This window comes from Rhinolophus ferrumequinum, chromosome X (genome assembly GCF_004115265.2).
Source record: "Rhinolophus ferrumequinum isolate MPI-CBG mRhiFer1 chromosome X, mRhiFer1_v1.p, whole genome shotgun sequence".
NCBI classification, from domain to species: Eukaryota; Metazoa; Chordata; class Mammalia; order Chiroptera; family Rhinolophidae; genus Rhinolophus; species Rhinolophus ferrumequinum.
In genome coordinates, this window is record NC_046284.1 from 105772566 (window position 1) to 105844654 (window position 72089).

Sequence of the window (72089 nt, forward strand, 5' to 3'; positions counted from 1 at the left end):
CCTTCAAAGGGAAAATAGTATAACCCAGTGGATTAACTAACACTTTGAGCTTCCAGGCAAACATCCATGAAGCCCACTACTAACGTGTCTTGCCCTTGGATTTGGAAATGAGGAAACACACACACACACACACACACACACACACACACACGTTCCCATTTCCCTTGCAACTCAGTGCTGTATAAACAAACTTTCAGGAACCAACAAATAAAATTTAAGAAGATTATCCTAAAAGTATACCATCTATAAATTTACAGAGTTTCGCTGAAATGGGCATTTCTGATGTTTTACAATAACACTGAATACCCTTGTAATATTTGGTGCATGTCTTTCTTGAATAATAATCTGCAATAAGGATTATGAAAAGGGATACTATAACATGCACACACTAAACCTCCTAGTTCGGTATCTGGGCTTTGCAGGCCTTGCTTTATTGTCCAAAGATAATTCTATGTTTTAAGGTCCTAACTTTTTACAATATTGAGCTCAATCAATTTTTTTCTTTTACGAAAGGAATTTCAATCAAAACATTTTGAGTGTGTTTTGGTGTTCTTCAGTTGTTTTGTGTTTTTAAATGATTTGACATTATCTTGAAGTACAGATTACACAGTAAAACACAAATCGTAAATTTACAGCTCAATGACTTCTTAATTTTTTTTAAAGTAATGCAATTTATTTTGAGAATAGTTTTAGAGTTACAGAAAAATTGAGCAGACAGTAGAGAGCTTCCCCCCTCGCACTATTATGTATTACCAAAATATTGCATTAGTGTGGTATATTTCTTGCAATTAATGAACCAATATATGGATATATTATTAGTAACGAAAGTGTGTAGTTTACATTAAGATTCCCTCTTTGTCTTGTACAGGTCTATGGGTTCTGACAAATGCATAATGTCCTATATCCACCATCATACAGAATACTTTCCCCATCCTAAAAATCTTCTGAGGTCTACCTATTCATCTATTCTTCCATTTCCCTGAACCTCTGGCAACCACTGATTTTTTTTTTTAAACCGTCTCTATAGTGTTGTCTTTGCCACAATGTCATATATGGTTGGAATCTCACGGTATGTTGCCTTTTCTGATTGGCTTCTTTCACTTCGCAGTATGCATATGAAGTTTCTCCAGTCTTTCATAGCTTGACCGCTCATTTCTTTTTTTAATCACTGGATAATATTCCACTGTGTAGATGTGACAGTTGGTTTATCTATTCACCTACCTGAAGAGACATCTTAATTACTTCCAGTGTTTGGCAGTTATGAATAAAGTCAGTATAAACAGTCATGTGCATGTTTTTGTGTGGACGTAAGTTTCCATCTCGATTGGGTAAATACCTATGCGCATTATTACTGGTTTGCATGGTAAGACCATGTTTCACTTCGTTGGAAACTGCCCTAATGTTTTCCAAACAGCTGTGCCATTTTGCGTTCCCACTAGCACTGAACGAGATTTCCCGTAGCTTAACATCCTTGCCAGCATTTGGTGTTGTCAGTTGTTTAGAGCTAAGACATTTTAATAGATGTAGTGGTATCCTGCTGTTGTTTTAATTTGTAATTCTCTAATGACAAATGATGTCGAGCATACTATGCTTATTTGCCACCTACATATCTCCTTTGTGAGGTGCCTGTTAAGCTCTTTGGCCCATTTTTAAATTGGGCTACTTGTTTTCTCATTGTTAAAAGTTCTTTATATATAATTTTGGATACAAATCCTCTATCAGATATGGATTTTACCAATATTTTCTCCTGGCTTCTGCCTTGTATTTTCATTGCCTTACTGTATCTTGAATAGAGAAGATGTTTTTAACTTCAATAAATTCCAGCTTACCAAATTTATTTCTTAATGGGTCTTGCTTTTGGTGTTCTATTTAAAGAATTATAGCCAAACCCAAGATCACCTAAATTTTCTCCTATATTTTCTTATAGAACTTTTCTAGAGTGCATTTAACATTTAGGTTTATGATCCACTTTGAGTTAGTTTTTGAGAAAGGTGTAAGGTTTGTGTGTTTAGAGTCCTTTCTTTCATATGGATAGCCGATTGTTCCAGTACAATTTGTTGGAAAGACTGTCTTTTGTCCAATGAATTGCCTTCACTTCTTTGTTAACAATCAATAGACTCTTTTTGTGGGAGTCTATTTCTGGGCTCTCTATTCTGTCCCATTGATCTATTATTGTGTATTCTTTTGCCAGTAACACACTGTCATAATTATTGTAGCTTTGTAGTAGTAAGTCTTGTGGTCAGGTCGTGTCAGTCTTCCAAAACTGTCTTCTTCATTATTGTGAAGCAATTCTGGGTATTTTGCCTTTCTATAAAAACAATAGAATCAGTTTGTTGCCATCTACAAAATAACTTGGTGGGATTTTGACTGAGATCAAATTGAATCCAGAGATCGAGTTGGAAAGAATTGACATTTTAACAATCTGAGTCTTCATAAACATGAAATATCTCTCCATTTATTTAGATCTTTGATTTGTCCATCAGAGTTTGGTGGTTTTCAGACACATCTTCTACATATTTTGATAGACTTATACCTAAGCATTTCATCTTTTTGTTGCTAATATAAGTGATAATTGCTGGATTTGTACAGTAATTCCATGTTTTTAACTTTATAAGAAACTGCCAAACTACTTTCCAGAGGATTATTTTATTGTTTATTTTTAGCTCAGTTCAGATCAATAAGCATGAATCTAACCTTTTTTTCAGAGCTCCATAATTTTCCGTGGTATAGATGTACCATAATTAATTTCACCATTCAGATTGTCAAGGGATTTTTTTTAACCACTGCCAATGTTGCTGTGACAAACATTCTTTGATAGAGATTCTTACATATTGGTGACTTTACTTCAACAGGATAGATTTCAGAATTGGTCATTTTAACAGGTACCACATATTACCATCCAAAAGTTGCAGCGATTCCCACTCTCATAAGCAACGTAAGAGAGTAGCTATTGCCCGACATTCTTGTTAACCAGAAAACTATCAGCCTTCTTACTTATCTTCTCATTATTATTTTATTGTTCTATTATTTTTTACAATTAGAGATTGAAATTCATTTTAACTTACTGTGGAAAATAGTAGGAATTTAGTTTTATTTTTTCCAATCTATTCCAATTAGCTGCTACTGCATGACAGGCCACCCCAAAACTTAGTGGCCCAAAGCACCAATTTATTATTTTTTATCTCATGATTCTATGGATTCAAAATTCAAACAGTGCTTGCAGTGATGATTCATTTCTGCTCCATGATGTCTTGGAATTCAGGTGGAATGACTTAAACAGCTGGAGGCTGAAAGAGATGAGGACAGGCCAAGCATTTCCCTCTCTCCCTCTAGTCCCCACAGCCTCTCCACATTCCTGGCTAGCATGGACTTCCTCATAGTATGGAAGTCTCAGGATAATTAAAGTTTCTATTTGGACTCTAAGAGAGAGGATGTCGAAACTCTTGCCCTAGAAATGGCATAGCAGCACTTCGACCATGCTCCCTTGGTCACAGCAAAGTCTAGCCTTGATTCAAGGGGAGGAGGCAGAGTCTCCACCTCTTAATGGGAAGTGTATCAACAATTTGGTTTTAATTCAACTTTCTCTGCTGAGTTTACATGTATCATTTTACACTACTGGGTTTCGGTGTCTTCATTTGAAAAACTGGGAAGTTCTACCTTGTTTTTCACTAAATTGGAGATATTTTGTGTTGATGAGACTATCGTAATGAAAAGCTTTTTCATTCTCTACATGATAGACATACAAAAAATATAATTTTGATATGTGAATAAGCTGTCATGATTACATAATTAATGAGGTTGTACATATATATACTGAAGGTGCCAAAAAAATGTATACAAGTGGACACTTTGGTCAACGTTGTTTAAGCAGTAGTTTGCCGTAATCAGAAGTGTCTGGACGCTGATGGTAACCACTTTGAACACCTCTTGTAACTGCAGGAGTCAAACATGACTTGTATTCATCTTTTGTTCTTGGTATATATTGTGTATTAACAATTTTACTTCAGTTTTTTCCTTTCTTAAAATGTATATACATTTTTTGGCACCCTCTGTATATATCAAGGCCAATTATGACATGACATAACACGAAATATCCAATTATCATCTTTCATTAGCGTTTATATTTTTGATAAAAAATAGTCTGATATTTGCACAAATTATATAAAAAGATGCATTAATTTAAAAATAACATCTTACAGAGCACAGAACAGAACTCCACACAAAGAATTATCTGATCCACAATATCAGTAGTGCAAAGGTTGAGAAACCCTGACCTAACATAGGGTACTAACAGGTGAAAATTTCTCTACAGTAACTTAATTATGAACTACGGTATAAATTTAGATATGAACTATATGTAGACATATATGAAGAGCAGTGACTGAAAACAATGGAATAAAACACAAAAAATAATAGTCACGAAAAAGAACATAGCAGCCCATTAGTAAAAATCTTTCATAAAAGTATAAATGCAAATTGCAAATAAACATGTGAAGAGCCTACATGACTCAAAAGTAATGCAACCCAAAACAGTAAGAATCCTTTCTTCCCTGACGAAACTGTTAAGAAGAATGATACCAAAGTTGTAGAGAGGAGGCCCTCTTATGTCCTACTTTCTGATGTGTGCATTGATGCCACTTCTGGAGAGCAATGTGGAAATAAATACCTGTCCGGAGCCACAGCAATATCTACCATTTCACCGGTCATTTTACTTTTATGGACTCATCTAAGAAAATAGTTAGCGATATGGGCAAAGATTTAATACGGAGATATCTATTTATAATTGCAGAAATTTAATAAAATACAAATGTGAAATTGGAGAATGATTTATTATAGATTTCCATACATTTAGATTGTATGACCCTAGGATTTTTAATGATGTGTGCGAATGTTAATGATGTCATTTTAAGTAGTGTCGTGGGCTGAATTGTGTCCTCCTAAAAATTAGTATGTTGAAGTCCTAACCCCAGTCTTGATGGACTATATTTGAAGATAGGGTCTTTGAAGAGGTCACTAAGTGAAAATGAGGCCATTAGGGAGGGCCCTAATCCAATATGACTGATGTGTTGCTAAGAAGAGCAAATTTGGACCCAAACACACACACAGGCAAGACCATGTGAAGACACAGGGAAAAGACAGCTATCTACCAGCTAAGGAGAGAGACCTTGGGAGAAACCAACACTGTCTACACCTTGATCTTGAACTTCCAGCTTCCAAAATTGTGGGAAAATAAATCTCGGTTGTTTAAGCCCCAGTCTGTGCTTCTTTGTTATGGAAGCCCTAGCAAACTAATACCACTAGGAAAATAAAATTTTTAAAAACTCTGTGCATGCAAATGCTTGTACTTTCTTTACAAATATTTGAAACATGACACCAATTTTGTGAATGTATATCTATATTAGCATTAAATTACTAGAGGCAAGTATGCCAAAATGTTAACAGAAGTTATTTCTGGGTAGTAATACAGGACAATATATATGTTTTTCTACATTGTATATATATTTTTTTCCACCAAATTGTGTGTTCTAAGTAATTTACTCCAAATACTTAAAATATGATCAAATATCATTGGTGGGACCCCCACAAATTCAGACTATAAATATTTTGGCTAAGAATGAATTAAGACCTACTTTTCATCATATAAGAAAAGCATTATAGTAAAACATGAATTATCTAAGCATAATTTTAAGGAATATGTATATTTAAAAATTGGAAGCTTGTTGTTGATATGAGATAATTTAGTCTTAATTTCAAACTCATTTTTATATATTAAGTGTATTAAGACTTTTTCATGGCAACCTTGTTATCCTTTACAGTACCATAGTGTTAGTCAAATATAAAATGGAGATTTATTGCTATATAGACATATCCTTTATTACATAAGACTGGATATTTCCTGTCGTCCAGAGGACTAAACTTTATTAAAGAGCATTTAAATATCCTAGTCAATTGAAAAGATAAAGCAGGAGTCTTCAAAACACCTTAATATTAATTTTTCGAAAGGATTGGTAAATCCTACTAAGGGCACTAATAAATGACTTTCTGCAAGTTCAAAATAATTAGCGCTTCGTTTGGAGATATATATATATCCCAGAGAAACTATCCACTTTTTCTTTAAAGGTTTCAAATCTTGTGTCATATGATTTAGGCTTGTGGATTTCAAATGAAAGTGACATTCCAGAAAGGTTCCAGGATAGTACTAATTTGCAGTTCTTTTCAGCCTAAATAAAAGTCATCTTCTATGCCTTGTAGTGACTAATCTAAACTAAACTACCTGACATTTCCACTCAGTCCTGAAAACAAACTGAAATTGCTGAATTGTCAGCAAAGCTTTGATGTAAATCAGTAATCACAGGAGACTGCAAGGAAGAACATAATGTAACCATCAGCTCATCAAAGGGAAGCTTTTTGCTTTTAAAGAAAAAAAATTCCGACATTCTTCATCTGAATTAAAGAATCATTTGGCCTAATTATTTTAAGATACAGTTTCCTCCCCAATAACTATCAAGATAATTAGTACTGAAAAGCATTTTTTTCCCACTGATCCAACAGAATTATAAGAATACAAACCAGAAACAAGCTGTCATTTGGTATGGGAGACTTTCTTTTAAAAATTTTCAACAGTGTTTAAGCTCTTGATTGTCTCCCATGGATCAAAGTGAAAGAAAAATAAGAGGAAAAAACAAATGAGCATATTTTTGAAATCATTTTCTTGGAAGAACTAAAAGCTCATTCTTTTCACTCTTCTAAATAAAACTACTTCCATTAGACTACATGTCTACATCTTTTCTACACAAAACAGATTTCACACTAAGCAACACTGACATCACTTTGAAGCTCATTAGAAAATTCAGGTTCTCACGCCTCACCTCTGAGTAACTGAATGAGAATCTGCCTTTTAATAAGATTCTCATATGATTTGTACACACGTTGAAGACTGAGACACAGAATTCTACATGATAACTCAAATATTTCAGAAACAATGATTTGTTGTATTCTAGTATTTTGTTCAAACCATTTGAGACCAAAGAATGGGCTAACAGCAATTTGGAACCAGGTTTACTTTGCATCTGATCTTTCCACTCGGTAGAGCTGTGTTCCAGATATCTTAGAATCCAAGAAGTATATGTATTTTTCTAGTTGGAATGAAAAAAAAAGGTAAAGATGATCTAGTCCAACTCTTCACATAAGGCGAGATACTTTCCTACATTATAGATAATGTGGCAGGTAAGGTCCATTCAGTTGCAAATGATGAAGAACTCAATAAGAAGGGCTTAAGCAACAGGAAATTTTCTATATTAAGCACACAATGTTCTGCATTAAGAAAATCACATTTGGCAAATCCTGCAACTCTTCATCATTAAGAACCCAAGCTCTTCTGATATACACAAAGCACTGACTTTGTCTTTAAGCTAACTCCTTTGATGGTCACAAAATGGCATCCACAGTCCTCAATAAGCCTGAACCATGAGAAAAAGTGATACTGCAGAGGCCTCCGTGTTGGCTTTCCCTTATGTCTCCAACCAGATTAGAGTTACACGGTAAAGGAATTGTCACGATCAGTGACAAGGTAAAGGAATTGTCACGATTGGTCTCAGATTAATCAGGATTTATGGGTGGATCACATGGTGGAAGTAGGGTTAGGGTGGGAAGTTTCTGAGGTGGTTCTCAGTGATTCCAACTCCTGGTATTCATATTCTTGTATAATCTGCACTTCCCCCACCTTCCCCTTGAGTCTGAGCTAAACTTAGTGATTTGCTCCTAACAATAGAATATGATGAAAGTAATGGGATGCCACTTGTAAGAATTTGATTTCTGTCTTGCTTGTTTCTCTCTTTCTCTTTTACTTTCTCACTCTAATGCATGCCAATTGTCATATTGGGAGTATACCCACTTGCAGCCTCTAGGAGCTGAGGGTGACCTCCAGCCAGCAACCATCAACAAGCCAGCATGCTTTCGTCCTACAGCCTCAAGGAAATGAGTTCTGCCCAAAATTGGAATGAGCCTGCAATTCTCCCTAATCAAAACTCCAGATGAGAATAGTCTGGCTTACATTTTGCTTGTAGCCTATGAGACTTTGAGCAGAGGACACAATTAGCCATACCTGGACTCTTAACCTATGAAATCTGTAAGATAATAAGCATGTGCTGTTACAAGCTGTTATGTTTGTCTTAGTTTGTTACACTGCACTAAAAAGCTAATATGGGTAGGTAAATGAACATTGTCTTTTATAGACACAGGTAACTGCATCCGGTGTCCCGGAGCTCTATAGTTCTTAGTTTCTATCATTTCATGTATGGTTTGATTTAGTAGAAAATTATTTCTAATGATAAGCTAATTATGCCAAGCAAGTAGAAGCAGTAGGTTGAACCATATGAAATTGCCACTTTCTTGTAGGTCAAAAATCATTTAAATTGGTGATTTAATGTGGTTCAACCTATACAAGAAATTGTTTTGAAAAGAGTTGTATTGACTATTAATAATCTTCAAACTGAGACTTTAAGTGCCCCAATACTAAAGGTCAGGCATTTCACCTTTGGTTAGAAACCAAAGTTTTCCTCAAGTAAATACAAAATTATTCATTTCAATTATCAGATTCTATAAAGGACCTCTTATTCTTCAAATATGTTTGAACATTTTTTCAAAATGTCATGTAGTAAGTAGTTCAATCTTTTTAGTGTATCTTGTATTTTTGTTAAAATGCATTTTTTTTGGCAGAAAGATCATTCAAGCAGATATTGTTTTTTTGTATCTCAGTATAAAAGATTTTTTGGTCCTTTCTTGAGCTCTTTGATTCCTTTCTTCAGTAAGTTTCAGTAGGAATTGGACTTTCTGTTATAAAACTTAACTTGAGCCTTTGTTTACTGATATGATGGTGAATCTCAAAATTTAATGATCTTAAACTTTTTATGTGTTATGTATATGTAATACACTCCAATATAACCTCTTAATGGCATTTGTGGATTGTGAAAATGAAGACTAAATTACTCCATTGTGTTCTGTAAACCAGGACATCCTTGTAGGAAACCATACTATTTACCTTTAAATAAATGAAACATTCCAAAAATTATTTTAACATATACACTAAGTACTTTTTAATAGGTTTCTGGTTTTTCCTCATAACAGATAATAAAAGCACAACTTCTTTATGAGTCTCTTGACCACTACTGCATTAATGATATTATATTTATGATCATTAAAATCTCTGGGAAATTTAGAGGGCTATTTATTTGGAAACAATACCGTGTTTCCCCGATAATGAGACCTAACCGGATAATCAGCTCTAATGTGTCTTTTGGAGCAAAAATTAATATAAGACCGAGTCTTATATGACATAATATAATATAAGACTAGATCTTATTTTAATCTTTGCTCCAAAAGACGCATTTGAGCTGATGGTCCAACTAGATCTTATTTTGGGGGAAACACGGTATTTGCCAGCTGGGGACCAGGGACTCATTTGAACCAAGACGTGGAAATAGATCTGAAGGAACTCAAAGAAGCCCCATCACCAGGAGAATTGACTTAGTTCTCTGTGGACATACATTTAGTCTAGATTCTTCTTACCTACACATCCAGTGTACACTTGCTGGCCATTAAGTAGTACAACAGAGCAAAGAAAATTCCCCAAAGTGTTTTTAAGAACTAAAATAAGCTTTAAAAGTTTGCACAGATGTTAGTAGTTTCTGATTTACAAAAATGTTAATTAACTGGCCCAAGAAAAATGCGAAAAGATTTCCCACAGTACTTTCCAGCATGTCATCCTGGAGTTCTTTAATTTGATCTGAAAAATTATGTCTTTAACCCCATCTCTGCCCTGCCTCCCATAAGTTATACCATGCGCTTTCCTGCCCCATAATGCAACTTCCTCTAAAAATGACTGGTGTGTTACTTTTACATTTTTTTTTTATAGTCCAAGCATTAAGTTAAGGGAATGGTATATGAATATTAGGTTTCCAAAGAAAAGAAAGCAGATTGCAAGCTGGAAATGGGTTGATCTTTCCTGGGGCTTGTCGCTAAATCATAGTTTGAGAGGGATAATTATTTGACCCCTCTATCTTAAATCTAGTTTGTTAGGTAGATCCTAAAGCTTTGGGCATGTCATCAGGGTTCTAGATCATGACAAAAATGGTCTTCAGCATCCTTCAGAATGACACACAGAAGAGCAAAATGCCAAGCATAGAAACGTGGGACATCTCTGTTTGAAGCAAAAATAGGTGGGGTCCAGGGACAAACTGCGTAAGTATTCCACATGCATCCACTCCCTTCCCCGGAAATTAGCCTAGGGGCCAAGAAATAGTTGTTTGAAATTGAGTTTTAAGTTGTTTATAAAATTTATATAAAGTGAAATCTACAGTTTTTAAGTAAGCAATTCAATACTTTTTGAGACATAGTTATACCACCAGAATCAAGATGAGAATATTTTATCACTGGAGAAAATACCCTGATTTCACCCTCCTACTCAGTCTTCTATTCAAAAGGAAACAAGTGTTCGGATTTCTAGGAACATGATTATTTTGCTTGTTTTTGAACTTATATGCATGGAATCCAACAGAATGTATTTGCTTATTTCAACATAATGGTTTTTAGAATTGATTTATATTGTGGTGTGGCTCAGTAGTTCATTCCGTGTTGTCCCTGATTAGTATCCCATTTTATGGAGGTAGCATAATTGATTATGCTCATGGATATTATCATGGATTTGTTCATGGATATTTTACTTATTTCCAGTTTTAAGCTATTATGAATATTGCAAATATTCGTGTGGAAAAACGTTTTCCTTCCTATTGGGTGAATTTCCTTCCTATTGGGTGAAAAAGTAGAATTGCTGAGTTGTATGATGAGTTTGTTTAACCTTATAAGAAATTGTCATTTATATAACATTCTAAGAAATGAAAACTAATATATAGTAGCAGAAAGCAGATCAGTGATGACCTGTGGAAGGAGGGAGGTATCACAGTGAGGAATTACCCACCATATTCCCCAATATATATCTCTATGTATTTCTATGTCTCTGTCTACATCTATCTATCTATCTATCTATCCATCCATCCATCCATCCATCCTACCTCCTACAGCCATAAACATCACTGATGTATTTTGTTAAGTTGGCAATAATTAACATGTTTGTTAATATAGCCCAAAGATATAGCCATTCTATAACATCAAATATGACAAATACACACACACACACACACACACACACACGTGCGCAACATCCTTGTTGACTTTCTTTTAGTATTTTATTTTACTTAGAAATAATCCAAGTATACAAAGTCTAATTCAGTGTTTAATATTATCCTAAGATCTTAAACATAAATAAACGTGGTGGAAATAATGTTTAAGCTGACATACCACCAACATAATTTATTGTTAATATAAAAAGCATTTGTCACAATTATAATTTAACTAACTGAACATATAACTTAAAAGTTTTCATAATTTTAAGTGTTATGTGAAAATAATATTAGCATATCTGATCTTTAGATGAGTATAAAAAATTAGAAAGTTTAGATAAACTGATCTCTTTATTAAAAAAACCCAGCATAAATGTTTTAAAAATAAAATTTATGTATGGTTTTATTATATGTCTCTCTTATAAATTAGGGAAATGAAGTATAACTGTTTTAAAACCCAAAGTATCAACATATCTTGACATATCCAGGCGTTTCCTTGATTACGTGAATTTCATTTAGAAAGAAAACTCTTTTGAGCTAACCATTTCTTCAGAAACGTTTTTGTTTTGTTAAAAGAACAGCACGCTTAATATTCTGTTATTTTTCTGAGGATTCTGTGAATATTAAATTTATACACATGTTTATTAGTCTTTTTAAACAACAACAACAAAAAAAACAGAGCTCTTTTTAAAGAGGCTTTATAATCTAATATATTAATAATTCCCAAAAGTAGGAAGATATTTTACACCCACAAAATACGACTTTTATCAGTTACCAATTCACAGACTCTTCAGTGATGGGCCAGAGTTACTACAGTACACAAAAACATGACATTCCTTGTTTAACATAAATGTTCTTTTTTTCTCTGATGGAAGTGAGATATAATCTTGCACAAATAGAGGAGAACGAAACCAACAAAAATAACCTGACAAATCAAATTCTCTTTTTCCCTTTCACTCAAAAGAATATAGATCCCCATCTCTACCTGATTATTTCAGAGATTATCAAGTGGTCAGAAAATAAAATCAAATTGACAATTTTTATTGTCATCAATGGGAAGTTAACTTAGTTTTACAAACCAAATAAAGAGCCAAGCTTAGCCAGAAACCCCAAAATACTTACAAAAGTACAGAATCCGGAAAAAAATTAACCATGTGTCACTGAGAGTTAAACACTTTTATCACTTGAGATTCACTCTAAGAGCTAAGAAAGTGTGCCCGGGTTTAAAGAACCCATGGGGAACACTTCTCATACTGCCCTTAATTGCCCAGTTAGACATCTTGGTAGAATTTCCAAAACTGTCAAAGTATAATTTTCAAAAGTTAAAAGTATGTCTCTCAAAGAAATATAAAGTGAAGGTATTTCAAATATTTAATTAGCACATTAATGAAGGAACCAGCAAAATGGTAAGGATTGTTCTACAGTTAATTTGTATATGCTCACTCTGTATCCTATGCCTTTCCTAAATTTGATAGGTAGGTCTAGTAGTTGTTTTGTTGATTTTAGATTGCTAATTGTTGTAATTAATAAGTAATTGTGATAACCTGATTATTTGTAATAATGTCATTGTGATAATGTAACTTATTACATTACTGTATTTAAATTACGACAGTTTTACTTTTCAATCCAAATTAGTTTTTCTTGCCACATGCCCTGACTATAACCTTCCATACAATGTTGAATAGCAGTAATGACATCCTTGCCATGTTCCTAGTCTTAAAGGAAGGACATTACATATATCACCACTACGTAAGATGTTAGCTGTAAATTTTTTTTGTACATAGTTTTCATCAGCTTGCAACAGTTTTCCCAGAGGTTTTAACATGAAAGGGTATTGAATTGTTTCTGCATCTGAGGTGATCATAAGCTTTTTCTCTTTCATTGGGTTAATATTGATTGATTTCTAAATATTAACCCAACCTGTATTTCTTTGACAAACCTCAGAGGTCGTAATGAATTTTCTGTTTTACATACTGCTGATTTATTTTGCTAATACTTCATTAAGGAATTATATTATGAGAGAGAGTAGTTTCTAATTTTCTGTTTATATCTTAGGTATTGGTATAAAGGATATCTTGATCCATTAAATGAAATGAGAATCCATCCTTCATCTTCTATTTCTGAAATACATTTTTCCCTTAAATGTTTGCTTTACTTTTCCTATAAAACTATCTGGGTCTGGGGTTCTCTATACGGTCATGCGTGTGACGATGAAGTCAACTTAAATAACGAACGTAATAGTGCTATTCAGATGTTCTAATCCTCTTTTATATGTTTTGTTAACTTTGTTTTTCAAAGAATTAATCCATTTTATTCGAGCTATTAACTTTCTTGAATATAGAGTTGTTCAAAATATCTCTTTCTGTTCAAATATCTCGTTTTGTTCAAAATCTCTCTTTCTGCTTTATACAATGATTTTATAATTTAGGAAATGACAGCTATTTATCTACCTGTCTACCTTCTCCTTTTCTACAGTTTGACATGTGGCTGCTCTATGGCCCTTTGCAGACATCAGTTATTAGTACCTAACCATGTCTACACATCTATCTTGCCCAATAGTCACATGCTTATTCATCTGTTTAAAATATGTTTTTCATCTATGTCTGAAGACTATACTTTTAGAGATTTTAGAGATACAATCCCTCTCTTCAAATCCAATAAACTCTTTAACGTTTTACCTTTCAAACAATAGGATGCCTAAATGGACTTTACTTCACTATGATCAAGTAGTTGATCGTGTGCCTCTTTTTTGGTGGACACAAATTTGTCACCTAGATGAAAGATATGAGCACATATTGAGAAGCACAATAAGTTTACCATGCAGAATAACTTCCATGTACCCATCCAGATGTTCTGTCCATCCTTCTCTAGTCTGCTCTGTGCTTGGAAGGCTGAACTATACAGACTACATCAGTAGGCCTCTGTCTTCTGTCTTTCAATTGTGTGCACTCTAACGCTCAGTGGCATGTCATGTTGTCAGTTAATCCTCACCACTTGAATTCTGGGTTGTGGTGACAGCTCCCTACTCTTGTCCCTTCTGCTCACCTCTTTAAGCCCAAATATAATGGTACCCAGATATTAATAGTCACAAGGAACTTCATTATCCCTTCCCGCTACACCTTTTCCACTTCTTTGTACATACTTCCTTTATAAAATTCTTCCTGAATTAACAAATTTTAAGTGTCATCTCTTTCCTGCGAGGACTCCTATAGGTACAAAAAAAAAACCCAAAACAAAACAAAAAACCTGCCACAGCAGCAAAATAAGAATGGCCAGAAAAATTATAAAAATAATAATAATGAGGCCCTAGACCTAAATGATAGTAAAATTACTTTAAAGCTAAATAGTTAAAAACATTGTAGCTCTGTTTCATAAACAGACAACCTAGATCACTGTGTATGTATAGAAAAATAAATTTATACACACATAGGATTTCCATACAATATGAGTTTTGGTGTTTAAAATAGTAAGAAAAATATCTTGTAAATAGTTGGAAATTTACATCATGTTGTACACTAGAATAAACTCCAAAGGAATCAAAGACATAATGGTAAAAAAGGAAACAAAATATTAAAAGAAACAGTAAGATGTGTATTTTCCCCATCCTGGGAAAAACCTTTCTAAGACAAATTCCAGGATATATAACAGAAAAAAGTGTTACATTTCACCCCATAAGAACTAAGCACATACTGTAGTGAGAAAAGCCTTTCTCATTATGGTGTGCAGCCCAAGTATGGACCCAATAGGGAAACAGGCATCAAAACTGTCATTCCCCCATTTGCTGGAGCCCCACTTTAAGGATATTAGCAGGTGGAGTCGATCTGACCTCCCTAGCTTGCTGGGCACAGCTGCCACATAGTAACTGCAACCCTCTCCAGAAAGGTTTTGGTACAAAACTGCTGCTGTCATCAGGACCCAGGTCCTAGGGTCCTATTGCCCGTTGGCGAGAGTCCAGAGCTCCTGAATTTGCCACTTGTGAATCTTTCAGATTGTCTGTTTCTCCTTGGCTTTTTACCACCAGAACAGCTAAGCATCCCCATTTGGGGTATTTACCCACAGATAATGCTTTGCCATCACAGTTTTCTGTTTGCTTGTGCTTTAGAAGGGTTCTCAGAGCCCACACCTCAAATGCTCCCCTATGAGTGCCATGGACTTAATTCAGTTCACACATGCTGTATCGGATTCTCACACTCCTATTGCTTTTTCCCTTATCCTCCCTTAAACCATGAAATTTTCTTGGTGAATGTTGCTGTGTAGGTCAAATGAGGTAGACCAAACAAGAGCAGTTCCAGTTTCTGTGAATGGGAATGATAACTGAAAATCAGCTTAAGTTGGTGCTTTAGTTTACTATCAAACCATCAATAGGTTGGCTTGAGATATTTTTTCTCATAACAGCTAATTTAGGCTGAAACCTAAAGTTTCAGGAACATGAAAGAGGACAGTGCATCTGTATTAGCGGGAATAAAAGGAAGTACTGGAATAGAAGAAAATAGAAACCTCACAAACAACCACATGGGACTTTAAGGCCTTAAAAAAATACTGATTTAATTTTTGAGTGAGGTAGGAGACCCTTGGATGACTTTGATGGGAACACAATTGTATGTAAAATAGATTGTTAGGAAGAAAAGCTGGAAGAACAAAAACCAGTGAAGGGGCTATTAAAATAATTTAGATGAAAGGTGATGGTTACTAGGAATAGTGTTTGAACAATGAAAATGACAAGGGATAGTCAGATTTGAGATATCATTTAAAGGTAGAGCTGACAGGAGTTTTGGCCAGATTAGATGTATATGAGAGAAAAAGAGAAGAGTCAAGATTGACATCAAAATATTTGACACGAGGAAATGGAACAAGAGAGTTTCCATTTATTGGGACAGGAAAAGTGAAGGAAAAACAGGTTTGAGGGGCAGGGGACTGGTAGATGGCTATTAGGACTGGATCACGAGAGGTATTTCTGATAGAAATACAGTTCTCTTTTTTCTCAATAAGAAAAAGTTCAATACAATTAGAAAATTCAGGGGGAAAAGTACATTGTCACAAGGCAGCCATGGTCCAAATATGTAGAATTTTTAAAAGTTATATACTTGATTAATGTTTCACCTCAAATAGCTTAGGGTCTATACATTGTATTTAAAAGAAAGTATTATAATCTTGACATACTGCTTGATTGATCAATAAACTCGCTTTGCACAGTTATAGTATATGTGTTGTATTTAATTTGCAGTAAATTTATTTTTTAAGTTGTGTGAACTTACAGGCAAGGCAAGAAAATTATGATTATGGTTGAAGAAGGAAATATAGGATTTAACATCCTTGACAAGTATAAAAGTAAATATGTAGGTGACAGATACTGGGAGATGAGAGAGGAAAAGAATGTGGAGAATTTGTGGAGTCACTGATATCCTCATCCTACACAGAAGGGAGTCAACATACTTAAAAAGTAAATTTTATAGCACAAGAAATTGATATATGAAAATATTATTTAACATTATAAAGTTTCCCAACACAAGAACTAGTTATAGCCATCAACTATTTGGATACAGGTAAGTGTAGGCAATGGAATGAGTTAAAACTGTAAATTTCCCATTGAGGAGTTAATAGATTTTTTCCCTAAATCCAATCAAGACATGGAATTTCATTATATATATATATATATTATATTTTGGAAATTACTTCAAGAAAACTTAAGTTGGGGGTGAAATGTGGGCTAGGGAGAAGTGATGGAGATTTTCTAAATATTTTCAGAATAAGCTCTGTTATTATTTAATTTTTAATATTGATATGAAATGCATTTAAAAATTGATTAGAAAGATATTTACATTCTAAAAATATCGATAAGCCTTCACTAAACACTAGGAAGAATAATGTAGGATTAAAAAGATACAAGAAATTTAAAAACGTTTCACTTTACCAAATTCAGAATTTTATTTCTTTCCATATCAAAATGTTTCCTAGGACTGTCAATATTTGTCTTGTTTCATATCCATTTAATAACCTGGACAAGAAGCACTAGTTCACTGAGCCATCCGAAATTAGGGGCTATAAACTTTAACCCAATGTCATTCTAAAATTGTAAGGTAATATTGTATTTGATATACAGCTTTGTAAAAGTATAAATAATCGTATGGCCCTAAGTACTTGAAAACTGTTAAATGCTGTGCTGAAATTGTCCTTTTTAACATGATAAGGAAGACAAAGTTGTATAATGCTTACATTCCTGTAAACACAAAGAGCACTGTTCATAGCATCCACTTGGCGAGGTCTCAAGCAAGATAAAACCCTAGGTACACTACATTCACTGCTATTGTGCTTACAAGTCCTCTCCTTATGTTTAAATTTATTAAATTAAAGCAAAGACTTCTAATAGAAATTATTCATAATCTTTTAACCACAAGGCTGGGAAGGGTTTAACCACTTAGATAATAATAACAAAAATATGGAGTGACTAGCCTCAAGTAATTAAATTTCTGCATCCCATTACTGTGTGACTTCTTCGTTGAACAGAGAGCATTTTATTCTCTTTAGTCCCATCCTGGTTCTATTGCTGCAAAAAGTATGTCAGTTAGAGCTTCCTCTGACCATTCTGATTCAAACTAAAGTGAAATTTAATTTCCTCCTTAATTGCATGGATATCTTGGCCTGGATTTTTGCTTCCCAGGTCCTAAACTACCTCCGTGTAGGTGGTTTGTTCTTATATTCCAGTAGCATGGATGCTGGCTTCTTGGACAGCTTTTTCCTTTTATATCCAACACATGAAGTAAGAAATATGAAGTCTTTCACCAGGGGCCCCACAAATAATGCTACCAACTCTTTTTCTGTTTTCCAACTATTTTTCTGTTGGTGGTATCATGGTGGTTCAGGTAATAAATGACCTCACTCTTCTCTTGAGATTCTCCATCATAAAGAGAAACTTGGTCCAACAGTGTTTAAACACACACACACACACACACACACACACAAAACCTAAAACTTGTAATATCCATTGCACGCAGTCAGAAAGGTGTAAATATTCTGCTAGATTTCATGTACACTATGAGGTTACTAGTCCTCATCATACCTTTTTTGAAAAAGAAACTTTTATTTATTTAAGTCTGTTTTTCCAGGACCCATCAGCTCCAAGTCAAGTGGTTATTTCAATCTAGTTGTGGAGGGCGCAGCTCACAGTGTCCCGTGTGGGGATCGAACCGGCAACCTTGTTGTTAATAGCACTGCGCTCTAACCAATTGAGCTAACCAGCTGCCCCCTCATCATACCTTTTAAAAAAAATCTTCCAGGTCTCTTAAAAGCACTTTCATTTACACCTAGTTCAATTTGAATACCTACCTCATATTCTAGTCTTGATTTTAAGTAGGGTCTTCCAAGTCAGATTCAATTAACATGTCCGTTTTTAAGGTGAAATTGCTTCTCCATATAACTACCATACTGAACAAATGGATCCACTGTCCTTCTTCTCAACACTTGAATTATTTGACTCCCTTTTCCTCTGTTAGTGTATATCTCAATCAAGCCTTTTCTTCTAGTGATTTGTGTATTTTAATTCTTCCTTTCACAAGTTTCTCTCTTAGACCTAGCTTTCCTATTCCTCTAGGACCCAAACCATCTGGTAGGCAACTGTGGCACAACACAAATTTGTAAGCAGCTGCATTTATAAATGATTTGCTTTAGAGTTGCTGCATTGGTTTTTTACTGCACTGTGACAAAGTCCAGCAAAATTGACAGAAAGCGATAATCAAATGTAGTCAGATCTTTTTCTAAAAGGAGGTTGTCATGAACATGGAGTGCAGATATCTCTTCAAGATCAGATTTCATTTCCTTTGGATAAATTCCCAGGAGTGAGATTGCTGGGTCATATGGTAGTTCTAGTTCTGTTTTTAATTTTTTGAGAAAGAGCCATGTGGTTTTCCATATGGCTGTACCAATTTACATTCCCACCAAAAGTGTATAGGGGTTTCCTTTTCTCCACATCCTCACCACATCTGTTATTTCTTGTCACATTGGTAATAGTCATTCTAACAGGGGTGAGGTGATACCTTATTATGGTTTTGATTTGCATTTCCCTAATGATTTATGATGCTGATCACCTTTCCATTTACCTATTGGCCAATGTAGGACTTCTTTGGAAAAGTATCTGTTGTGGTCCTTTGCCCATTTTTCAATTGGGTTACTTGCTTTCTTTGCTACTGAGTGGTGTGAGTTCTTTATATTTTTTGGCTATGACCCCTTATCAGACAGATGGTTTGCAAATATTTTCTCCCATTCTGTAGGTTGCCTTTTCAATTTATTGATTGTTTTTTTTGCTTTGCAGAAGCTCTTTAGTTTGACATAGTCCCACTTGTTTATTTTAGCTTTGGTTGCCTATTATTTTAGTGTCTTATCCAAGAAATCATGGCCAAGACTAATGTCAAGGAGCTTTTTCCGTATGTTTTCTTCTAGGAGTTTATGGCTTCAGGTCTTATATTTAAGTCCTTAATTCATTTTGAGTTAATTTTTGTGAGTGATATAAGATAAGATTCCAGTTTCATTCTTTTGCATGTGGTTATCAAGTTTTCCCAACACCATTTATTGAAGAGTCTGTCATTTCCCTATTGTGTGTTCTCTGCACTCTGATGTTCATTGCAACATTATTTGCTATAGTCAAGATACAGGAACAATGTAAATGTCTTTTAACTGATGGATAAAGCAAATGTGATATATACACTTGTATCTATGTAAAATGGAATATTATTCAGCCATAACAGAAAAGGAAATCCTGCCTTTTGTGACAACATGGATGAAACTGGAAGGCATTATGCTAAGTGAAATAAGTCAGACAAGGAAAGACAAGTACTGGATGGCATCACTTATATGTGGAATCTTAAAACAAACAAACAAACAAAAACTGAGTTTATAAAAACGGGGAATAGAATGGTGGTTACCAGGGTCTGAGGAATGGCGGAATTGGGGAGACATAGGTCAAAAGGTACAAACTTTCAGTTATAAGAAGAGTAAGTTCTGAGATCTAATGTACAGCTTCATGATTATAGTTAGTAATACAGTATTGTATACTTGAAAGTTGATAAGAGTAGATCTTAAATGTGTTCACCAGAGAGAGAGAGAGAAAGAGAAAGAGAGAGAGAGAGAGTTAACTATGTGAGGTGATGAATGTGTTAATTATCTTGATCTTGGTAATCATTCCACAATGCATATGGATATCAAATCATCATGTTGTACACTTTAGTATTTATGATTACATTTGTCAATTATTCCTCAATAAAATCAGGAAAAAAGAAAGTTTCCAGATAGTGTGGAAAACAATCTTGTTTTTGGAGGAAGTGTACATTCATTTGTATTTTTGATAGCTTCTTAAATGAAATATGGTCATATATAGATGTGGAATTGGTACATACTGCTTTTCCTGTGATATCTCACCTTAACAGAACCCTTCAGATTCAGATGTTTTGAACATGTTAAAGATATTTCAAAGGTGTTTTAAGCAATCAAATTTGAAAATCAAGAAAATTGGGCTGGGGTCACAAAACATGATGCAAAGTCTGAACTCAGCCTCTTAATATGCCCTCTGCTCTGTGTTATTGGAATCATATATGAACCTCTATTTTCATTTTATCATGTTAACATACTAAAAGTGAAACCCCAAAATGCCACTTCAAAAGAGAATTTTAATCATATTCCATGTGTCCCCATCATCAAGATAGGACTTAGTTTCCTCAAAAGGGTTGAATGGAAACTGAGCCACTATTTTCAAAAATGCTTAATACCTTCTGTTGATTATTTCAGTCATTTCAGATACTTATTCCCTCCTAAAGGACTAATTGGAAACTACATATCCGCTTTAGAATTCCCTTAGTGTCCTATTTCTTTTTCTAGGACATATGCCACCCTCTACATTATTAAAAAGTTACATTTTATAATCATCACATTTTTTTCCTGTGGATTTGAAAGTTATTTGAGAATAGATATTCATTCTTATTCATCTGTGTGCCCCAATCACCACTGAACCAAATCTACCCTGTTAGATAAATGTTAAACTGAAGTTAAACTTTCACTTTTCTTCTCAACTTCATTAAAATACTTATGCATTTTATGGGTAGCTTAACCAATGTTTCAGCTCAAAGAATGCTACCTTTTTCTTTAGTATTATCTATGATTAGTGTAATTCTTTGACTCACCCCGTAAAAATTATAGGCTGACCAAAGAATTAGCTCAGATCAGTCTATTGTTTCTCCTCTAGAGTATTTTTTTTCCTTGACATTCTTATACATATTTATAGAACTTTAATTAGGAATTCTAAGAATGTCAAGGAAAAAAAATACTTTCGTGTTAATGTGGTATAAAATTGTTTAGTTTATTTCTAAAATTAGGATATAAGTTGTTGAAAATTTATCCAAGGCAAATCAAATTTCTATTTTCTTCATTTATTTGGTATGTTGTCATAAAATTTTCTATTTTAATATATGAAGAGAAAAAAGCTATATGATTCGAAGTAATCATCTCAATCGGATAAATCACTGTGAAACTACCAGTATTCCAAACAAGCTATTGCTGTTTGAGTAATTTGAATTAACAATTCCTCAACCTGCATTTTTAGTAATGTGATAAACTACGGATCAACTCACACGACAGATTCACTGCCTGTTCTCAAACTGAAGTTGGTATTTTATTTCTTACCAAGACTTAAGTATGTAAAATCAAGGTAGAAAAAGTTCTTTAAATGACATTTATCCAAAATATAAAATGCTATTCAAGATAGTTAAGAATGTTAAATATAGTATCAACACAGTTAATACCAAGTTTATTTATTAAACCATCTGTTCATTCAAAGAATATCTATTCTGTAATTATTTTGTGCCACAAACATATTACTAGACTTAGTCCTTGCATTTGTGGAGTCAGTAGCCCAGTTGAGAAAGTGGATATCAAGCAAGTAATAACAAATATAATAAATATGCACAAACGGGATTTTCATGCATTAATTATTGATATAAATGAGCTTGGGTTACCTTTTCTATGATAGTAAACATGTTGAAGGCATTTATGGATTTTCTAAAGCATCTGGTACAATGTCTTGTAAATGGATGATAAATATATGTTACATGAACAAAGAAATCAATATATGAGCATAATATTCATATTGAGTGCCTAAAGGCTGTAATGGTCTATGAGAAATGGCATGCAAAAGGGTTTTACATGAGGGCCAGAATGCATACTCTGAAATTTTATTAGAAATAGAATAAGAAGAAAAAAATCAGATTTTCAAGTAAAGAGTGAAGGACTTATATCTAAGCAAGTTTTCCAAAGAGGGCTAGTCATTCAATATTATAATTTATTTCCCGATGAAGTTGTCAAATCCTTTTCACATGTCTGTGAAAATAAGATAGGAGTTTCATCTGGTCAGGATGCTTTAATTGTCTCTACATTATGCCAAAACATCTGCTAGTTTCAGTCAATAGTAAAAAATTCATACCGTCAATTCAAAGAATAAAATCAGCTCAATCATTTTTCTGGCATCTTGTATCTCAAACAAACTTGTTGATTCATTTTCATTTTTTGTCAGATTATTTTCCCTTAATAGAAAAACCAAGTAACATAGTTCTAAGTGGGCTAGAATAACTAAGTAAAATTTTTAAATGCCTTTGCATTAAACTTTTTATTCATGATGTATGAGTATAAAATATACATAGGGTGCCAAAAAATGTATATACATTTTAAGAAAGGAAAAAAATTGTCTGAAAATTGTAATACAATGAATGATGCTAGCATTCATTTGATTAAAACCATCTTTCGAGTGAACATTCATACTACACATTGCTACAGTAATTCAATTCAACTTCAAAAAGTAATACATAGATAACATCTCTTAATGTAATACATAGATATCATCTCTTATACATTTTTTGGCACCCCCGGTATAGTTTGAATGAAGCATACTTTAAGTATATTTGGAAATATTTAAAGTGATAAAATGATAATGTCCATATTTAAATTAAAGTGCAACTTTCTGGAACTTACAAAGTTGTACTAAATATTCCAAAATGAGTGCATTTTATATACTTCACTTGCATACTCATCATACATAATGACACGCAGGGGAAAAAGGTTTGGAAAGAATATCCATTTTACTAAAAGTGAGGATACTGAAAATGGAATTGCTTTTTTTAAATTTCTGGAGAAAATAAGAGCTTGGTTGATGCCAGTGAATACCTATTGGAGAGATTAGTTGGGTGCTTCATATAGCAAGACTCTGAGCTGAGGTATATATGATAGGAAGAAGTATAATTAATCTGTTAATTCGATGTACCTAAAACAATACTTAATCCTAAATTTTTGACTAAGGGATTTTCCAGAGAGATGAGGAAATTGAACAACAGTTGTACATAGGGAAGAAAATTACCACTTGTTTCATGCTCTACTCGAGTTTTTACCTTATGATTTTTCTCTCTTTTTTTTTTTTAACCTTTTTTAAAATTTATTTTAAGTGTGTTTTTCCAGGACCCATCAGCTCTAAGTCAAGTAGTTGCTTCAGTCTAGTTGTGGAGGGCCCAGCTCATACTAGCCCATGTGGGTGTGGAACCACCAACCGCGGTGTTACGAGCATTGTGCACTAACCAACTGCGCTAACCGCTGCCCCTGATTTTTCTTATAAAGTGATTATTTCTAGTGAGCAAAATTGATTGGCCTTTATATGTGTATAAATAACCAATATTTAAATTTTTGACAATATTTGTAACTTAATTCCATTTAATAACAGTAGATCTTTATGAGAAGTTTCCTTAAGAACATAGTATTAGGCTAAGTGCTTTACATTTCTTTCTTAGGAGTTATATCAACCAAATGGGGTAGATACTCAGTTTACAGAAGAGGTAATAAAGATAAAAAGAGGTCAATGGTTACAAAAGTATTGACTAAGCCGTATACCACAAGACTTGGGGGAAGAAAGTATCACTAGTACCTGTAAAAGGTAAGCCTCAAAACCCAGTCTTACAAAAGATTATTCATCATTCACATAAGATCAATACGAATATTCCAAACTTGTGAGTGGTTCTTCTTTAAATAATATTTAGAGACACATGCTCTTTTTGATTTGTGCCTCTGCCATTTAAAAAAAATGCCTTCCAAGTTACGATGTTTCTTTGCCTCAAGTCGGAGGGATGGCGGGAAGCATGTGCAGGATGACGAAAGAGCCAGTACTGCAAGCTGCACACTTCACTTCCACTCACGTTCCACGTTTAATAACTTAGTCATGTGGACACACCTAATTACCAGGGAGTTTGTGAAATGTATTCTAGCTGTGTGTCCAGAAAGAAGAATTGGATTTCCTAGGCAGGTAGTTAGACTGCCGCAACCCACTCTTATGGTCATCAAATATTTTATGCAGAGAACACTCTCAAAAGAGAAAACTCAAAGCATCATCCTGTCAGTGTTTAAATCCAAGTTCAGCATCTCCAAGAGATGTACAGTAACTACTGTTGAATGAGGCTCTTCTTTATCCGGAGAGTTGTAAACTAAGAATATAATTTATTGCTGTAGGAGGCAGAATAACCCCCTCTTTCCAAGATGTTTAAGTCCTGTGCCCCAGAACTGGTGAATATTTTGGGTTACGTGGCAAAAGAAAATTAAGGTTGCAGAAGGAATTAAGTTTTCTAATAGACTGTCTATAAAATAAGGAAAATTTCATGGATTATCTGGGTGGGTTAAATGTAATCATGAGGGTCGTTAAAAGTGGAAGAGGGAGCCAGAAGAGAAGTCAGAGTCAGAGAAGGAGATGTAATGAGGAAAGGACATCAGAGTGATGTGATGTGAGGACCCAATCAGCCACTGCTCACTTTGAAAATGGAGAAAAGGGCCACGAGCCAAGGAATGTGGGCAGCCACTAGAAGCTGGGAAAGGCAAGAAAATGGATTCTCAGCTAAAGGCTGCAGAAAGGAATATAGCCCTGCTGACAATCTGATTTTGTCCCAGAAGTCCTGTATTGGACTTCTGCCCTCCAAGACTGTAAAATAGTAAACGTATACTGTCTTAAGCCACAAAATTTGGGGTAAGGGTAATTTGTTATAATAGCAATTGGAAACTAATACAACTTTCTCCCTCCATAAATATCCAGAATACAAGAGGGGGTGCTGGAACAGGATAACTGCAAAATATTCCTATTTAGGAAAGGAAAGAAATGGGAGAGACCCAGCAGGACTGGCTCACAGCCATGATATAAGCTTGAGAGGAAAGCATTGTGATCACCCTTTGTCCTGATAATCAGCAGAGGTCCTTGACTAGAGCCAATTTTGTTCTTTTGCTGGCATTTTTTTTGTTTCTTTTTCAGTAGGTAAGGCCTGCATCTCCAACTTCTGCACGGTTTCTCCTCTATTATTATTCTCTACCTGAAATGGGCTTTGGGGATTATGCTTTCCTTAAGTACTATATAGTTTTTGCAACCCACTTCTTGCTCATACAAATCAGAAGCCATGATATTTTTGGCAATATAATTAAAATAATATAAAAAACACAATACGCTTCTTTTTTATTTGATTCCAGACAGTTCTTGTGTCTTTAACCACATTGAACTTATTTTCCAGACTGAGCTAGAAAATGATGTAGTCTTTGGTTCTACCCTGCTGGTGTGCTGTAACCAGTTGGTACTGGCTTTTGAAAACTGGTTGTTAAATTTTCAGGAATTTTGTGAGCCAGTTGACATCCTGTTGGTAGCTTGAAATTGGCAATAGTGGGAGCAGTTCTACCATGAACATTGGCAAATACTTTAAATCATGGCTTTTTTTATTTATGTATTTTTTGAAATCCAAGTGTTCAATTTTTTTATAGCACAGAAGTGTCTATGTCTCTTTCTCAATTTAATTAACTTGCCTCCCTCTGAAGAAATCAGTTAGAATGCTGCATAACCTAATCATAGCTGCAAAGTGGAGTTGTTATTCAGCTGAGAAGTCATACTGGGCCTTTCATTCCATGACTTAATTTGTACCTCTTATCTTTGAGCTTAGAAGAAGTCAGTATTTCTAGACCTATAAGGTCCCAAATTTTTGAAATATCTCGACTTCCTAAACATTTCTGATAGGTCACACCGGACAATTATCTTCCAGTCTTATCTCCTAAACATACCTTACAAAAAGCAGAAAGCAAATGTCAACCCATCATCACTGCCATTCAAGTTATTGCAGGTGACTTTGTTACCAAATGTTTTCTTACTGCACCAGATAGATGGCTCTCACTGCAACATTGATTTCACTGCCCAGCCACTGTTCAACAGCTAAGCTACTCCATATATTATAAGATTTTGTTAAAATAGCACCCCACATCATATGATCAATCTGTATTTGTTGAGGTATCATTACGTACTATAATTGATGTATCCCCAAATCTTTGTGTCCTAATACTGTAGAAGTTCATAAGTGCCAAACTGATGTCTGTGATTTGCAGGTGTCTCTTGTACAAGCAGTTATTCAGGGACCCAGGCCCTCTCTCTCCTGTGGCTCCCCTATTTTCAAGATACTGCTTCCTAGATCACTGTGCTCTTCTGCCACCAGCTGGCTGAGAGCAAAAGAGCATGGGAGATTATACACGGGCATTTCTATGGGCTCGTCCTTAAAGCATCATAATTAATTTCTGCTTACAGGTCTTTAACCAGAAGTCATTCACATGGACACACTTCACTGAAAAGGAGGCACTATGTATAGTCTAGGTCTTGGCAAAAAAGGAGAAGAAATGAATTGATTAAAAAAACCAATCAGTCTCTGGCATAAGTACTTTTTATCATTCCACTAAGTATTCCATGTTAAGGGTTAATGTGTCCCCATAATTTAAGTTTTATCTTATTTTGCCGAATTTTACAATTTTGAATTAAAGTGCAACAACAACCATCATGCCCTGTCCACTCTGGATAATGAATTTTCATTTCTGCAAATAATTTTCTCCAAGGAAATTCATAAAAATAGAAAGTATGTATTGTACAGTACCTTGTAACGGGTTTACAAAATAGTTTCAGAGAAAGTTTCTCTATTTCTGAAAACAATACAGATACATATTTGAATCAGAGTTAGTTTGTACTCATTAGGCACCTGAGCCATAGAATCCAGCATCTTCTGTTTAATTTCCGATGTAGTATGAAACTATAGTCTAGTTACTAAATCTCTTTGAGTTACATTGGGTTTATCTGGAAAATAGGGATTAAAAGCAGTAGCTATTTTATCAGATTTGTGAAGATTATATAAGAAAATGTGTATGAATCACTTAGCTCAGGGCCAGATAAACAGTCAATATTGAATAAAACTTAGCTATTGATTACTGAGCACAAATTACCAACACTGCAAATTGTCCTCACTAAACCCCGTTATGCTTCGGATGGCTAGGTTGCTGTACTCACATTGATTATACTCACCCAGCACTTTTAACTCCACTGATAAAGTGAAGAATTTAATTCAAATTTTACTTCACTGCCAAACACCAAAGTTTTTCAGATTTGTTTTTAGAAATTCCATTGTATGTTCATTTCCATGATTTAGATAATTGCTTTATATCTTCCAAACGTAGGTTTCTGATGTGTAAGCAAACAACTGAAAATCACTTAAAACCTACCAAACACAGGAAGGGTGATCACAAGTTGAAGAAGAGAGAAAATGGCATGCCTCCGTTTATGAAGATAAATGAGCTACTATGATTTATGTAATATTATAAAGAAATTCTAGCAATGCCTGTTTGAAGCTGGTCAGGACAATGATTAACATTTCTAAAGTGCTTACTGTGTGACATGCATGCAGTGCGGACCATTTAAAATGCTGACATATATTAACTCATTCCATATTCACAAACACCCTGGGAATTAGGTACTATTATTATTCCCATTTTACAAATGAGCAAATTGTGGCATGATAAAGATACGTAGTTGTGCAAGATGTAAAAGGGCTAAAACAAATATGATAGAGGGTCCTCTGTTTTTCCTGTTGTCTTCTACCTTTGTTCCTGTTCTTTCATTTTTACTATCTATCTTTGAAGTTTGACTAGCCAATAAACCACAAGTCTTGCAGAAATCATTCTTGAACAATACTATTCTGATGGTTATCAGAACCTGGAAGAAGGAGGATGAAAATAAGAACAGTCTTGAACGATGGTGTTTGATTAAGTAAAAAAAAAAAAAAACAACTGCTGCTTAGGCCAAAACATCAAGGATATGTCCTCGACTTTTCCCTATCCTATAAAACCCTGGCTCTGCTTCCATTGTGCAATTAAGCTGTCTGCTAGTGCTACCTTACGTGTATCTGTTAAATAAAGAGAGTCTTAATCTCTACTTAAGTCATTTAAATCATTTTCGTTTGGCAAAGATAGCAATGGTAGTAAGTGGCAGGATTTACATGAACCCAGCCAGTCTGACTCAAGTTTTGATGCTCTTATGTACTTTTCCTTTTTAAACTTTTTAATGAAAATTTTCACGCATATGCAAAAGTAGAGAGAATCCTATAATGAATGAAATCCCAGGTACCCATCTCTCAGTTTCAATAGTTATCAACTTGATGTCATTGTTTCATGTGTTTTTCACCAGCTTATGCTTTTCTTTGTTTCTTTTGCTGGAGTAGTATAAAGAAAATCTCAGACATCATGTCATTCAATCTGTAAAATCTTCATTAGGCGTCACTAAATGATAAGAGTATTTCTAGCATAACCAAAATGCTATTAGCACACATCAATACTAACAAAAATTAATATCATGTGACATTTAGTCCATATCTCACCAATGAGGTCAAGATTTCACCAAAGGTCTCAGAGTTTTCTTTTTACCATTCAGTTGTTCAAATCAACATCCAAAAATGCCCATATGTTGCATTTGGTTGTTTTGTTCCTTAAGACTGATATACATGGTAATGTCTCCTCTTTCTTATGCTATTTATTGATAGAAGGAAGCACGTTATTTTCCTTGTGGAATGTTCTACATTCTGGATGTGGCAGTTTGCTTCGTCAAGTTGTCTGATACCTTATTTCTCCTATATTTTCAGTAAACTGGGAGTTAGATATAGCGGCCTAATTTTTTTCACATTTCATTTTTAGGCAAATCAAGTCTTCGTTTCGGTGCTATTTATTTCCTATTGTATCACATTATTAGACACGAAGTGTATTGTCCAATTTAATGAATCTAATGTTGATCAGTGAGTTAATGTGATATCTGTCTGATGCCACCATTATAATTTTTTCCCATCAAGCTTTTACCTAAAAATCTTAGCATACAGTGGTGATAGTTGTGTGGGTCCATGATCTCATTAGAGATTGGAAAATGTTGATATTTTTTGTTCCATATTTCCTCCTGCTTTTATTAGCTGGATTTAGTGTAAAAAAAAAAAAACTTTCCCTCATCAACTCGTTAGTCATCTTGAAGCACAGTTTATACAAGAAAGTCAGAGAAAAATGCTTCATTTTATCTCACTAGTTACAATTTTTAGAGGACTGAGTTGGTGCTCAAGCAACCCCAATGGGGAGTAATGTGATGTTTGAGTAAAATTATGAATTCATGGTTTTTATAGATTTCAAATATTTGCAGTTATTCTGTTTGATGATCAATGTGTTCTACCTTGTACCTGTGGAAGCCCTGTCAAGTTGACTTGCATCTTTTTTATATAACCACCTTAGTCTTTAAAACCTCCTTTGCTTTCTGGTACAAGATGTCCCAGAATCATCTTGAATACTTCTTGCCCTATACCTGTAATGAAGAATTCCTCTCAGGATCCCTGATTCTTTTTAGTGGAAAATGTTTTTTGGGCCCCAATAATAATTATTGCTACTTGTATGTCATTTCTCCTAGGCTTTTTCACTGGGCAAATTTAAGAAATATGTTTTTTTTGTTTGTTTGTTTGTTTTTTGTTTTTTTTTTACAGAGAAACCAATCCTGAATTCATACTGATTCTCTGATTTAAGTGTAAGGCTCTAGTCACTTTACTCAAGCTCTTTTATTTTACATTTGCCTCTCTTTATTCTTATGCTGAAAATTTTGGTTTCTAATGACATTACCATAACCACACATCTGCTTTGATCAACAATATACCTGTAATACTTTCAAAATGACTATATCAATCTTGTGCTAACAACAAGAGTACCAAATGAAGATTAAAAGTTCTTTGTTTTCTTTTGTTTGTCATTTAAGTATATCCCACTAAGAATGTATGCCAAAATATATTGTTTGAAATCACTTAATTAATTCATCTCTCCCTGTGGCTATCCTACCAACCCTACGAGTATATAATTAGGTACATTTGTTTAGTTTGCTTTAAGGTTTTAGGACTTTTTTCTGTTCTGATTTAATATTTGTAACTATGGAAAATATTATGTCATTTCATAGTCAGCATTATATTCCAATAACATTCACGGAAATGTCATTTGTATTCTTATCCCCTTTCCCTGTTGCAAGACAGACAGAGAGACGGAAGGAGGGAGGGAGGAGGAGAGAGGAGAGGAAAGGAGATGAGAGTAGACAGCAGGAAAGACAATTTCTACCCCTTCTTACTTTTTATGCTGTTCTGCACTATTCTGAATCTTATTTTTGTCATTTAACAATTTATGCTATTATCACTTTTTATCAGTGTACTGAGGTCTTCCTCATCTCATTTTTAAGCTGCGTAGTATAGTCAGAGCATATTTTATTATAATTAAAGACATTTTGCATTGAAGGCAATACATTTTTATATTTTCCCATATTTCTATTAGGCTGTTGGTCTTTTCTTCATAATGTTTTAGACTGTCTTTATATAATGGCAATATTAACACTTTGTGGAAAGATTGCAGATATTTCCACAACACTTTTATTTGATTTTGGGCTTTTTTTGGGGAAATTTGTGGCCATTCAATAAAAAAAAAAAAATCACAGTCTGCTGTATCCAGTATATGTGGTATTCTACGGAAGAAATTAATACAAAAAATATATATAGCAACTTCATGGTACAAATTTTACTGTTATATATCTAATTTATTTTCATTATTTCTTTGTATGATTACACATCCTTGATTGTGGATATAGGTTTCTTTTTAAATACATAAATTATTTTCTTAGAATGGGCTAGTCAACTGCTTTGTCCATTTTTCTATAGGATTGTCTTTCTTCATAGGATTTCAGAAATAAATTATGAATATGAATCCTTTGATTGTGTATACACATATCTTCCCCTGGTTAGTCAATTGCTTTTAACTTTCTCAATGGTGTTTTTAGTTTGTTTGTTTTGTTTTTCATGAACAGAAAATATTAACGAAGCCCAATTTACCAAATTTTCGTTTATGATTAGAGCTCTTTATGTCACATTTATGAAATATTTATATGCTCCTGCTTCTAAAAGTTTTTAGTTTTACCTTTTTTTATTTAGATCTGAAATTCATATGGAGTTGAGTTTTTTTGTTTATAGGGTGAGGTGAAGGGAGTTATTCATTATTTGACTGCATGCTATCAAATTGATTAGCTCAATTTATCCACAAGGTGAACATTTCTAGAGTAATATCTCCTTTGTCTTGAATCAGGTGGCTGTATATATGCTGGTCATTTCTGGATTTAATTCTATTTTATTCATCTAACTTGTCTGTTCTTGCACCGACACCACTCAGTCTTAATTAGTGTCCTGGGATATGGTAGCTTTGCTATTCCAGTTTTCTTCTTCAAAATTTCTGTGGCTATTCTTATTCCTTTGAACTTCCATCTAAATTTCAGAACCAGCTTATCAATTCTAACAATATCTTGCTAAGATTTCAATTGGAATTGCCTTGAATTTATAAATCAGTTTGAAGAGAATTAATGTGTTTATAATATTGAAATTAGCAATTAATGAATTGGTAGTCCTCCCTCTGTCACCATTTATCTGGACCTTTAAATTCTTGTACACATTTTGTTAGATTAATAGTTAAATTTTATTTTTATGCTATTATAAATGGTATTTTTAATTGTGTTTTTGTGAGTTTGTTGCTGATGTATAGATATACAATTGGTTTTGTGTATAATACCTTGTTTCCAAAGCAAGCTTCTAAGTTTTAATAATTCCAACTTTGTACTTTCCCATCCCCCAGTCCTGTTTCTTCTTATAGTTACTATCTCTTTATCTTCTCCCTGTTCCTTTTTTTATTGTTTTTGTCTCCTGTGATACCTGTTAAACCAATTATCTTCATTAAATTATCTGTGTTAATAGAGACCAACCTTGAAAACATTATTGGTTGAAATATCAACTAAAAAGCAAAACAAATCTAGACAGGAAATAAATGTGATAAAATACTTTAATAAAGTTTAGTGTTGTCTTAATAAAAACAACTAGGACAGACCAGAGGAAAAAGTACATTTATAGCAACTCAGACTTAAATTCAAGGCAATATCAATATGGGAGAATATGGTTAAGGCATAGAGAAATGCCATGTGTTAAATTACTTGCCTTTTTAGAGGGAATATATAGAAAATAATAAGTTTAAGAGCTCTGTAGTGTTAAGTATATATGATTATGCATCTTAGGTTAGGAATAACCATCATAAGAACAAAAGTAGGAAGTATAACCTTGAAAGTCCAAGAAAATTCAGTCTCTTCAGTGGAAAGTAGAATACAGGTAAAAAGGAAATAAATAAATGCAAAACGGGAAACATGATGACATTAGTGGGCCCTGTAACACCATGAATTTAATATAAATAAATTTAGCTTACCATTTAAAAAACAGAATATCTGTGATTGGAAAAAATTAATATATAGTCTTATAAGATACACACATAAAACAAAAAGAAATAAAGTTGTTGGAAATAAAATAATTTTAAAAATAAAAAAATATATATATATGCTGTACCATTGCAAACAAAGGAACTGGAGTAGCAACATATGGCAAGATAGTATTTATGACATTTTTCTTCTGGGACAAGAAGGGTATATCATAAAAAGAACAATAAAACCCTAAGGTAAAACCTTCATAAACATATAAGCAACATATACTATAACCTCAAATATTATGTAGCAACTTTTGATGAAATTGCAAGGATAAAGAATTCAATCAGCTCTCTCGACAAGATGGCCACACCGGTGGTACCGGCGAGTGCTGCTCCCACCACTCCGACCCCAGCCATGGCTGCTGCCCCAGCCTCAGCCCCAGCCCCGGCCCCAGCCTCAGCTCCAGCGCCGGCTCCGGCTCCAGTGCCGGTTCCAGCTCCAACTCCAGCTCCATCCTCATCCCCAGACCCGGCAGCAGCAGCGGCTGCGACCGCGGCCCCGGGCCTGACCCAGGCTTCACTGCCAGCAGCAGCGCAGACCCCGGTGCAGTCGCTGGCTAGTCCTGCTCTACCCGGCCCCTTCCCAGCGGCCGTGTGGTCCGACTGCACCCTGTCATTTTGGAATCTATCGTGGACAGCTACGAGTGACGCAACGAGGGTGCTGCCCGAGTTATCGGGACCCTGCTGGGAACCGTTGACAAGCACTCGGTGGAAGTCACCAATTGCTTTTCAGTGCCACACAATGAATCAGAAGATGAGGTGGCTGTTGACATGGAATTCGCTAAGAACATGTATGAATTACACAAGAAAGTCTCTCCAAATGAGCTCATCCTGGGCTGGTACGCTACAGGCCATGACATCACAGAGCACTCTGTGCTGATCCATGAGTACTACAGCCGGGAAGCCCCCAACCCTATTCACCTCACTGTGGACACGAGCCTTCAGAACGGCCGCATGAGCATCAAGGCCTATATCAGCACTTTAATGGGAGTCCCTGGGAGGACCATGGGGGTGATGTTCACGCCTCTGACAGTGAAATACGCGTATTACGACACTGAGCGCATCGGAGTTGACCTGATCATGAAAACCTGTTTTAGCCCCAACTGGGTGATTGGACTCTCCAGTGACCTGCAGCAAGTAGCAGGGTCATCGGCTCGTATCCAGGATGCCCTGAGCACAGTGCTGCAGTATGCAGAAGATGTGCTGTCTGGAAAGGTGTCGGCTGACAACACTGTGGGCCGCTTCTTGATGAGTCTGGTTAACCAAGTCCCCAAGATCGTTCCTGATGACTTCGAGACCATGCTCAACAGCAACATCAACGACCTGCTGATGGTGACCTACCCGGCCAATCTCACACAGTCACAGATTGCCCTCAATGAGAAACTTGTAAACCTGTGAATGGGCCCCAAGCAGCACGCCTGCCGTTCTGGGCCCAACACTAGGACTCAGAATGGAGTGAAGTTGAAATGGCTTCTTGTGGTTTGAGTCACACTGAGTCAGTCAACTGCTTGTGACTCTAAATAAACATAACCTAACTTTTGTAAATGAAAAAAAAAAAAAAGAATTCAATCAACAATTGCATTTTGATATTTAACTCAACTCAGAAACTGTCAGATCAAATAAAAAGAAATCAATGGAAAAGAGAGCAAAAATAGCTAAGAAAAATAAAACTGAGTGCTAATTCTTTGAAAAGCTTAGTAAAGGCCTCTAGCAAGACTGATAACACACAAAAAGAAGATACACTTAAATAAATTATGAGATAAAAGAGGAGAAATAACTGGAGACTTGTGAAAATAAAAACAAAAAGATAGTATTACAAATACCTACACATTTATATATCTGTTAGACTATATATTTCTGGAAAAATATATATAAGATGCCAAAACTGTCACAAGAAGGAAAGAACTTTAATAGACCGATGAATATTAAATAAAATTTAAACTTTTGATTGAAATCTATAGGATAATACATTGTAGGGAAGATGTTAAAGAAAATTTGCCTTCATTGGTTGATGTGAGCTTTTGTCTATTAGCTTTTGTCTGTTCCTGCATGTGAGGTGATTTCTGTGCTGTTGAGTAAATTCCCCCTTTGGTCTCATTCTCCCGAGCTGGGGAGACATGAGAGGAGGTTGTTTTTCTGTTTGGTCTCATTCTCCCGAGCAGGGAAGATATGAGATGATGTTTGTTGCTCTGTCCGTGTTGTGAGGTGATGGTTAGCTTAGGGTTAAAGAAATTCTTGATCAGGGGTTGAGAGAATTCCCTCTTTGTTCTGTCTGTTTTGCCCACAACAGATGAAGTAAAGAAGTAGCTGTTATATCAGGACGACGTGACAGGCACGTTGCCAGGCTTTGGAAGACCTTGGGCTGACGGTCCCAAGCAAGAACAGTAGATACTGCTTATCCGGATGAATTGGCCCTTTGGCCAGATGGACAGCATTTATATCAGTAACTGCCGGACCCTCGGGGAACTGGCTATTCCTGGAGGCGGAGGCAGGAACAAAGAAACTTGGCTCTAAGATACATCTGAAAATATATATAAGACCGACCTCAGTTGGCAGTATAATGATAATAATTATTTTGTCATTTGGTCATTTGTCATTGGTGATTTTTAATCATTCTAACATTTTGAAGACTTCCAGCAACAGGTAGCTTACAACACCAGGGGATGTCCTGACTTTCAGCCTTGAACCTGGTGAGGCCTGGCTGGTTCCAGGCCTCTCCAGTGTTGTTCCCCACGGTTAGCCTTCTTGAGAACTTGTTAGCATCTAGAAAACTTGTATGCAGCTTGCAGCTTACAGCATCAGAAGACACCTCAACTTCTAACAACGACAACAGCAGCAACATTCTTCAGATTGTTAACACCTTGAAAACTGATGTATAGCTTGTAGCTTATAACATCAGAAGGCACCTTAAGTCCTAACAACAACAAAAACAACAACAGCAACATTCTTGGGAACTAACAAACAGATGTATGGGAGACTCCTGAGTTTCTCTCAGCTACAGACCTGGCAAGGTTTTGATTTATGACTTTTCCAGTGCTGTTCTCCCCCAGTTTGGTGAGCTTTTGACATCTACTGTAATAGTTACTATCCTGTAGAGCTTATTACTGCTTTTGGATACTCCCTACTGATGTTATTTGTGTATTTAGCCAAGTGATTTTTGATCAATAGTAAACATGTGTTGGGATCTCTTAAACTTATATGTATGTGTCCTCCTGTGACATGACATTGTTATCAATGTATGTAGTTTAGTCTTAACCGCCTTTACTTTCTGTCCTTAGCACATTCTAGTAATTGCCTTTGTCTTTTGCTATTGCATATTGCTAACTAAATTGATTAGATATTAAATAAATGAATTAGCCCCATTCTAGCGTATGTCCCTCCTCCTTTCCCCCACTCGTCATTGCATACATGGAAGTGTACAAACCTTAAGTGAACAGTGAAGTAAATTTTCATCAAGGCAACACCACCTAGATCAAGAAATAGACATTACCAGTACCCCAGATGCCCCTGTGATGCCCCCTTCCAGTCAAAAACAGCCATCTTCAAAAGAAACTAGAGTAACTTTTGACTGTTTTTGACTTAATATAAATGAAACTGTGTACTTTATACTCATGTATGGTCTTTCCATTCAATCATTTAATATTATATTTATGGCATTCATCCAAGTTATAGTAGTTAGTACAAATTAAATCATTTCCATTGCTGTAAAGTATTCCGTCGTTTGAATTTACCACAATTTATCAATTCTATTCTCGGTGGGCATTCAGGTTGTTTACAGTTTAGCGCTATAAACAATGCTATATTACTACACGATTTTCTCTCTTTAAAAGTATCAATTGTCACTCCAAACAACTTTAATTAATTAAAAAAACTAACTTTGCCATCGTAAAATAAATTATCTGTGATTGTGATAGATTGTTTTGGGCAGCAGTTTGAAGTTTTTTTATGCTTTCAGTTACTATTTTTGTATTCTTTTTGCATTAAAATTAGGAGTTAGCATTTGAAATATTATGTTAACTTTTTGTAACATACTGAATAGCCTGTCTTTATCAGAACATTGAAGCAATCCTTATCTTTAAAGGAGTACAAACTCTGTAGAGCATATGTGCCTGAATTCTTTTCAGAGTGACCAAGACTGCCTTAATGTTCCCCTCAGTTTGACTAAACTTAAGACAGTTTTCTTCCTGATTATAGGCCTCTGATCTCCTTGTCTTTAGAGCATTTGTCTTAGAAACTTTGTAATTATGAGGTTTGCCAATTAAGTTTACGAACTCATCCTTGAAAAAGTGCTGCATACCTCATTGCTGAATATCATTATGGTCACCCCTGAAGTACTCCCCTTGGGAAGCTATGCACTGATGCCAGCACCTAGTCCACCCTTCAAAGCAATTTTGGAACTATTTTTCTGGAATGGCCATCAGAGCTGTCATCGTATTACCCTTGATGAACGGAATGTCATCCAAATGTCTTCCTTTCAATATTTCCTTTATCTTTGGGTAAAGAAAAAAGTCATTGGGGGCCAGATCAGGTGAGTAGGGAGGGTGTTCCAATACAGTGATTTGTTTACTGGCTACAAACTCTCTCAAAGAAAGTGCCGTGTGAGCTGGTGCTTTGTTGTGATATAAAAGCCATGAATTGTTGGCAAAAGGTTCAGCTCATCTAACTTTTTCACGCAGCCTTTTCAGCACTTCCAAATAGTAAACTTGGTTAACTGTTTGTCTAGTTGGTACAAACTCATCATGAATAATCCCGATATAAAAAATGGTTAGCAACATCGTTGCAACAAGTTCGCAAACAATTGGCAGACCTCGTACAAATTCTTTTTCTTCTTTAGATATAACTCTTCTTCCCAGCCTCTGGCCAGTTTTCCACATCAGGAGGGTCTTTCTCAAGGACCTGGGAGGCATCCCTCTTAATATAATCATAAAAAAAGATAGCCCCACTATCCCCTAATCTTTATGGGAGGGTATGAGGCACTCTTCAATGACAGTCAATTAACAAATATTTGTGGACTGACCAACCTTCCCCTAATGTCCTCAGTAGTTTAACACTAGCTCTCCAGCACTTAAAAACTCTCCTGCCTTTTGTTTCAGGTGAATTGAGTTCATTCTCTCTTCCCTATTTCTATTGTCTTGACCCAATTTCAGTTATATTGAATAGAATCTCTTTTGCCTGTTTAACTTGCCCAGTGTAATTTTTTTTGACAAGAAAGATCATTATTTGGTTAATTTTAATTCTCCATGGTTATTCATTGGCTCATTTTTTTTTCCTTTGCCTTTTGTATAGATTTTAATCACTTTGCCAGAGCAGAAAAATTACATTTTCTCAAAAGGTCATCAGTTGATATGAGCGTTCCACTTCTCTATCGTATCTACCTTTTTACCTTCTTCTAATAAGAGAGTTGATTAATACAATTCCTGACCAACATCCACTACCTTTGATGTGCCCTATTATAAATTATCATAGCAAAGCATGTATTCAATTTATTCTGTTGCATGAAATTTTAGTAGTTTCCATTTTCTTTGTTGCTGTTGACTCTTGCCCCAAATTTCCTGGAAATGGCCTCCAAGTCCACATGTCCAGTCCATTTCTTCATCATCACTAGTTAAGTACTATATGTCTAAAGAAAAAAAGAAACCTCAACCTCCCCAGTTAGATCTGGCCTTTCACAGGGGTAGGGGGCACAACCTGGTGGCAAATCTGGTGTCTCTTTATGCTCCACTAGTTTCCAGTACAAGGACAGTTTTCTTTATTTGTGGTTTCTCCCTGTTTTCCAATATAACAGATTTGCCCTCTACTCAATGCTGTCCATTTATTCTCCTCATACCGGCTCCAGGTCTCTTTTATCCTTGACATTTCCCCAATCTTTACAATAATAAAGGAGGGAGGGAGAGTAGCTCTAAGTTTTGATTCTTCCTCAGTTCAGAAGCCATTTTCCTCAAGCTGAGACTTTGAAATACCGCAAGGGAAAGACCAACGAATCTCAAGGTTCCCAGCTTAGGGGAGGAAAAATATCCCTCCACCCTTTTAGGTTTTTGCTTGAGACCCTCTGTAATAAAAGAAAGATTAGCAGGAGAAAAACAAACAAGTTATAACATGTATACCTCCTGTATACATGGGAAAGACCCAGAAAAACCAAGGAACTTCCCCAAATGTCTCAAGCCACCACTTTAAATACCATCTCTAGTTAAAGACAAATGAAGATGTTGGGGGGGTAGGGGTGTAAGGCCGGTCCTGGGAGGTGACCCCTTACTGCAAAGCACAGTAATCATGAATAAGGTTATTACGCAGTTTTAAGTGCTGGCCTCCTCCATTGACAAGGATTTCTGGAGACTTGAAGTAATCCTTCTCTTTCTGGTACAGAGAGGGAGACATGCTTGTAAATGGAGATTCCCCTTATAAATGTAAATGTTTCTTACGACAGGGTAATTTCTAGTATTCATTTTCAGAGCTTTTCCTGTATCTGCTTCTTCTTAAAAATAATCAGCTCAAAATAACCCTTATGCCAAAGAGGCCCCCCTTTCCCAATTTTGATGAAGTCAAGCACATTGCCGACCACACCCCTCCTCCTTATGTTGGTTGGCTCTGACTCAATAGGCCATCTTCTTCTTTACATGAAAATTATTTGTGAAATAAAGAAATTAGCTATTTGACACTTCCATATGAACTTGGTAACTCAGTATTATCTGGCTAATAAATAAATGTAGCCCCACCCCAAGATCTTAGAACGCTGTACTTGGCCATTGTGTATGTACGTTTTTCCCCCACCTTTAAAAAAGAAATGAAAAAAAAAGTTTTTAATGTACTTTCCCCAATGTTAAATGGCTAAAATAATATTTTAATTTTCTACTTTGGAGGCACCTGATCCTAAGAAGAAATTTATGTCAGAAATCCAGTCCTCTAAAGCGCATTTATTTGTTCTTAAGACTGATTAATCAGTACCATTAGATGTAGAATCAAACTTCTATTGCAGGTGAGAAGGTGGAAAAAGCAAAAAACAAACAGAAATCTCCATATTAAAATAAAAGTGTTCACAATTAAAGTAATAGAACTTGGTTTTTGCTTCCCTGAGGTTTTTCTCCTCGTTTACTAGTCTTCTCAGGGGAAACAGAATCAGTAAGAGTTAAAACATCTCTCAGCTCTAGGCTTTCCTCTCCATACCTGAAACCTCAACATTTATCTACCTAGAAAGTTATATATTGACTGTCAGTCATTTTCTAACCTAGTGTAATGATAAAATGCAGCCATTTGATAGGTCAGAGATGTAGGCTGAACCTTGGGGGTTTCAAATCCCTTTGGGGGATCCTAGATCAATGCTATTCCAAGTGTAGTCCAAGTACCAGCAGCATTACTAACATTTGGGAACTTGTTAGAAATGCAAATTCTTGGGCCTCTGTGTTCTAACAAATGCTCCGGGTGATTCTATGCTTGTTAAAGTTGGCAACTGTTGTCCCATCCACACCTCTTTGGTTAAATACAATGAAGGAATCCAGAAACTTCTTTTCAGACTCCCTTGACTTTGGCTCATTTGTCTATAATTGTCCACTAAGCCTAACCAGGCCATACATAGGGGAAGAGCAGACAACTCTTAAGAGTTGTGTCTTATTGACACAACATTTTTACCAAATAAACTTCCTTTAACAACCTGAACATCTCAAGTCCAGAGCTCTACTTTCTCCCTTAGTCACACAAAGCTCTCTGCTTCCTCCTTCAGTTCCGGACACCTCTTTTAGATTTAGAAATCTAAATATAATACTGATTAATCTTGGTAACAAAACTGAGAGGAAACAGAATTTGCCGCCCCAAAATATGCCTTTTGGGATATTGATTATTTTAAGCTTTAAGATTATTTTTAACAAACAAAAGACTCCAAAATTTTGACCCTCCCCTTTACCTGCCTAAAGGAATTCAGATAGAAAAACCTCCTTAAAAGAAGGGAGCTATCAACTTAGCACTGTCAGGGAGGGAAATTTTTCCTCTACCTGTCAAGGTTCTTCTGGTTGGTCTAATGGTCAAATTGACATGAGACACATTAGAAGGAGAGAAACAAAATAAAGTTTAATAACATGTACACCTCTTGTATACATGGGAGAGACCCAGGAAAATGGAGTGACTCCCAGAAATGGCCCGCACCACCACCTTAAATACTATCTCCAGCTAAAGACAAAAGAAGTTCAAGTCTATGCCTTCTCTATTGACAGTGAAGGGAGGCCTGGTATAGACAGGGAGACGCCCTTGCAGATGGAGATTTCCCTGACGAATGTAAATGTCCTTTACAAAGGGTAACTTCTGGATTTTCAGAGCTTTTCCCATATTTGCTGTTTCTTAAAATTAACCAGCGTAAAATAATCCTTATGTCAAAGAGGCATATTTTGTGGTTACAAATTCTGTTACCTACAAAAACTCAGTGCTTACAAGAGCGCTCCATCCGCATGGGGAAGCAGCAAGGTGGGTCTTTGACCAGGTGTCCCTGCATAATAATTCTGCTGCCAGATTTTCAGTCTAAGAGTGCTCCTCTACTGTCATTTAGTCATTTTTTTTTTTTAATAATGGCATTTTCTTGTTTTTGGCATTTCCTCTTTGTAAAGCTTTAAATATATTAAAGATTTAATTCTTTGACTTCCATATATGTTGGATCTATTTTTGAAGCTCACATGTGTATAATATATAGTGAATTTTTTCATTATCTAGACAAATTTATTAATTTTTCCCTTTATGTTTCTGTATCTATTCTAATTTTTAGAAACATACTCCTAATCCAAGGAACAGACACATATTCACTTACATTAAGTTCTTTGGTTTTTCTTCAGGTTTTTATTTTTCACCTTTAAATTTTTTAAGGTGTATGTTGAAATGTAGTTTGTTTTAAGGTATGAGGTACTTTTCTAAACTTTTATCCCCCATCAAATGTATGTTTACTTTCCTGAATATGATTTTTAAGTAATCTATCCCTTCCAACTCACTTGAAAGTTCACCTTTAAAATGGTCTATATCTTTATTAATTTTGGCATATATCTATGTTACTGGGTTGTGATAATATTCCTCGGCTCTTTGTCCTCGAGGGAAAGAAATCAGTCGAGAGATAGCGTTTTGTGCAAGTATAGGTTAGTAAGAATTTTATTAGTAAAGGCAGATACACTCCAAGATGTGGAGCGGACCAATCCCAAGGGAGGGACAGGCCTCTCCTTACACTGTGTGAGGGTTTTTATCTCTATGGGTAGAATTGCGTCCCCCTCTCCCTTCTCTTTCTCTCTTCCTCTCCTGCTGAGGTGCCCAGTCCTCCCTTTTGGTTCTCAAGGCAGTTTCTGTCAATTTTCTTTTTAGGATTTGTTTGAGAAGCTCACTAAAATGGTCCTAACAAGCAGGATGTGTGCTCTGATAAGTGGGTGTCTTCCTTCTCTAGCTTTTAACAACATATCCCTTTGATTTAGGGGCACGTGTAAGCCTGGAGCCCTGCTGGGCTAGTAAGGCATTGGTGACCTAGGTGAGGGCAGCTGCAAGGGGGCTTGACCCAAGTAGGAGCTGCAGCAAGGGGCCTCCTAACCCGGGCTAGGTCTCTCCTTCTCCTGCTCACTTCTGTCTACCTACCTACCCTATCATCTAGACTTTTTATTCTGTTATATGAAATACTTATTGATGTTTTGAAATATGGTAAACTAAGTCACCATGCATACTTCTTTTGCCAAATATACTGTAATATTTCATCTCTTTCTTCTTCTAATGGAAATCCTATCTCTTATTGAGATATAAATTTCCATTCCTCCAAATCACAATAGGAATTTAATCTTAATTAATTTGAGATTAATTAAAATCATGCAAGCAACAAGATTTATCTTTCAAAAACAGTTTATTTCTTCCTTTTATCTGTGTATTGTTGCATGACCCTCAATACAGAGTTTTGCACCTTTCTTAATGTAGGCCATCATATTATATTTAAAATGTATTGAGAGCGGTGTTATGTATAAATCAGTGGCTATTTGTCTTAGTCCATTTAGGCTCATGTAACAAAATACCCCAGACAGGGTGGCTTATAAACAATAGAAATTGATTTCTCACAGTTCAAGTGGCTGGGAGGTCTGAGATCAGGCTGCCAGCATGGTCAGGTGAGGGCCCAATACTAGACTACAGACTTCTCGTATGTCTTCATCTGATGGAAGGGGCAAGGGACGTCTCTGTGGTCTCTTTCATAGGGTATTAATCCAATTCAGTGCCCTCGTGACCTACTCATATTCAAAAGGCCCTACCTCCTAATAGCATCACACTGGGCATCAGGATTTCAACATGAGTCTTGGAGGAACACAGACATTCAGACCACGGACTGTATGAATGGGGAAAATATCCTGTTCTTTTAAGTAAATGTTATCAAATTCCAACCACAGTGCAATATATAAATATATTCTCATTAAAAAGAAATCAGCATTACAGATAAATTCTTCCTTGAACATCACCACCAAGCCCCTTCCCTTTTTCAAGTTGATATGTGTCAACCAGACCTCTCCCATGGATTTATAGCTTTATTTGTCTTTACCATAAATCATACAGTGTTTTAAAATATAACTTGTATATATCAGTTTGCACTTATTTTATTGTATTATTCAGCAAGTTACCTTGGTTATATTCACAAATCAATACACATACATCAATCAGAAACTTACTATTACTACAGAGTATTCCTTGATATACTGTGGTTTTTGTTAATATCCTCTTGATGGACAGTTAGTTTCTTTCCCATTTGTCATTATAAATATAATGCAAATAAATAAATGAAACACTTTTGTGCATGCTTCCTAGGGGACATGTGTGAATGCCTCTAGTGTAAATACTCCGAAGTGGCTTGACTGGGTCATAAAATACATGCATTTTTATTTTACTGTATTCTATTAAGTGCTCCCCAAGGTGGTTCTAGAAATTTACTGTCCAATCAGCAAAGTATAAACTCATTCCTTCTTCACAATCAATCTCTCCTTAATATTATTAAACTTTCAGAAATGTTTATTTTTACATTTTTTTTCCACAGCAGAAGCCAACAGTTTATTACTGAGTGCATGGACATTAGAAAGGAATGTTATGCCGGTTCCTAGTTTCAAAGGATCCTTTTTTCAGTGTTATTATTCAGAGTTATTATTCAGTGTTATTATTCATTATATCACTTAGGTATTGCACATACCAGCTGGTATACACACTTCATTCTGTACATAATTAAACCACTGTTTTATGCATACCTGGTTAATACAGGAGTGACTAATGATTAGTGAGGTTGAACATTTTTTCATATGTCTATTTGCCATCTGTATGTCCTCTTTAGAAAAATGTCTTTTCATGTCCTCTGTCCATTTTTCAATTGGGTTGTTTGTTTTTTTGGTGTTGAGTTGAATGAGCTTTTTATAAATTTTGGACATTAACCCCTTATCAGATGTATCATTGATAAATATCTTCTCCCATTCAGTAGGATGCCTTTTTGTTTTATTGATGGTTTCCTCTGTCGTGAAAAAACTTTTCAGTTTGATGTAATCCCATATGTTTATTTTTTCTCTTACTTCCCTTTCCCAAGGGGAAATATCAGTAAAAATATTACTAAGGACAATGTCTGCAAATTTACTTCCTATATTTTCTTCTACCATTTTCCCCCAAAATAAGACCTAGCTGGACAATCAGCTCTAATGCATCTTTTGGAGCAAAAATTAATATAAGACCGGGTCTTACATTATAGTAAAATAAGACCGGGTCTTATATTAATTTTTGCTCCAAAAGATGCCTTAGACCTGATTGTCCAGCTAGGTCTTATTTTCGGGGAAACACAGTAGTAATTTTATGGTTTCAGATCTTACATTTAAGTCTTTAATCCATTTTGAATTTATTCTTGTATATGGTGTAAGGAGGTGGTCCAGCTTCATTTACTTGCATGCATTTGTCCAGGTTTCCTAGCACCATTTATTGAACAGACTGTCTTTACCCCAATGTAAATTCTTGCTTCCATTGTCATAGATTAAATGACTATATAGGCATGGATTTATTTCTGGCATCTCTATTCTGTTCCATTGGTCTATGTGTCTGATTTTATGCCAGTACCATGGTGTTTGATTATTATGGCCTTGTAGTATGATTTGATATCAGGTATTGCGATACGTCCCACTTTGTTCTTATTTCTCAAGATTGCCATGGCTATTCAGGGTCTTTTATGGTTCCATATAAATTTTAGGATTATATGTTCTATTTCTGTGAAAAATGTCCTTGGTAGTTTGATAGGAATTGGCGTTGAATCTATATATTGCCTTAGGCAGTATGGACATTTTAACTATATTAATTCTTCCTATCCATGAGCATGGTATGTGTTTGCATTTATTTGTATCTTCTTTAATTTCTCTTTTCAGTGTCTTATAGTTTTCTGACTACAGTCTTTTACTTTTTGGTTAAATTTATTCCTAAGTATTTTATAGTTTTTGAAGCAATTGTAAATGGGACTGTTACATAAGGTATTTTTTTAATAACTTGCCTGATTTGAGTTAGTGTCAAACCAAGACAAAAATCTAAGACTTCTGATACAGCAATATTGTTTCCAGACACAAGCAACTGACCTTTGACCTAGGAAAACTATGCTCAACTGAAACTTATAGTGCTCTGTGCGGTGGCAATCTTATAACATTCCTTTTGCAGTGCAAGTAATTCTCAAAGGCCAGAAATGGGTAAGATTATGAAGACGTAACAAGTGGTTCATTCTTATTTATTCTGGAGTCATGGGGACCAACAAAGTGTTCTTGCTTAATATTTAAGCAACAATGGTTCAACTTTTGTCAGTTAAATTGGTATTTTAATTGATTATTTAACGATGTTTATTTTTTGTTTCTTTGTTTACATTTAATTATGTTTTTGTTCTGTAAAGTAGCACATATCCATTATTGATAACAAAAAATATTCAAAATTATATTTTTAAGTTATCCTCTAATATAACCATTTAGAGAGAATTGCTAACATTTTGAATCATTATTTTTTTGTATGATTGTATGCATAATATATCTATACATGTTCACATATTCTCCAGGATTATATTTTATACTCAGTGTGGTTTTTCATTCTGCCTTCATACACACTTATATGGATAAACAAATGTAAACACATATACATATGTATGCTTATACATTTATATACTTATGCATAACATACATAGGCTTCAGTACCTACATATTTGCTAGAAACATATATACGTTTATTACTTTTATGTACATATGTACTTATTCATACATTTGTAGAGACATTTTCCTGCATCATTATACAGTATTAAATGGAGGATAGTAAAGTAGAGTTGTTAAGAGCTAAGTATGTAAGAGCTTTGGTTTGACTTCTGGCTCTGTCACTTATTTATTGATTTTATGACTTTAACAAACTTAATCTCCATGATGCTAGGTTTCATGCCATTTTATTATTATTATAGAATGGTAGAAAGTCTTAGTTAATGGGGTACTGATCATTATTAAGTGGGTTAGGTATGAAGTTTTTTCCATTTTCTTCTTGATCCAATGTGTACATTCTCCCAAGTATGTATCCTGCCATCGTATCATTAATTTGTTTTAAAAAGAAGTTACATTTCTTTCCAAGTTAGTTTTTAGATTGATGCCTGGGGAATTTCCCTTTCTCTTTATTTGCAAGTATTTAATTGGCTGTATCTGGCTGTATCTCATTTTTTCCTAGAGACATAATTGACATTATATTCGTTTCAGGTGTACAATATAATGATTTGATATTTGTATATATTGTGAAGTGTTCACCATAGTAAGTCTACTTAACATCCATCACCACATATAGTTAGTTACCAGTTTTTTTCTTGTGATGCAAACTTTTACGATCTACTCTTTTAGCAACTTCAAATATACAATACAGTATTATTAACTAGTCACCATACTGTGTACATTACAAGACTTATTTTATAACCGGATTTTGTTATTTGTTTTTGTTTGTTCCTTTTGACCCCCTTCACCCATTTCACCCACTCCTCATCCCACCTCTGGCAACTACCAATCTGTTCTTAGTATTTGTGAATTCATTTTTGGGTTTTTTGTTCCTATAGTCCACAAATAAGTGAGACCTTATGGTATTTGTCTTTCTCTGTCTGACTTATTTTACTTAGCCTAATGCCCATGTTGTCACATACGGCGAGATTTTCTTTTTTATGGATGAATTATATATATATATATATCCATGTTTTGGCTTTTGTAAATAATGCTGCAATGAACATGGGAATGCATGTATCTTCTTTAAGTTAGTGTGTTTGTTTGCTTCAGATAAGTATCCAGAAGTGAGATTGTTGAATCATAGGGTAGTTCTATTATTAAGTTTTTGAGGACCTCCATACCCTCCATGTTTTCCATAGTGGCTGCACTAGTTTACATTTCCACTAACAATTTATGAGGGTTCCCTTTTTTCCACATCCTCGTCAACACTTGTTATTTCTTGTCTTTTTGATAATAGCCATTCTAACAAGTCTGAGGTGATATCTCATTGTGGTTTTGATTTGCATTTCCCTGATGATTAGTGATGTTGAGCTCCTTTTCATGTATCTATTGGCCATTTATATGTGCTCTGATTGTATCTCTTTAGTGAAACTTTAACTGTTTGATCTACAAAATCAGAATTTTGTGTCTCCTCAGGGAGATTTTCTTCTGATATATATTTATTCGCTTCTGCTCTAGTTCTGTTATTTTTGTTTTCCTTCAAGGGTACTGGGGATTTTGTGGAGTGAATATTCACTGTCTTTTATCCAAAAATAACTGTTTCAACACATCCCTCCTTGTTTTCATTTTGGTACTTTTCATCTGTCTTCTACATCAAAGTATTTACTCCCTGTCATGCAGTCGCTGCTATTCATATCTCCTAGTCAGTTTTCTTTTTACTATTATGTTTTTTTCTTCTGGATATTTTTATTTTCTCTTATGATTCCCTTTTCAAATCTATGTTCTTTTAATTCTGTTCCATTTTATCTACCAATTAATATTTGAATGGTTTTAATTTGAAGGTAGTATAACTGTAGGTGCATTTTAGATTTATAATATATCAGAGAAAATAAATAGGAATTTTTTTTATTATGGAAAACGTCCAACTACAGTGCAATGCAGTATCAAAAATGTAAGTTATTGCCTATGAACAATGGTGAATTTAAGGAATTATTTTAATGTTTGTGACCTATGAAAATTGGGCATTTTCTTGATCAGTAAATATGATCTAACTGAATGTGACATGTGAAATACAATAAGAACATTAAAATTACTAACTTAATTCCAAAAAAGTAATTTTTAACACTTCCTGTTGAAAAAATATGTAACATGCCTGTTTTCATTTGGAAACTGTTCTGTATTTGGGATTCCTTGTAGAACCCAAAACAGGTGCTGATCATGAAATCCGGGGCTTCTAAGAGTCTAATATGCACAGATCAATGCTCATGCGACTTGGCCACCACTAGTAGTTTCATGACAGGAGATATAATTGATGTTTATGCTTCGAACAAAACTCATAAACTCAGGTTTAAGATGCTGATAAAGCCATCTGGCAACGTTATGTGTTTATTGGTTAAAGGACAGATTTTTATCCTTTTATTTTAAATGCAATAATTTTAGCATTTATATTAGGGAGAATGTAAAAGAACTGAAGATACTATTCCCACTTTGGATTTAGAAAGTAACTTAAAATAAAAGTAGAACAAATAAAACCTAGTCTACAGAGACCACAACTGGCTGACAGTGACAAGGAAGCAGACACTTGGATGGAAAGAAATTAATCGGGAATAAAGCCAAAATACATGGAGCATGTTGTGCACAAATATATTTGATAAATAATCTTCAGGTTGCAAAACGAAAAAAAAAAAAAAGAAAAAGAAAAACTCAGAATGAAAATATAAACACTAATCACAATTTGCGCCTTGTTCCCTTCTATATGAAGATTAATGAAATCATGTGAATCAGAACTAAGGAATCCCTTTTAGAAAATGTTTAAGGAAAGAGATCAAGCTTTTTCTTGATGAATACATGAAAGTGTTCAAAATAATGTATACGTTGATCTGTCAAACTAGTAGTTATATTTTGAATACAGTCTTCAGTGATATACAACAAAAATACCAAACATTATAATGAAGGTTATTTTACTTTTAACAATAGGGATCAAGAAAAACAATAATAAAAAAATACTAAGTAATCAAACAGAAGAAACGAAGCATAGGACCAAGCAACAATGGCAACAAAAATGTACTGATATTTTCCTTTAATAAATATTCAAGTGAAACAAGACTTTTAACATAGCAATAATTTAGATTAATCTACATTATCTTTGAAGATAATAAAGAAAATAACAGAAAGACAGGGACAGATAATTTTTGTTACTATGGGCACTCCATTTCTCTACCTGGAGGTAAGAAGATCTTGGTAATTTCCTTCCAGGTTTATAATTCTGTAATTTATATATCTAAATCTATACTTATATAAAAATCCTATAGAAGTTGAAATATAAACAAACAAAAAAATCCTTGGTCTTTCCTGAAGGCTTTAGGCAAAGAAGAACGAAAGAATAAAATTATTTTTGTTTTATAATTTTTAGAATTTAAAAAATTTTACATTTGTTTTTCAATTATAGCTGCCATACAATATTATATTAGTTTCAGGTGTACAACATAGTGATTCGATATTTATGTACCTTACAAAGTGATTACCTCTATAAGTCTAGTACCCGTCTTGCACCATGAATAGTGATTACGATATCATTGACTATATTCCCTATGCTGTACTTTACAATTTGTACTTCTTAATCCTTGTCACCTTTTCATTCATCCCCCAACTCTTCACCCAAAATTACATTTTCTTTGACCTTTAATTACTGTTATTTTTACTAGAAGAATTCTAGTCTGAAAAAGAGTTCCATTGCCATCCTGATTTCCATAGTATCAGAGAGAAGTGTATAAGAGACACCAAAGAATTATCCAATCAGAGTGGCAACTTTAGCATTACCACTGGAAATGTGGAAAAACTATTATTTATTCCCTCAGCATAAGCGACTGAAAAGAAAGTGAGAGCATGTAATAATAATGCTTTGGAGAAAACAAATACCTGTCACTTCCAATTATTCAGTATAATCAAGGAAGAAAAAGAAGAATTTTAGTGGAAATTAATTTTTTCTGTTTCTTGTTTGTCTTAATACAATGAACTCGAAGACACATGGCTAGTAAAGTGATGTCATGAAAGTCTGTGAAAACATTTTTGAACATAATATCTAGACTCATAGAGTTGCTAAATGATTAAATTAGAAGAATGCCTAGACCTGTGTCTGGCAAAGAGTAAGCACTGCATGTCAGTTTGTTTATTGAGTACATATTTTTAGAAGTCAGTCAGCAATGGAATATTATTTGGCTTTAAAAAAAATGAAATCTTACCATTTAGGACAAAATGGATGGACCTAGAGGGTATTTTGCTAAGTGAAATAAGACAGACAGAGAAAGACAAATACCATATGATCTCACTCATAAGTGGAATCTAAAGAACAAAATGAACAAAAAAAAAAAAGAAAAAAGAAATGTAACAAAATCTGCCACTTGCTACTTTATTAAAGTTCTATCAACTTTTGGGGTTCATATAAACAGATATATTTGAAAATACACCGTTGGTATCGTGAGGAAGGGGAAATTTCCCCTTTCTCCTGTTAGTTCTTCTGGCTGGTTAAATAATGATGACATAAAGCAAATTAACAGAAGAAAATAACCAAATTTAATTATGTATATATGTACGGGGCCTCCGTAAGACTTTGAGACCCCAGGACAGATCAGGCAGTTAAGGCTTGTAGGCCATCTGGAGCTAAGGAGAAGGGTTGGGGAAGGGGATGTTGTGATTTAGGACTTCAAAAGGCAGAAAGGCAATTCACATGGAGATGGAAAAGCAAATGTTTGGTAAATGAATGTTTGCTGGGCCATCTTTGACAATTGGACACAGATAGGACTCTGATCAAATGGGCCTCCCTAGGTTCCTCCCTGTCACATACTAGTTCATGTTAAACTATCTTTATATAGGATGATAGCTCCCTTCCTGGAACAGGTCTTCTCTCTAAATTCTTTTAGGCAGTCAGGGGAAAGTCAAAGGATTTTCCCCACTCTTTTGTTTCTTAAAAATAATCAGCTTAAAATAAAATAATCAGTATCCCAAAGAGGCATATTTTGGGATGGCAAACTCTGCTCCCCTTCAGTACAAGCTATAATTTTAATAGGAAAACACTTGGATTCCCCCACCCCCCAAAATTAATTAATTTATTCATTTATTTTAATGGATATACCATAAATCGAGCAGTACTGTTTTAATTGATAGAAATGATATCAAATTTCCATTTTCAGTATTTTTTAAAATACAAAAAGAAATTTTCAAAATCAGTTAATGATGGTACAGATAACATATAGATGTGACAAGTGTAAAAATGTTACACTTACACAAAGAGCTAACATTTGGAACATACTCATATGAAATAAATTGAAGAATGCATTTTTTTCTTCTTTGAACAATTGTTTTAGTTTTGTGTGTCACAAAATCAGATTCACCAGTATTGATAAAGAATTCAACAAAAACCAATCTCCCCTTATGTAGTTTTCAGCTCTTACACATGAATATTTTATGCAGATAATCAAAATCAAATTTAAACTGAGTTGCACAAATATTCGCAGAGATATTAATAGCACTGACTTCTGAAGATGTGTTTATATTCTCTTAAAAATTTTACCTGTTAAAGTGAAATCACTGAAGATTAGGCTGACCAATAGATCACCAATCCTACCTTTGCTGAATCCAATGAAATCACTTGAAAAAGTTAGTTACATTTGATCTCAGGCAAAGGGTTAGATATATAATATATACTCAGACAAAACTGACTTAACAATAAATGACTGCACATTAGAGTGACATCATACTGACAATTATCTTTTTATTCAGAGGCAAACCTGTTAAAATTAAATCCTAAAATGCTATTTGAAAACCATCTATCTTTAAAAATGGGCACCTGTATAACAGATAAGTGTAAGAAACAAGACAGCCCATTTCCAGAACATCTTAAATACATTTTCAAAATCCCAGGCTAGTGTTAGAAGGAATGAAAATTACTTTGTATTCATCATTGATGCCTAAGAACTGAGTATCAGTTTTTGAAACTCTGTGATTTATCAAGCATTACCTAAAAAAGTAAATATTGTGGTAATTAAATTGAGATTTTTTATTGATAGATTATCGATTTAAATTTTTACCCACTGGGACCAAAACTTCCTTTAGACAAATTAGAAAGGAATCTATTTGGTATAGATAATCTTCCACTGGATTTGTAGCAATCCTTTTTTCTCCTTGAGCTTGAATACCTTTTCTGCTTCTTTAACAAATTAGATTTCTCTTAACATGAATTGAAATAAATATTAGGCATTCATTAGATCATCTTTTTCACAGTGTAGATAAAGCAAGTGGAGCAGGGGAACAAGATAGAGAATATCAAAATGTACACTGATATTGTTTAAGAACATGATATATAGCAAAACAGGCAGTTCAATTTAGTGGAAGAAAAAATCTACAATACATTTGGAAAAAAAATAAAGGTGGGCCTCATTCTTGCATCATGAATTAACATTAACTCCAGATGGGTTACATATGGGTTATATACATGTAAAAATAAAACAATAAAATAATCTTCAAGGAAATCTTGAAAACTTCATATAAGAATCGTGGGCAGAGAAGACTTTAATCATAACGGAAAGCCAAAAAGCCATAAACGATAGAACTTTTTTTTAACTTAAGTACAGCAAAATATAAACCAAGTCAATCCATGAGTAGTAGACCTTAAAACAAAAAGAAATGCAATCAACAAATGATTAATTTCTATAAAATAGTAAATACTCTTAAAAATTGACAAGAAAATTTTATGGGATCCAATAGAAAAAAAATGGAAATAGACATTTCACAAAGTTACAAATCCAAAGAGACAACAAACAGACATATGAAAATAGTTTTTCAAATTCTCCAGCAGTGGGGGAAATGCCAGTTATAATAACAATGAAATAATACCGTTCTACCTATTAGAATGGCTAACATTAAAAAGAGGTACTCTTGGGCGGCAGCGCGGCGGCAGCAGCGCGGCGGCGGCGAAAACCGAGGTGGCACCCCACAGTTCCAAAGAAGCACGGGATTCCAGGGCGGAACAGAGAACACAAAAACCAGGAGGGCACAGCTTAAGAGACACAAGATTCAACATATCCAGAGGCCAACTCCAGACCAAACCAAAGTACCACCGGGTTTGACCTACAAGTCACATACCCAGAGGGAATCCTCTGCAGGCACAAGAGCCCATAGAGGCCAAACCACATTTAAGTGGTCAACCCTCACGCAGCAGAGCGCCCTGCGGTGGGCAGTGCCAAGTCTCACGACGAGTCAGAATAGGAGTTAACCCCACCTACTCACAAGCAAAAAGCAATTAAAGATCTTCTTGAACAGGACAATATACACAACACAAGAGTCACCTTTGGAGCACACGTAGAAGAGAAGAACAAAGTAGTGCAAGTCAAGTATAAAGGACACATACTACGTAACATAACATAGGGAGAACTAAGAACTCTAGGGGATCTACCTAACACATCAAAGCAAACACAGAGAGTCAGCCAGAATGGGGAAAGATACACATCCCAAATAAAAGAACAGAAGAAACCTCCACAACTGGAACCAAATGAGGCAGAGGTAACCAACCTTTCAGAGACAGAGTTCAGAACACTGGTGATAAGATTGTTTAAGGAGCTTAGAGAAGACATAAAGAAGGATGTAGAAATCATAACGAACAACCAGTTAGAACTAAAGAACACAATTACCGAAATTAAGAACTCTCTTGAAGGAATTACCAGCAGGTTAGATGAAACAGAGGATTGAATCAGCGACTTAGAAGACAAGTTAGCAGAGATCATCCAAACAGAACAACAAAAAGAAAAAAGAATAAAAAACAATGAGGATGGCTTAAGAGACCTCTGGGATAACATCAAGCGCAACAACACGTGCATCATAGGAATACCAGAAGGTAAAGAGAGTAAGCAAGGGATTGAGAACATATTTGAAGTAATAATGTCCGAAAACTTCCCCAACCTGATGAAGGAAACCAACATACAAGCCCAGAAAGTGCAGAGAGTTCCAACCAGGATAAACCCAAACAGGTTGACACTAAGATACATTATAGTTAAAATGGCAAAGCTTAAAGACAGAGAGAATGCTAAAAGCAGCAAGAGAAAGACAGAGGGTTACATACAAGGGAACTCCCATAAGACTATCAAATGACTTTTCTACAGAAACATTGAAGGCCAGGAGGGAGTGGCAGGAGATACTCAAAGTGATGGAAAACAAAGGCCTACAACCTAGATTGCTTTATCCAGCAAGGCTATCATTTAAAGTTGATGGAGAGATAAAGAGCTTTCCAGAAAAAAATAAGCTAAAGGAATTTATTACCACCAAGCCAGCATTGCAAGGAATACTAAAAGGACTTCTGTAAATAGAAGAAAGATCAAAACAACCTAACTACAAATTTAAAAATGGCAATAACTATGTACCTATCAGTAATCACTTTAAATGTAAACGGATTAAATGCTCCAATCAAGAGACATAGGGTAGCTGACTGGATAAGAAAGCAAGACCCTTGTATATGCTGTATACAAGAGACTCACCTCAGAAAAAAAGACACACACAGGCTGAAAGTGAAGGGTTGGAGTAAGATATTTCATGCAAATGGAAATGAGAAAAAAGCTGGAGTTGCAATACTTATATCTGACAAAATAGACTTTAAAATGAAGAACATACTAAAAGATAAAGATGGGCACTATATAATAATAAAGGGATCGATCCGACAAGAGGACATAACCCTAGTAAACATCTATGCACCCAACATAGGAGCACCTAAATATATAAAACAGGTACTGACTGACATAAAGACAGAGATCAACAGCAACACTATCATAGTAGGGGACTTCAACACACCTCTGACAACAAGGGACAGGTCTTCCAGACAGAAAATCAATATGGAAACAACAGCCTTAAATGATACATTGGACCACTTGAATTTAACTGATATTTTCAGAACATTTCACCCCAATGCTGCAAAATACACGTTTTTCTCAAGCACACATGGAACATTTTTCAAAATAGACCATATGTTAGGCCACAAAACAAGTCTTGTTAAATTTAAGAAAATTGAAATCATACCAATTGTCTTCTTTGATCACAATGCTATGAAATTAGAAATGAACTACAGGAAAAAAACTGGAAGACACACCAATTCATGGAGGCTGAATAACTTATTACTAAATAATGAATGGGTCAAGCAGGAGTCAAGGAGGAATAACTTATTACTAAATAAGGAATGGGTCAAGGAAGAAATCAAAAGATATCTCGAGACAAACAAAAATGAAAACACAATGACCCAAAATCTATGGGATGCCGCGAAAGCAGTCCTAAGAGGGAAATTCATAGCATTGCAGGCCTACCTAAAGAAACAAGAAACATCACTAATCAACAGTCTATCTTTACACTTAAGGGATCTGGAAAAAGAACAGCAAAATAAGCCCAAAGGGAGCACAAGGAAGGAGATAATAAAGATCAGAGCAGAAATAAATGAAATAGAAACCAGAAAAACAATACAAAAGATCAATGAATCCAAGAGTTGGTTCTTAGAGAAGATAAACAAAATTGACAAACCTTTAGCCAGACTCATTAAAAAAAGAGAGAGAGGACCCAAATTAATAAAATCAGAAATGAAAGAGGAGAAGTGACAACGGACACCGCAGAAATACAAAGAGTTTTAAGAAATTACTATGAGCAACTATATGCCAACAAATTTGACCATCTGGAAGAAATGGACAATTTTCTAGAGGCCTACAACCTTCCAAGGCTAACTCAGGAAGAAACAGAAGACCTGAATAGACTGATTACCACCAGGGAAATTGAATCAGTAATCAACAATCTCCCAACAAACAAAAGCCCTGGACCAGATGGCTTTACAGGTGAATTTTACAAAACATTCAAAACAGAATTATCACCTATTCTCCTCAAGCTCTTCCAAAAAATCCAGAAGGAGGGAAGACTCCCAAACACTTTTTACGAAGCCACTATCACCCTGATCCCAAAATCAGACAAAGACACCACAAGAAAAGAAAACTACAGGCCGATATCTCTAATGAACATAGATGCAAAAATCCTCAACAAAATTTTAGCGAACAGAATTCAGCAATACATTAAAAAGATCATACACCATGATCAAGTGGGATTCATCCCTGGTATGCAAGGGTGGTTCAACATCCGCAAATCAATTAATGTGATACACCACATTAACAAAATGAAAAATAAAAATCACATGATCATATCAATAGATGCAGAAAAAGCATTTGATAAAATCCAGCAGCCATTTATGATAAAAACCCTTAAGAAAGTGGGAATAGAGGGATCATATCTCAACATAATAAAGGCCATATATGATAAACCCACAGCTAACATCATACTCAATGGGGAAAAGCTAAAACCATTCCCCTTAAGATCAGGAACAAGGCAAGGTTGCCCATTATCTCCGCTTCTATTCAACATAGTGCTGGAAGTTCTAGCCACAGCAATCAGACAAGAAAAAGAAATAAAAGGCATCCAAATCGGTAAGGAGTATGTAAAATTGTCATTATATGCAGATGACATGGTACTATATAGAGAGAACCCTAAAGACTCCACCAAGAAACTATTAGAGCTGATAGATGAATTTAGTAAAGTAGCAGGATACAAAATCAATATTCAGAAATCAGTTGCATTTGTATATACCAATAATAAAACATCAGAAGGAGAAAGTAAAAAAACAATCCCATTTACAATTGCTCCAAAGACTATAAAATACCTGGGAATAAATTTAACCAAAGAAGTAAAAGATCTGTACTCAGAAAATTATAAGACACTGAAGAAAGAAATGAAAGAAGATATAAATAGATGGAAACACATATCATGTTCATGGATAGGAAGAATTAATATAGTTAAAATGTCCATACTGCCTAAGGCAATATACATATTCAACACAATTCCTATCAAACTACCAACGACGTTTTTCACAGCATAGAACATATAATCCTAAAATTTATATGGGACCATAAAAGACCCCGAATAGCCTCAGCAATCTTGAGAAATAGGAACAAAATGAGAGGTATGTAACAATACCTGCCTTCAAATTATACTACAAGGCTACAGTAATCAAAACAGCACGGTACTGGCATAAAAACAGACACATAGATCAATGGAACAGAATAGAGAGTCCAGAAATAAATCCATGCCTATATGGCCATTTAATCTACGACAATGGAAGCAAGAATGTACGATGGGGTAAAGACAGTCTATTCAATAAATGGTGCTGGGAAACCTGGACAGACACATGCAAAAAAATGAAGCTGGACCACCTCCTTACACCATATACAAAAATAAATTCAAAATGGCTTAAAGACTTAAATGTAATATCTGAAACCTTAAAATACCTATAAGAAAATATAGGAAGAAACTTCACAGACATTACCCGGAGTAAGATTTTTACTGATATATCCTCTAGCGCGAGGGAAGTAAGAGAAAAAATAAACATGTGGGATTACATCAAACTAAAAAGTTTTTTCACAGCAAAGGAAACCATCAATAAAACAAAAAGGGATCCTACAGAATGGGAAAAGATATTTGCCAATGATATATCTGATAAGGGATTAATATCATAAATCTATAAAAAACTCACTCAACTCCAAAAAAACAAACGACCCAATTAAAAAATGGGCAGAGGACTTGAAGAGACATTTTTCTATAAAGGACATACAGATGGCAAACAGACATATGAAGTAATGCTCAACCTCACTAATCATCAGAGAAATGCAAATAAAAACCACAATGAGATACCACCTCACCCCAGTCAAAATGGCTATCATCAATAAATCAACAAACAACAAGTGCTGGCGCAGATGTGGAGAAAAGGGAACGCTTGTGCACTGTTGGTGGGATTGCATATTGGTACAGCCTCTATGGAAAACAGTATGGAGGTATCTCAAAAACCTGAAAATGGAACTACCCTATGATCCAGTAATTCCACTCCTAGGTATCTATCCGGAGAAATCCAAAACTCCAATTCAAAAATCTTTATGCACTCCTATGTTTATTGCAGCACTATACACAATAGCCAAGACATGGAAACAACCGAAATGCCCATCGGTAGATGACTGGATTAAGAAAATGTGGTACATTTATACAATGGAGTACTACGCAGCCATAAAGAAGAAAGAAATCTTACCATTTGCAACAACATGGATGGACCTAGAGAACATTATGTTAAGTGAAATAAGTCAGACAGGGAAAATAAGTACCATATGATCTCACTTATATGCGGAATCTAAAGAAAAGAATAAGTGAATGAACTAATCAGAAACAGTTTTGAAGACAAAGAGGAAAAATTGAGGGTTGCTAGAGGGGCGGGGGGGTGGGGGTAAGGGGGAAGGTGAGGGTATTAGAAAACAATCAGTAACCACAAGATGGCCACGGGGTTTTGAAAATTAATCTGGGGAACGTAATCAATAATGTTGTAAAGATTTTGTAGGGTATCTGATAGACACGTGTCCCATTTGGGAGACCATCTCAGGGAAGATGTAGATGCCTGATCACTGCACTGTACACCTGAAGCTGAACAATAATGAATGCCAACTATAATATTATATATATATATATGTATATGTAGGTATGTATACATTTACAAGAGGCAGAGTACAGCATTGGGAGTGGAGATAGTGGAAATGGGATGGCTCAGTGCGATGTCAGAGAGATAGTGGATGGGGGAAGGGGGGTCCACAGTGTGAGGGATAGAAATGATAAACGTCTAAGTAAAAAAAATAATAATAACAAAGAAAAAACTCATAGACACAGACAATAGTTTAGTGGTTACCAGAGGGTAACGGTGGTGGGGGGTGGGAGATGAGGGTAAGGGGGATCAAATATATGGTGATGGAAGGAGAACTGACTCTGGGTGGTCAACACACATGTGATTCATAGATGATGTATTACAGAATTGTACACCTATACATATGAAATTTATGGAACTTTACTAACAATTGTCACCCCAATAAATTTTTTAAAAAAGAGGTACTCTCATAGTTGCTGTGAAATTCTCATGCATTAAAGGCTTTTTGAAAGCAACTTGGCAACATGTATTAAATTGAAAATACAAGATACCCACTCGTAGGAGTCATCCCATAGAAATAAAAGCACATAAGGACATATGAATGAAAAAGTTTCTTGCTGCAATATTTGTTTCAAAAACAAAAAACTGGGAACAGTGAATTTGTCATTAGGATGATGTGAGGATAAATTGTGGTATATTCGTACAATAGTTATTATACTATTTAAAATAGTGAATTATAACTTTACTAATTGAGTTGGATGTTTTTCATGAGCTGTTGTTGAGTGAGAATAGCAAGTGGCAGACGTGTACAATGTGATGACATTGTTATAAAATCAACAGTGAAAAAAAATAAATATTATCCTTATTACATAGATATGCATGTCTGTTTACACAGAACATGTAAGGATGCAGACTATGTTATATCTATCATCCTGAGGGCAGACAAGGGAGCACATAGTGATTTCAGGGGACAGAGAAGAGGCAAGTCAAGCAAAAGAAGACATGTAAAAAAAGACTGCACTGAAAATGAAGCATCTATATCCATTTGTAGCATATGTTTAAAATTATGTTTATCTATATATTTCATAAAATTAAAAATACAAAAGTAAAGACATTTGAGTATCATTAGTACAAAGAAATCAGTTCTTACAAAGTTATTCTAATTTGTTCTAAGCTATATAATAACCTTCAAAATATCAACTTATATATTTCAATATTGTATTACATTTTTGGCTTTTTATTACCACTCATTTCCAAAGATGGACCAGGCACTCAGCTATCTAAGAGTCGCTTTTGAACCTGGTTTAGGTTTTCATTTTATAATGTTCTTTTATCATTAATTTTCTCAATATTCTTTATTGTGCTTCTTAAACGGTCTATTGGGTTCATTCTAAAATGCCTCTTCATTTCTGTGATCATTTCACTTCCCAGCTTTGTTGTATTTCTGTCTTGAGTCTTTGGTGAAAGAGCTGAATGTTTGGTTATAGTTTCTTAAATATTCTTTATAAAATATTCATTTGCACTTTATTTCTACTTTATGGCAACATCTTTCCAGTGGGTGTTCTTCATATGTTAAGTAATGATGATACTGTTAATATTTTAATAATGTCTTTATATAGATGCTGTGTTCATTTGCTTTTTAAATAATCTCTGATTAACTTTGTTATCCCAGAAATCAATAATATAAATATTCATACTTTTAGTTAGTCTTCTTTGATCTTTTTGTTTTGGTAGTCAAAAAAAAAAAAAACTTGGAATTTTGATAGCATTTATCTTATAGTCTTTTAATTGCCAAAGTTTGGACACAGCAGTTTATATGCCTATTTTTTGCACTTTTTGTATTTTAATGTCTTAATTTAGTATTTAGTATTTAAGGTATCACAGATCTCTATTTAACTGTCTGGGCAATTTAGAGAATAATTAGGAATTAAATACTATTTCCAATAACAGTAATAAAGCTTGCAAAGCAGTAAAACAAAATGAGCAAAATGAGGTATCAGATGAAATGTGTGTTTTAACAAATACACTTTTGTAGGGAAGGAAAAATCATATTCTTTGTACCCTTCTAAGCTCTTGGCTGAGATAACCCCCTCCCCCGATAAAAAAGACAAATTAACAAGAGAAAAATCATACAGAAGTTTAATAACATGTATACCTCCTGCATACATGGGAAAGACCCAAGAAAACTGAGTAATTCCCTGAAATGGCCCAAGCCACCACCTTAAATACCATCTCCAGCTAGAGACAGAAGAGTGTGTATGTAAGGTTACTATGCAGATTTAAGTTCTAGCCTTCTCCACTGATAAGAGTTTCTAAAAACTTTAGAGTCATCCTTCTCTTCCTGGTACAGAGAGGGAGACACCCTTACAAATGGAGATTTTCCTTATGCATGTAAACGTCTCTTAGAAAAGGTAAGTTTCAGAGCTTGTCCTGTGTCTGCAGTTCTTAAAAATAATCAGCTCAAAATAATCCTTATACCGAAGGGACATATTTTGAATTGGCAAAGTCTACTCCCTTTCACTTTAAAAGAGTTAAAGAAAGTGACATATATCAGCAGAAACTTCTTTGGCACTTCAGAACTAGTTATTCCAAACCAAGAAATAGAATTAATATAAATAGCCATTACTTTTCTCTCACACTGAGAGAATGTTTAACTCAGTTTTGTAACCAGAACACTGACCTCACAGCCTAGAACTATAATTTCTAAATGATTTTTTCTTAGCTTTTTGAATGGGTTTTTGTCATTACCCATACAGCTTTATTTTATAGAGCACTATATGGCCATTTAATCTACGACAATGGAAGCAAGAATGTACGATGGAGTAATGACAGTCTATTCAATAAATGGTGCTGGGAAACCTGGACAGACACATGCAAAAAAATGAAGTTGGACCACCTCCTTACACCATATACAAAAATAAATTCAAAATGGCTTAAAGACTTAAATGTAAGGTCTGAAACCATAAAATACCTAGAAGAAAACATAGGAAGAAACTTCTCAGACATTACCCGGAGTAAGATTTTTACTGATATACACCCTCGCGCGAGGGAACTAAGAGAAAGAATAAACATGTGGGATTATATCAAACTAAAAAGTTTTTTCACAGCAAAGGAAACCATCAATAAAACAAGAAGGGATCCTACTGAATGGGAAAAGATATTTGCCAGTGATATATCTGATAAGGGATTAATATCACAAATCTATGGAAAACTTACTCAACCCAACTCCAAAAAAACAAACGATCCAATTAAAAAATGGGCAGAGGACTTGAAGAGACATTTTTCTGAAAAGGACATACAGATGGCAAACAGACATATGAAGAAATGCTCAACCTCACTAACCATCAGAGAAATGCAAATAAAAACCACAATGAGATACCACCTCACCCCAGTCAGAATGGCTATCATCAATAAATCAACAAACAACAAGTGCTGGCGCGGATGTGGAGAAAAGGGAACGCTTGTGCACTGTTGGTGGGATTGCAGACTGGTGCAGCCGCTATGGAAAACAGTATGGAGGTATCTCAAAATTCTGAAAATGGAACTACCTTATGATCCAGTAATTCCACTCCTAGGTATCTATCCGGAGAAATCCAGAACTTCAATTCAAAAATCTCTATGCACTCCTATGTTTATTGCAGCACTATACACAATAGCTAAGACATGGAAACAACCAAAATGCCCATCGGTAGATGACTGGATTAAGAAACTGTGGTACATTTATACAATGGAGTATTATGCAGCCATAAGGAAGAAAGAAATCTTACCATTTGCAACAACATGGATGGATCTAGAGAACATTATGTTAAGTGAAATAAGTCAGACAGAGAAAGATAAGTTCCATATGATCTCACTTATTTGCGGATTCTAAAGAAAAGAATAAGTGAATGAACTAATCAGAAACTGTTTGGGAGACAATGAGGAAAAACTGAGGGTTGCTAGATGGGCGGGGGGAGTGGGGGGTGGGGGGGAGGGTGAGGGGATTGGAGGGCAGTCGGTGACCACAGGATGGCCACGGGGTTTGAAAATTAATCTGGGGAACGTAATTTGGTGGTTACCAGAGCGTAAGGGGGTTGGGGGGTGGGGGATGAGGGTGAGGGGGATCAAATGTACGGTGATGGAAAGGGAGCTGACTCTGGGTGGTGAACACACAGTGTGATTTATGGATGATGTGATTCAGAATTGCACAACTGAAATCTATGTAATTCTACTAACAATTGTCACCCCAATAAATTAAAAAAAAAAAAAAAAAAAAAAAAAAAAAAAGAGGGGATTTGAAATGCAATCACTTTTTAGTACGTGGTGGTCCTTTTCACTGCTCACATTTTATGAATGTCTATTGTAAAATTTTAAAAGTATTCATTTGCTTTACATAGCATTTTTTTTCCATTATCTCACTTGGAAGAATAATATGATATGATTAAGTTGATGTTCTCGTTAAAACAACATAAATCTTATACAGGAATAACTAATTCGCAAGAGAACATGATTCAATACAATAATGCCAAGTATAATTGAATATATAATTCTGTTAATTGATTTGCTTATTTCAATCATTTATTGAAATTTCATACTATGTTTGATGCTGTACTAAATACTCAGAATATAGATATCCTCCAAATGGAAATTTGTAACATTTAATATTCTTTGTTCACGTTAAGTGTCAGCATGTTAAGGTGTGTTAGGGCCATTTTCAATTATTATTCAAAAATAATTTAATGGAGTTCTAATTTGTGTTTCTGTTATTTCTGTTATTTTCACAATATCCTAGCAAAATCAATATGAAATAAAGGATCAGAAGTCTTTTTTTTTTATTACTTTAACCATTTAATGCTTATTACTTTCATGTTAAATAATCAAAGTTGAACTCGATTACAGGTCAGTATAATAATTTCAGTCTACGTAAATAAAATTTATACTTGATGTTTTGGATGGTCCGACAAAAATAATAAATTATATAGTACACAACCTTTATAATGCAATACTTTATATTGTAAAAAATAGTCTGGCATATTATTTTAAATATTTTACTGAGTTAAGAAATTTACTTTTTCTTGGTTTGTGGCAATTAATTAAATAACTTCCACCTCTCTACATATCAGAATTTATGCTAGAGAAACTGCAAACCAAAAAATATCCCTTATTTGCAAAAAATAATAAGTCCCCATTTGCAAAAGCTATAAAAGTGTTTTGAGAATTTGAAAGACTAATAAATATGATCACATGAGTGACAAGCAAAGGAGGAAATTTTAGCTTCTGTTTTATGCATTGGTCCAAAAATGTTCTTTGTTTCTCTAGAAGAAATTTTACATACCACTAGACTATATCATGAACTAGTCCCATTTAATTTTTTAAAAAAATCTTACTATAGTTTGAACTATCCCTACAATACTTATATTCCAAACTTTTAAATTTTCAAATAATGCTTTAAGAGCAATAGTGTATTCATGGATAGCAGGTGGCTTGGGCCCATGCAGTATTTTAGCATTGTGGCTTAGATTTCAATTTTCACAAACTACTTTCCATGCAGTGAAAGCAATTGTACATATTCCTTCTCATGGGATTGTAAGGAAGCAAAATTTGCAACCCCCAAAATGCGTCTCTCTGGCATGAAAATTATTTTATTTTTAAGAAACAAAAGACTCAAGAAGCTTTGACCTTCCCCCAAACTGCCTAAAAGAATTTAAGATAGAAATCTTATTCTGGGAAGAACTTTCACCATTGATAACCACTTGATCAAAGTCCTCTATGTGATGGCCCAACAAATGTTTATTTACTAACCAGTATCTCTTTTCATCTCCCTGTAAACTACCTTACTTCCTTTTGAAGGCCCAGATCCTTACCTCCTTAGTCTGGAAACACATATACCTCATTTTGTCTTACTATCTTTGGAATTTTCATGTTTATGTGATTCTCCAGTGCATACATATTAAAACTTGATTTTCTCCTGTTAATTTGCCTTATGGGATTTTAATTATTCAACCAGTCATAAGAACTGTGAAGAGAATTTCCCCTCCCTCCTGTCAGTATTCACTATATGCATTCTTTGTAAAATGTGTATTACTATTTTATGATCTGGCATGCATTCATAAGCCTAACATGCCAAAGTAGTTGATATAGTTCTATTTTCTGAAGTCAGTATTTTGAAGCATTTTTATTTTCTGATAATTATGTGTAAGTGAGCATATTATCTAATTTATTGACATTTAATTTCTCCTAAATTCTTAAGTAAACTAAGCAAGCCAAGTATGTGTCATTGAGTTTTACCAAACAACAGACTAAAAAATGATAAAAAATAGGAATTAACAATCTTTTACTTTATTTTGCTCTTTCTTGATCTCAACAATTTACTACTGAGATTTTTTACATTTGCAAAGTAATGCCTATTTGAATGCCACTTATCCTGGTTTGTATCCAAAATAAGAAGGAAGGTTTCTCAATTTGATTCACAAAATATAAAAACTCTTACTTATAAACTTGATGCACAGCAGTAAATGTGTAAACAAAGTGATTCATAAACGTATACTCAAAAGCAATTTAAACCGTCTATTAAAAGTAACAGCATTTGCAAAACAACCGAGAGAAATGAAGATCTCCAAATTACCACATAAACAGGAATATAAAGGTGATACCCATCCACAGTGAAGGAAGTGACTGCCAGGGTATTGGGGTGCTCTAAATCAGGGGAGAGCAGGAGATACCAGCTGTCTGCTCCACTGAGCGCAGAGTGGACCCTCAGAGGAGGCCACAGCGAAGAGCTGGTCAGCAGATCAGTTTCCTAAGTTGTAAAGAAGGCAAGCTGGGGAAGTCCTGCGGGAAGGGAGCTGTAATGATGGAAAGAGCTGGGAGCTTGACAAAATACCAGCTCCTGGGCAGAGTTAGATCTCAGTAGGATCCTAGGAAAATGAGACCCAAAGACAATCCCCAGTTTTGATTCATTCTCATTATTTACCTTTTCCTTCAATAGGCCTGCTCTTAGGACTTTGACTACAAGTGCCTTTTTATTGCCTGAGATTCATTTGGAAATAGTGAGGACAAAAATGAATTAAGAGACAGAAGGTCTTCCTCAGGGTTAGGAAGAGTGGAACAAGGTGGCCTCTAGACAATTTCCGACCTGGGGCCTAGTCCCAGCTCTGCTACTAACCAGTCTTGTGAATTTGAGTAAATTGCAACTTCATCATATTCCAAGTGAGTTTGGTAAGCCCTATCTTATATGACTGTTGGAATGCATGTACTATATACAAACCACATGGTAAGATGGTTAGCAAATATTGCCCAATATTTAGAGAATGGCAGTTAGTATTATTATTTTGATCCCAGATGATGCCACTCACCTCCCTTGGGATTTTTTTTTTTTTTTAACTCAGGAGATGTCAGAGAATATGCTATATTCTCAGACAAAGAAAACTGTCAACCAAAAATTTTCCCTAGCTAGTAAAACTGAGTAAAATTTCCCCTCAGAGCGCCTGTCATTTAATTCAGGTGTGGTGTTGCCTTCCCCAGCTCTATGCAATTAAAGCTCCTAGAATTGATGTCAAGGTACAAGTCTTTCCATCCCTCTTCACGTACACTTTCATCCAAACCACCTCTATTTACATTCATTATACCCCCACCAAAAGCTCGATCTCTCTTAGAGTTTGCCAAATTGCACTCAAGATAACCTAATTTAAATGTCTTCTTAATGGAACAGGCTCTTCCAACTTGGGGCAAAAAGTGTCAGTACAGTGGCTTCTTGGCATCTCAACTCTGGAGAATATCACCCTTATTTCTCAGAAACTCCCTGGAGATGATGAGCATAGAACACCTAGTTTGCACGTTGTGTTTACCTGAACTAGGACAAGAACAAAGGGTACCTTCCTTTCCTGCCCCAGGTGAAGATTTCTCTCTGGTTTACCCACAGTCCCAAGTAACTTATAGGAGCAGTTTTCCATTATAGACTAAAGATGTCCCCTCCCCATTTATATGTCAAAGCTCTAACCTCCAGGGTGATGGTATTTAGAGGTGGAAGTCTTTGGAAGATAATTAGGTTTAGATGAGGTCATAAGGATGAGGTGGCCATGATACAATTAATGTTCTTACAAAAAAGGCAAGAGAGACAAGAACTCTCTCTTTGGCATGTGACAACATGAAGAAGGTGGCCGTCTGCAAGCCAGGAAGAGAGTTCTCACCAGGAACTGAATCTGCTGGCACCTTGATCATGGGCTTCCCAGCCTCCGTAACTGTGAAAATATCTGTTGTTTAAACCACCCAATGTGTGGTATTTTGTTATAGCAGCCTGAGCAGACTAACACACACTTTGTCTCTCAACTCTGAAGCATACCATTGGAGGGTCTCACCATTTCCAAAACCTCAACTAGCCCACCTTACAGCATAAATGAAAATGATATTCCATGGAGGACTTGCAGATTCCCCAAGTCTCAAACTGCCTTGCTCAGGAAACATCCTGCTCTCATAAGGAACACCTTCTTCCTCACCCATTCTTTTTACTTTCCCTATAGATCATAATGGGTATTTCACCTTTTCGCTGTGACGTTCCTCTAATGATATTTCCATGCCGCTCACTGTGGCGTTCGACTTTACCCCCCAAGCGTTCCAGAAAGGAAGCTTAGGAATGCAGATGTACATTTTTCTATGTTTTTGTGTTTTTCAAGAACGAATAACAATAAGCAATTTTTATACTTTAAAGTAATCATTTATTTTTAATAAAATGTAGCAACTTAACAGTATTTATTTAAAATATAAATACTGTAATTATTTTCTGTGGGTTTCTGACACATTTTGTAGAACTTGAAATCAGTTAATGCTATGAAAAGGTTCAACATCTTACTCAAATAGCTGCAACTAACAGGCTCTAAAATTATATAAGCAGAGGCTGGATTTTTTTTTTTAGCATCCCCAGTACTAACACTGAGACTTCCCAAGAAGAGATACTCAGTGAGTGATGGATAAAAAGTGCTAGCAAACACAAGGTCTAATTTACTAAGATTTAATATTTCAAACTTCTTGAATAAGCTAAGAACATTAAAGTATAAATTTTATAAAACTGAAGACTAAAAGGAACAAGAAAAACTAAAATTGATCGTTTTTCTTTATTCCATTATCCCAACTATTTTACTTTTACATTTCTAAGAATATAATCCCTACTGTGATGTTATATATTCTTGTCTGCAGCATAAAAAGCCTCTGACTTCTCTAGTGGTGGAAAGATACTGCTAACCATGGCCCTGGAAGGTATGACTTAACAAGTAGTGGGAGCCCAGCTTGCATCTAACAGCGTGTGCTTTCTCTTCTTCTTCTTGCAAAGCCTCTTCATAATGGGATGAGAAAGCACTGGGGACGGTATCACTGACCTTCGCCAAAAACTCTAGGATTTTCATCTTGCTTGTTTCAGCGTGAGCTTTTGGGCCCCACAGGAACTCATAGCGTGGAGGATCACTGCCGGCCACCTGGCGGTACTCCAGGTACTGCAGCCTCACCAAATCCTTGGTGATGAGCTTCCTGGGCTCCCCGTAGATGCAGTGCTTCCTCCCAGCATATATGCGCATCAGATTCAGGAATTTCCAGATGTCTTCTTCAGCAGCACAGTTGCCCTTCATGAAGATCAGGCCCAGGATATTCATCAGGAGACCGGTCTTGGGGAACCCCCTGCCAGCACGTACCCTCCCATTATTGGGGAGTTTCAATTGGCTGACGAGGTCATATAAGTGGTTGCTTGAGTCGACTTCCTTCACATCTAACGCAAAGATGGCCTCAATGCGCGCAGAGGCTCTCTTCAGGATCTCAGGAAATTTATCTTCGTAACATTCACCAACGACCTTCAACATGTCTTCCTTCATAATGGGCTGTTTCATTTTATACTTGAACAGAAGGAACCGCTCCAAAAACAGAGCCACACTGGATAAATCATTTGCCCCTGAGCTCTCAGTGGAGGGTTGGGCCTCAGAGGCACCTACCCTATTATCTTGGAAATGGGAAGCTTCAACAGATCCAGGGCAAGAAATGCCTGCAGAAGTAAAGGTGGTTGTTAGTGTGCTTTGAGGCCCCCGGGAAGTGCTACATGTCCCAACAACAGACACACTCTGGGTATTACCTTCACACTGAGGAGAGGAGGGAGTGGATTCCTCTTCTGCTGCTGCAGTGGCCTGAGCACCCTGGAGACCCTGAGTCATTCTTTGGGCCTGGCGGCGTTGTTTACTCTTGTGACCCCGAGGCATGGTGACACTGGTCAGGGACAGCAAGCACCAGTGTGGACAGAAGAGTAGGTGATGCCAGCACCTGGAAGAGAGATAATGAGATGGTGTGTTTACTTCAGCAGGGACATTCCACCTTAGCTTTAACCAAGGCCCCCGCTGCAGGTTTCCATAGGGCTCCTATTCTAATCAACCTGTCCCCTTAGAAACTTGTGGAGGACGTTAGAGGGACATTTAGACTGTAGCCTGGCAGCCCTGCCTGGGGTGCACTGGGTTGACAATGGAGATTGGGGATGACGGGGTGGGGTGGGGCCGGCTGCCAGTGTGAAGCCTCCGTTCTAGGGTGTGGGGGTCTTCTCAGTTCACAGTCAGGTTCATTATGTCAACTTTGGGCAGGTCCTGGGCCCCCTCTATTCTCCTGCTGTGAATTTAACACCTCAAACCAATGCGCCGTTGCCCTGACTCTCCTGGCAGAAACAGCCTGACAGCCTGGCCTGTGGCTTCCCAGGGTTGCCTGGATGGCAGTGGCAAGTTCCGTGTCACCTCACTGTCCTGGGGTTGACGGTTCCCTGAGAGCTCGGTCAGAGGTCCACCCTTGATTTCCTTTAGGACATGGTACTCTTCCCCTCAAGTCACGGCCCTCAGCTTCCTGATCCAAGTAGGAAAGGAAGGCTCACATCCACCCGACCGCCATGCTTAGGTCCTCCCGGAACTAGAAGCAGGGCCTTGGTGGAAATTTCTGCCTACGTTCCCTCATTTTGACTCTTGTTAGCGTCTTCTCCTCCTCCCTCCGCTAAATTGGAGATGTCCACTTATACCAAGGCCCTCATCTTCCTCAGACCCTCAGGTGGAAATTTCTCTCAGCCTGACTGCTTTACGCCGGATTCCCTCGGCCTGAGAAAAGGGGCCAGGCTTTGCTGGTGGCGGCAGACGCTCGCCTCTGGGGTGGCTGGTCCCCTCATTCAACCTTTTCACTTGGACTCTTGCCATGGCTTGGGATTCCTCACTCACCTGCCCTTAAACCTTGCGCCGGAGATACGATCTCTCACTCCCCGCTCGAGTCGCGCGCGCTAGGAGGACGTGAGCACGCTCTTCACGACACCAATCACAGCGCCTCTCAAGACTAACAGGATCTCTGTCGCCCCCTCTGTTTTGGGGTGGAAGGTATCCTCAGTTTCCCACGGCCGTTTCGATTAAACTCCTCTTTGGACCTTGGACACTTCCCTCTATCACAACTCTTATAACAACGCCCTCCCCTCCTTGAGACAGTCCTTGCTGAAGTCAGCCTGATTGCGTAGGTCTAAGAGTGGGTGACGGGAAGTCTCTTCGGGACCCCCAATACAATCTGGTCATTATCCGGGTCCTCATCTTGCCGCCTGTCTCTTTAAGAACGGCTTTCTGGGAATTACCACGTCCAGGCAAACTCGTAAGTAATCTCCCTACTGCAAGTTTTAGAGAATAAGCCTCCATCCCAGGAGTGATGTGAGATGGGGAAGCTAAAGAACAAGGCAGATAATGCGGAGTAGGCGGTGGGCTGTCAGGAAAGAACCAAAACAAACAAAAAAAACCACGCAGTTCTTTACGACTCAGACGGCCTCTTACCTAACTTCTGTTGTAAACGATTTACTATAGGAAATGGACTGAGCCAGATAATTTTGTAAGACCCCACCTTTTGTGGTTAACTGACACTGCATATGTAGATGATCATATTATTACCAGATATTATATCCTTCCTTTCATTATTCAGACCTCTCATTTATTTTGGTATCCGTATTGCTCTAGCTGTGTATTCCAGACCAGTACTTTGAGCACAAAGTCCTTTTTTAAAATAGCCTGAGATATATTTTAGAATAGTGAGAAGAAAAGTAAATAAAGATACACAAGGTCTGCTTCAGGGTGCAAGTGGAACAGTGTGTGCCCTAGACAAATTCATACCAGGGCTCTAGTCTAGTTCTGTTACTTAACCCCTTGTGAATATGAGAATATTGCAAGTTCTACATCTGCCAACTGAATTTCAGAAACCATATCCTGTAAGACTAGGAATGTGTGTACCATGTATAAAGCATCTGTCAAGATGACTGGCAAATATTGGGTATTTAATGAATGGCAGTTATAATTTTTACCTAGATAATATCATCCTAAATAGGAATTTTCTTTTTTTTTTTAATCCAGGACATGTCAGAGAAAATGCAGTGCTCTCAGAACACTGAATCAACCAAAACTTTGCTTTAGTATGTAAAATTAAATAGCTTTCCCCCATCTGAGCGATTATTATTTAATATTGGTATGTTTTCTTCCCCAACCTGGATGCAACTCAGGGCTCCTAGAATTTTGTCAAGGACCAACTGTTCAGCCCTTTTCAGCTGTCCTTCCAAACCACCTCTGTTTTCTTTTGTTTCTTCCCCACCTAAATGTAGCCCTCGTTTAGATTTTGCCAAAATACACACAAGATAACCTAATGCAAATGCTATTTTTTCGTGTGTGTTATTTATTTTTTATTAAATTATTGGGGTGACAGTTAATAATTATATAGGTTTCAAATGTATGATTCTATAATACATTGTCTGTATATTGCATTGTGTGTTCACCACCCAAAATCAAATCTCCTTTTGTCACTATGTATTTGACCCCCTTTACTCTTTGCTACCACCCTCCCCCCTTTCCCTCTGGTAACCGCTATACTGCTGTCTGTGTCTATGAGTTTTTGTTTGTTTGTCACTTTCAGTTTTATATCCCACATGTGATTGAAATCATATGGTTATCGACTTTTTCTGTCTGCTTGTTTCTCTTAGCATGATAATCTTAAGATCCATCCATGTTGTCTCAAGTGGCAGTATTTTATCTTTTTTTATGGATGAGTAATATTCCATTGTATATGTACTACATCTTTACCCAATCATCTATCAAAGGACACTTCATTTGTTTCCATGTCTTGGCCACAGTGAATAGTGCTGTCTTAAACATAGGGGTATATATATCTTTATGAATAAATGTTCTCAGATTTTTTGGGGTAGATACACAGAAGAGGGATTGCTGGTTCATATGGTAATTCTATTCTTAATTTTTTGAGGAACCTTCATACTGTTTTCCATAGTGACTGTACCGATTTGCATTCCCACCAGCAGTATACGAGGATTCCTTTTCCCCACAACCTCTCCAACACTTGTTATTACTTGTCTTGTTGATAATAGCCATTCTCACAGGTGTGAGGTGATATCTCATTGTGGTTTTGATTTGCAGTTCCCTAATTGCTAGAGAAGTTGAGCATTTTTTCATATATCTAGTGTCCATTTGTATGTCTTCTTGGGAGAAATGTCTTTTCAGATCTTCT

The 72089-nt window shown here is 35.6% G+C and overlaps 2 protein-coding genes across 2 annotated transcripts; one reads left to right on the plus strand and one right to left on the minus strand.

Moving 5' to 3' along the window:
* The first annotated feature begins 33170 nt into the window (after positions 1–33170).
* LOC117024199 (eukaryotic translation initiation factor 3 subunit F-like) lies at positions 33171–34424 on the plus strand. Its single transcript, XM_033109632.1, is given in 2 exon segments — positions 33171–33460; positions 33463–34424. Coding segments are annotated over 2 exon segments (1095 nt in total). The 5' UTR covers positions 33171–33177; the 3' UTR covers positions 34275–34424.
* Positions 34425–67780: 33356 nt separating this feature from the next.
* On the minus strand, positions 67781–68782 carry LOC117020156 (melanoma-associated antigen B5-like). Its single transcript, XM_033102420.1, has one exon. It carries the CDS (start codon positions 68780–68782, stop codon positions 67781–67783), a length of 1002 nt encoding a protein of 333 aa, XP_032958311.1.
* Between the last annotated feature and the right edge of the window lie 3307 nt (positions 68783–72089).

What these genes read in the sequence shown, in the direction of transcription:
- LOC117020156 (XM_033102420.1), bottom strand. Translation starts at nt 68,782, where the DNA reads ATGCCTCGGGGTCACAAGAGTAAACAACGCCGCCAGGCCCAAAGAATG.